This window comes from Pavona decussata, unplaced genomic scaffold (genome assembly GCF_977016875.1).
Source record: "Pavona decussata unplaced genomic scaffold, jaPavDecu1.1 SCAFFOLD_4, whole genome shotgun sequence".
Classification (NCBI taxonomy): Eukaryota; Metazoa; Cnidaria; class Anthozoa; order Scleractinia; family Agariciidae; genus Pavona; species Pavona decussata.
Window position 1 is genome coordinate 889,106 of NW_028145428.1, and position 72,089 is coordinate 961,194.

The 72,089-nt window shown below is 38.5% G+C and overlaps 1 protein-coding gene, 1 long non-coding RNA gene and 3 pseudogenes across 2 annotated transcripts; 1 reads left to right on the forward strand and 4 right to left on the reverse strand.

The window, feature by feature from the left end:
- Positions 1–5,259: 5,259 nt before the first annotated feature.
- On the reverse strand, positions 5,260–10,021 carry LOC146489653 (uncharacterized; annotated as a pseudogene).
- Positions 10,022–16,931: 6,910 nt separating this feature from the next.
- On the forward strand, positions 16,932–17,561 carry LOC146489654 (uncharacterized). Its single transcript, XM_085104741.1, has one exon. The coding sequence runs from the start codon at positions 16,932–16,934 to the stop codon at positions 17,559–17,561; it is 630 nt and encodes a 209-aa protein (XP_084960867.1).
- An 11,850-nt stretch (positions 17,562–29,411) lies between these two features.
- LOC146489655 (uncharacterized) lies at positions 29,412–58,346 on the reverse strand (annotated as a pseudogene).
- On the reverse strand, positions 40,524–43,638 carry LOC146489656 (TNF receptor-associated factor 6-like; annotated as a pseudogene).
- A 6,211-nt stretch (positions 58,347–64,557) lies between the features above and the next one.
- On the reverse strand, positions 64,558–65,775 carry LOC146489657 (uncharacterized). The gene is made up of 3 exons (XR_014863541.1): positions 65,575–65,775; positions 65,032–65,249; positions 64,558–64,582 (listed from the first exon to the last, which is right to left on the reverse strand). It is a non-coding gene; the product is annotated as an uncharacterized LOC146489657 (long non-coding RNA).
- Positions 65,776–72,089: the final 6,314 nt, after the last annotated feature.

The following is a 72,089-nucleotide window of genomic DNA, read 5'->3' on the forward strand; positions in this document are numbered from 1 at the left end:
TCAATGCTGAATAAAAAATAGCACTTTCCCACTAGTATGTCTGATCAAGAAGTTACCTTAGGAATAATGACGTTGTGGAATTTAGATGTTCACAACCTACAAAATCTGATTTGAATCAATTTGACTGTCCACTGCTTTCCTTCAGTTTTGATTTTGGTGATTTTTCCCTCTTCTCTGTCCTTTTTTCGGATCTTTTATGTGATGCAACACTTACCACTGATTTGAAACAATTTTACTGTCCATGGCTTTTCTTCAGTTTTGATTTTGGTGATTTTCCCCTCTTCTCTGTCCTCTTTTCGGATCTTTGATATGATGTAAAACTTACCACTGATTTGAAACAATCTGACCCTCCACTGCTTTTTTTCAGTTTCGATTTTGGTGATTTTTCCCCCTTCTCTTTCCTCTTTTCGGATCTTCCATAAGGGCATTACATTAAACTGTTTCGTCTCTGCCCAGAACATGATGAGGAATTTCAGCTTTGACTTCGCCTTTAGTGTTTTGGGATCTCCACAATTGTCATTGATCAATTGTCATTGATCTGATTCTCGTGAAGCTTATTCAAATCTTTAGCAATTGTTCTAAGGCCATCCATAGTTGTGAAAGTACCTTCCATGCTACAGAAAAGAGCAATGGTTAGGCAGGATTTCAATTTGACCACCAGCAATGCGCATGTCCCCAACCTGTAATGAAAGTGTTTAGGAAAAATATATTACGATTTACATGACGAAAGTAGCAGGAGCTACAAAAATAGCAAGCAACAAAATTGTACCTTCTAAATCGTTCCAAAAAGTGAGATAAACACCAACACATTTTCCGCTTAAAACCCTTTATTTAAAATCAGTTTCATGGTGTTTAAAGTCAAGAATGATATTTTACAGTTTACAGAAAGACTGTCTTTGTCTGTTCTTGGAGTTTCCAGTGTCATAAAGGAGGTTGGGTGTACTGGTCGAAAGCCTGGGATTATGTACAATCTTTACTTTCTTCCATGGATGTCGTTAGAAAAACCATGACATGGTCAGACTTCTTTCTGCCAGTGTGTGGGTCGCTGTCTTCACCCCAGCCAAAGTTGAGCCAATGTATGTCTCGCAGCATCACACGATTGCCATCTGTGTCTTGAGATGGGTCGATACTGGCCACTGATGTAGGACTTCCAATCCTTAAAATGTTCATGTTCCAACCCAAATTTCTATGACTGTAGAAAGGACGACACCCACCACATAGCAAAAGAGCGTGAATGAACATAAATAGCTTCCTACGAAGCCCAACCTTATTTGTTCCTTCTTCGCAAACAGGTTTAAAAAAACGAAATATTGAAACTGGCTTTCACCTTTCACACCTTTCACATGACGGCGGTTTCCCAAAACAATTTTTGGGCAGGCTCAAACATTCAGAATCAGTTTGGTTTCTGAATTATTTTGTACCATTTAATATCATCACTAAAATATTATTATGTGCTTGACAACATAGGTGGTCAACACGTAAGCAATATGTGAAATTGTTTCCACAGAACAAGCTAACCTTTCAGTTTCCAGGTGTCCTGAATCCTTCCACTTGTCAAACTCTTGAACTCCATTTTTAAGTAGTTTGGACTAAATCGTGTTTGTAATACAAGGTGAAACTTGTGGCGCCACAACGGTTACACTGTTAGTTGCCAAGAGATTACTACCGCCTGGGGCGAACACCCTCTCCCCTTTCAGCAAAAGTAGAAATAAACTCAAGGCTTTTGCACTTCTCTATGACTGTTGTAGTTCCAGGTATTGTGGACTTATCGTTGCATTACAATTTCGTAGTATAAAACCTATAACAGTTTTTTATCATCAGTTTTTTTTATGAAAAAAACATTCATCTTTGGTATAAATGCTCTTTGGTCTCCAAGCCAGACCAAGATAAAGACCAGATAAATCATAGCGGCTCCTGTTATCAAAAGGAAACCTTTAACCACAAGAGAGTGTTAATTCTCTAGAAAATCACAATCTTGTTTATCAAGAATCCAATTTGCCGTTGGTATCTAGACAATCAAATTGGCCCAGTAGTCGTGACCAGCAAATTATGCGAATGGCCTCCAAGAACACCTCTACAAGCCCAACACATTTACCGAGGTAAACGTTTACTAACTAAACCTTGTTACATTTATACTGGCTGAAATAACCTGTAATCAACCATGATCGTGATCAAATCTAATTGGCGACAAATTCTAAAATCCATGCATAAAATGCCCTTGTTTATAAGAGAAGCTGTGGCCCCTGCTGTCCTTGCAGTTTTTTCTTGTTCTTGAGCTGCAAACTCGGGTCTCAAGATTTCAGCGGCTCTTACTTTTTGCGGCATCTCAAGTAGTTAAGGCGAAAGCGATTGATTTTGCCTCAAATTGCTCTTGGAAAAACAAGGCGAGCTAGATGTGCATGGTCATGGTGGAGAAAGTTTTTTTGATTTGAAACTCTTTAACACAGAAATTTTCGGGAATTTTTTTTTTTTGCCATGACTGGTAGGTAGATTAAAAACGTGAAAACGAAGTTGTGAAAACGTGATTGAATGAGACTGATGCAAGCTGGACGCCACAGGATGTGAAATACTATGCGACTACAAGGGAATGTATCTGTTATCTCAACCTTGGTTACCGACCTAAACCATGCCTGATCACAGGGTTTATTGAACTTTTACATTACATGACTGGTAGGTAGATTAAAAACGTGAAAACGAAGTTGTGAAAACGTGATTGAATGAGATTGATGCAAGCTGGACGCCACAGGATGTGAAATACTATGCGACTACAAGGGAATGTATCTGTTATCTCAACCTTGGTTACCGACCTAAACCATGCCTGATCACAGGGTTTATTGAACTTTTACATTAGTTAATTTTCTATTGTCTTGGGTGGAGTTTACCCTAGTATCACTTGCCGTTTACACACGCAAAATATTTAACTTGGTAAGTAAACTCCAATACCCTGGTAAAACGCTCAAGGCCATTTAACTGAGAGCCATAACTTTTCTTATTATAATCTATTATATTCTAATTATATCAGTTTTGAAATACACTCATGAGTACCCTTAAAATGGCATATCTTACATGGACATTGAGTTTTTATTCTTGGATCTGGAGAAAATGTTGTTTTGCCTCAGGGGTTAAAGGGTCAGGCTGGCTTATTTGATGCTCAAACTTATCTTGTTCATCTACAACTAGTAATAATCAGCGATAAGCGAGATGCGTTCAACCATTTGGGAAAAGGAAATAACATTAACTGCCCGATATTTTTCACTTGTTTATTAAATCGCAACGGGGGTTTCAAGAAGTTTTTGCACAAGTGGGTACTTAAGGCTAACAGGCGGGTATATTTGCCGGAAGGGCCTTCGACCCTAGGGGGTCCGGTGGTATGCGCCCCTGGAAAATTTTGAAGTTGACTCTAGCAGATGCATTTTCATGCATTTTCGGGTCTTTTTTTTCCTTTGTTGTTTCATTTTTGTGCTCCTAAGTCAACTAATTTAGACAAATTTGAAGAGAATTATGTTACAATGAAGTAGTCGCAGTCAGCTATTTCTATTAAGGTGATACTTTTTAACACTTTCACAATTGGTTTCTTTAAAATGGTCGAAGTTTAATGTAGTTTTAGCTCAGGGTTAATCCTTTAATCCAAAACCAAATTTAACCCGTAACGCACCGTGCCGGGCAAAACCGGCCGTAATTTCGGGCACGATCGCACTCGCTTCGGGTTTGGGTCCTACCCCTCCCTAGAAAAGATTTTTTTGTCTCGTATTGTTCTCATTGCCTTCAGAAAGGACTGACCAATCAGAATCCACTTACTGCGCATATATTTTTAGGTCCTTGGGGGACCTAGGTAAAGTAGCTTTCTGTCTATAGCAAGCCAAGTCAAATTTCAATTTTTGTCCCCTCATGGGCCACCTGACTAAATTTTTAGTCACCGATTTTTGCATTTTCCAAAGGAAAACACACCTTTTCGGAATGGTAATACAAAAGAAGAACTACTAAGAAATACTTAACAGTTTTGACGGGAAATCCGAGAAATAACCGCGAAGAAATTGCGCTTCGAGTAGGAATAGTTATTTTATCAAGGCAACGATCAAGCGGACAGCTCAAATCATTGTTCAGGCCAAGTACTTCTGGGAATTGAACAGCGAAAAAATTACAGGTTTGATTGTGAATTTGTACTGAAATACTGTTCTAATTGACCGATTCTTTGTACTCTGAACAGTTTTTCCAAAATATTTGAAAAACGTGCCCCGCACAGGTCAATAAATTTGCTTTGAAATGGACTTGTAGTTCCTTCAAATTGCTTGCACATCTCTTGTCTCGCCTTTATAATTATACGCATTTCTTTCTAAGGCATAAACAAAGACTTTTCTGAATAAATTTTTCATTTAGGAAAGCTTTCTGTGTGTTTTTCTTTCTAGTTTCATTGACGAAATGTGACAACTGTACCCTTGCGTAAACAAACACATGCTCTCGAGACGGATCAAATTTCGTCCATGTGGCACGTGGATCAAATTTTACGAAATTTCGGAAATTTTTATCCTCAAGCTTGGAAAATTTGTCATTGGGAACTAGTGTATTTTATTCCACTATCTTAGACCAAAGGGGTTTTTTTTTTTTGCCCTGTAAGTTGTGTATTTTTACTGCACGTGGGGTAGGAAATAACCACTTTGCCAATTTTGCTGAATTTTGGAAAACCTCTGGAATGGTTGGTGCGTAATGGGTTAATCCTATAGAGAAACATGGTTATATTTTAGTCGCATATATCATTACACAAAAACACAGAAGGAACTTAAGCAGTGTATGTAACTGAGTGTCTTAAATCACTTAAAGCAGTCTGAAGACACTTAATTTACAACTTGATTTTCAAGACTTTCAAGAGCCAAGCCTTTTACTGCTTGAACACTTTCTACCAGATTTTAACCATAACAAACTTTCTTGATTATACCTATGGGAGCATAATTTTACAAATTACTTAAGCTGTCGTTGAAACTTTTGGCTAAAACTTGTGTGCAATGGCGCTGCGAAACAAGTTTCACGAAGTGGTGTTACACGGTGAAACTCTTGTTTTTTCACCACTACGACAGTTGCGAGCCATTGCAGAAGTAGGAAGCGGTTACACTTTTCGTGAAACTTGTCTTGCAACGGAAGTTAAAAAAAGTTTCACGAAACCAACCACGTTACACTGTGCAACGCCTGCTGAAACTTGTTTCGCAGCACCATTGCACACAAGTTTCAGCTAAAAGTTTTAACGTGTAACGGCGGCTTTACTTGCAAAACAAGTCTTACCTAAAAGTCATGTCCCAGGCCTAAATACAAGGTGGAATGTGGAAAATCTCTTCCTCTGTTTATTGTAATTTCAAAATATACTGTTACAAAAGAAAGTGTGACTCCCTAGAATAGCGATCAAGTGCTTAGTATTCATCTTCACTTTCGAAAGCAGAATCATCCAAATCATAACTTGCTTGGTGGTCTGCAAGTTTAAAAGCTTCAACAGAAGCTTCCACCTCTGCTTGCACACTTGCTTCTTCAACGTTTTCATCTTCCTGGACCTGGATATCGGTTTGGACAGCAGAATCCGCAAGAATGGCTTGAACTTGACTCTGCGAGTTTCCAGAAGAAGTGCCACCTGGATTTGCAGATGGCGGGAGTTTCCTTTTATTCTTTGCATTGCTCCAGGTCTCAACAGCTTCTTTAAGAAGTTCCTGTTCTTCACCGACAGGTGGTTTGTTGATGGGAATATGCAGCAGCACCTCCAACATCTGATTAGTCATTTTGCTAGGGAGTCGACTCTTTACCCTCTTAACAGCACTAGCTCCTCTCTCGGGCCATGCATTTGACATAAGAAGAGAAAGAATGATTTCTGCAATCCACACAAGCTTAGTGTAGAAGTGGCCATATTCTGAGATGCGATGCCAGTGGTCTGTGCATTTGCCATCTTTAATGCAAATGCCATTCCAACACGCTAGGCAAATGGGGAGCAAAATGTGGCCTTGAGATATGCTACTATGGCCAGTGGTGTTACGCACAAAAGCAGTTTGCAATTTCAAGATGAAGGAAAAAATCTACAATAATGTGTTCGAAATTATCGAAGAATGAAAGAAATTATCGAAGAATTATCATGAGAATGACGAAGCTGAATACAATGATGTCCAGTCGGAGAAAGATGTGCTTGAAGACATAGTCCAGTGTAAAATGACTGAACTTTCGGATGCTGCTGTGGAATTGGAAGCTGGTTTGCAGCCTAATTTAGAAGTGTTCAAGGAACATTTGTTTCGCCTCGTTTTGCCATGTCTGCAATTGTGCGCTTACCCTGGAATAAGAAGCGTGGGTGTCATACTTAGAAGTACCATCAGCTGTGGATCTATTCCGCAAAGTGAAAGCATGCTATGGCCCAAGTTAATAAACAGAAGAATCGGTGGCCGTTTAAGGATCAGAAACCCATACTTGGCAGAGAAGAAGCGGGACCTTCCTTATGATGCCTTTAGAACAATGGAGTTAGCTATCAAACAGTGGCTTTGAGAATTTCAGAGAACCTCACTGTGATATTGCTGGTAACAGGAAAGGGACTGTCATCGCTTTTGCTTCAGAAAAAGGTGTAATACAACTTTTTGCCATGCTTAGTGGGAAAAAGGAAGAAGATGTAAAGAAATATTTTCGGCGATCATTGAAAAGGAAGGGTAGAGGTAAATTAATTGTTAACTACAAAAAGGATTTTGCGCTCATTTATAAGCTAAAAAAGGGACCGTTTGTTGTAGGCTTTCATTTTGGGATGTGGAACATTCATGGCTTTCCTCAGCACACATAAACAGCATTGTGAATAGTTCCTTCAGTTGATGGCTTATTATATTGTCAGTACAGTATTAACTTGTGTGAATATTAATTAATTTTATTATATAAACACCAATGAAATACCAGGTGGACTTTCGCGTGAAAATAACATGTTATCTTCACACGTGAAAAGATCACCGTTGCTATGGTTATATAATAAATCGCGCCTTTTGCAATGATTTGGTATTAGTATTACATTGGTGTTTATATAATAAACAGAACATTACATGACTGCTTGGAGATACGAAGTTTCTCTTCTTGACTCGTGAAATATTTTTTAACACTCAAAGAGAAATTTCGTATCTCTGCGTGATCATGTGTTCCTCCCTTCTGAAGAAAACATGCGCAGCAGGTTTAATTGCCACATAGTAGGTGAAGTGGAAACTTGTGGGCCAAATCCTCTGAAATCTTATCACCATAGATTTAGGGACTGGTCATAGTTATTTATTGTTGCAATGTAATTTTCCTGCCTCCCTTTCTGTAAATAGTGAGCAGTCCTTTATGGGCTTTTCGTATTTTAGTGAATGCAATGTTGTGTGAATTCCATGAAAAGGAGAGGTAATTTCTCACTTGATATGTTCTTAAATGTCCAACAAAATTCACATATTTCAACTTGCAAAAACAGCCCCTTGGTGTGATAAATTTATGACCATTAAAAAGATACTGTCAACTACTTCATAAATATTCCTTTTTCTGAACAGTTTATTGACATATTCAACTTGTTACATAGTTGCTAAACTGGCCCAGCTATCTGTAGTAGATCTTTTTCTAAGCTTTAAAAAATTGCATGTAAAGGATATGTTTCTTCAAAGTTCTTTAAATAAATAAATATTACATAAAGAAATTAGTTAATGCCTGTTGACAATTTTCACAGAGCAGGGTTTTGAATAAGTGCCTACAATGTTAAAAATATCTGCATGAATTTTATCAGTCTAACATATTAACTTTGACTGTACAATATTTAATGTTAAAAATTGTTCAAACTGTATTAAACACTTTCACTGGTGGGTTGCTGCTTGTTGTTATCTGACGGCCTTCTTCTCCTTCATAAACTTGCCAACATTAAATTGAGCGAACGTTTTGAGAGGTAGCAAAGGCATCCTTACTACCTTTGTCAGTCTAAAAATAGAGTGAACACAGCTGGAATAGATGAATGGTGACCATTCCAAAAAGCGAAAGCGTGCAAAATTTTTACTTTTGTTGACAAAAATAAAAACATAGGATTCTTACCTGACAACCAGACACTAAATTGTTCTGGATAAAAGCACCTCATCTTGCAACACGGCAAAGCGTTTTGTGAGAGAAAGTAACCGATTTTCACTTGCAGAGACAGCTTTAGAGTTATTCCTTTCACGAAAGCGTCTAAAACAACCTAAACCTGATTTGTATTCATTGACATTTGTCGGCCATGTTTGGTATCAAATAATAGCTTGATCCACGAAAAATGTCCACATGGCCCTTTTTAAGCTCCAACTGCATCATGGGAGAGGAAAATGCTGACAAAGGGGGGTCCGATGAGTAATGCTGTGCGTTTTTTTTTGTCCTCCCCATTCTCCCAAGCCAAAAGACCCCGCGCGTTCGATATAATGCATACAATTCGGAGGCCACATTTCACTCCCGTTTGCCCAGCGTGAAACTGTGGAAACAGCAGAGTTTAAAAACTCAGCTTAAAAACTCAGCTGTTCCACGGTTTGGAATGGCATTGCATTAAACATTGCAAATGCACAAACCACTGGCATCGCATCCTTGAAAAAAGAATTAATGTTCTCCTTGAGGGCTTGTGTGTACTTCTTTAAAAGGTTGCAAAGTACTTGTATTTCGTGGTCATTGCTTTTAAACTCACAGGTGCCGAGCCGCCCATTCTCCTGAATATCAACCTGAAGTTGGGTGATGGGGGTTTTGTCTTGTGCTATCTTTGTTAGCTTGTCAGTAGTGTAGGTGATAGCTGGTAGGATATGGCGAAAGTTGAAGGTACCTCGCTGGAATACTCTGGCTGAATGGAGCAAGCTCTGGAAGGACAGCCTTCAAAATGTATATCGTACAAATAAACTTAAAAGCTCTTCATTTCTGACAGCAGATACATCGCCAAGCCATCTTTTTCATCTTCGAGATTGATAGCTTGTATGGTAGGAACAAAGTCTTCATACACTCCATCTACAGCATTGCTTGTTGACAGCCAACGTGTTCTGAAAGCTTTTCGCACCTTTTACTCAACAACATATCTTGCTTTTTCCGATAGCTTCATCTTGCGCTACGACTCTTGTGCTTTCACCAAAAGAGCAGTCCGCTTAGGCGATTTAGCAAAAACCTTGCAGAGTTGCAAAAGGACTCCTTCGACTTGTGTGATGTATTTTGTCTCATCACTTGCACCAGCACAAGCAAGGGCCAGTCTGTGACAGGCACAGTGCACATTAATTAGCTTGCTGTTGATTTGCTTCAGTCGGGCAGCCACACCTGTTCTTTGGCCAGTCATTACTTTGGCGCCATCACTTACTAGGCTCATCATCTTCTGAACGTCAAGTTCACATTTGTCCAGATTGTTAGAATTGCACTTAGTGATTGTCTCAGCATTGGCGGAAGAGGACTCCTCCAAAACATTGTTGACGAAAAGGAATTTCGCCATAGCCTGTCCATCATCAGAGACATACTGAGCGAAACCTATCAACTGTTCCATGACCGAAATGACCGTTATCTCATCAACTAATAGACCAAATGCTTTTGATTTCCTTAGTTCCTGAACCACTCTCTTGTTCAGTACTCTGCCTAGAGTCAAGAAGATCACGATAGTTGACCCAGCAGAGCGATGACGGAAATGCTTTATGTTTTCAAGCCCAAGCATTTGAAGAAGTGTGAGAAGTGATAGGAACTTCTTGTTGGCCATCTCTTCTTTAGCCAACCAGTATACCGACATAAATGCATTCTGTAGGACTTCATCTTTGCTCTTGACTTGTTCCTCGACTTCTTTGTGAAAAATTGACACTCGGCTGAGCATCTCTGCCTGAACAGCTGCTGCATTCTGAGCACGTTTTGAATGATCTTTTAGAGCATCTGTTTTCAGGCGCTGTGCACGTATGAGGTTATATACTTTGCTGTTGTTTTTCAGGTTTGCAGTATTGTGCTTCTTACACAACGAACAAAACATCCCACCTTTTCCATCATCTGATTCCTCCTTGTAAGTCACCCATCACATGCTAGTACATGAATCAAATGCCAAGTTATCATCTCTTATCCACTAGTGCTTGAAACGGTCTTAGGGCAGAATTTTTTTTCTGCTTCCTCTCAGTTAGGCTGAAGCAATTATTTTTATTACAAGTGTAATGACTGTGGACGATTTCCAAAGGCCCACACAGCTTCAACACAGAATCATGATCACAGAAATCGATGCTTATCTCGCTTCTTGCGTAGGATGTAGCGGGTTTTACAACATTTGCTACACTCTCACCAGATTTTGAAGATGGAAGGGGCTTGAGAGGAATCAGTCTCGTTTGACCTCTTTTGTTTTGACACTGGCGTGAAATATGCAAACAACGATTGCCTTTTGGCCGCCATTAGTATCAACACTCTGTCCCAGTTCCCCTCGATTTCAGCTGAGATGCCTTGCACATTTTTTTTTTGACGTAGCTTCAGAAGTGATGTTTATTACATGTTTTGCAGACTTTGCTTCAACTTTCATGGGCCAGAAGGCTTGGAAGATGCCAGAATGTCTTTTCTTTTTCATTGGCTTTTGTTTTTCTATAACATAAAACCTATTTTGCCAATTTTTTTTGGCAAATTTCGAATCTGAGATGAAATTATCTGGTCTTACTTGATGTAATATATCAAACACGAGGAAGAGTGTTTCATCAGATATCCAAACACTGAGAAGTAGGTTGAAAAAACGAGGCGCAGCCGAGTTTTTTTAAACGACTTCGAAGTGTTTGGATATCTGATGAAACACACTTTCGAGTGTTTGATATGGCTTCTCAAATGATCAGTAATTCTTGGAGAAATTCAAGACTTAAGTTGGCAAAATTTTATGGTAATTAGGATCACATATCCAAACCACGGTCACGGTAGTGATTTTCTTTGTTCTCTCTTGATGAATTATTAATGAGTTTGAGAAGTTCATGTGAAGGCTCCAAGTGGGTAATCGATCCTTTGGAAGCGGGTAGTTCTACCCTCTACTCTGCTACTATTGAAACCCCTGCGCAAGAACATGTTATCCATGTATAACCCAATTTTGATGTTCAAGTGTTTATTTATTTATTTTTGTTTTTTAATAACCGTTTATTCACAAATCCAAGTGAAAAGTGATAAATGAAGTTTTCCCTTTCTAGTTTATCTCCTGATAAGAAAATAAATTAAAACATTAATTATTTACAACTGTTTAAAATACTTAACATAAAATATATAGCACATGACACAATAGAAGAACGTAGTGTTCACTAGAAAAATTTGCAAGATGACATCTCAGGCGATCTTGCGGCCATTCATCTTCGGGGAAACACAAAAAAGACGAACCATTCCACCGTGTAGAGTTGGTTCCTATCTCGTGGGCGGTCAATCCATGTGAGGGTAGATCAGTGGGATTAAGGATTCCAGTGATCTTTGTCTGTTAGCTGTCGTATTTTGTCTTCTCGGTGACGCACATATTGTTTTCACTGCCTTTTGTTTCTGATCCCACAAAGAACAGTTCTCGAATCAACCTAGTACACAATGCGATTTATGTGCTGCAGTAAAGAGGAAGTGGACATGAGTCAAGCTAGAATTGTAGGTCTGAGCATCTCCAGGTGAGGAATAGATTGCTTCTTGATTAGTGCAACTCTTGTTTTGCTTGTGATCAATCTTGTTTGAACTTGACCATCGGTATATGGCGTTTGCATATACAGTATGGCAGCATAAGCCTTTTCCAAGGAATCACTAAATGTGTGAAGTTGAACATCAGTTATTGAAAAACTTTGAGAGAAATAGTATCTCGGAATTGCCATTCCCTCTAACAATTTGAGCTCTTCGAGTATGGAATGCTATGTTTTAAGCTTCTCTCCATGTGGCGGTGCATCCCAATTTCGCAGATCGAATCCTCTCATTACCATGGTTGGTTTGCCTTCTGATAGATAGTAAAAGTCTTGTTTAAACTGACATATTATGTTTGATTGTAGCTCCCAAAATGAACGGGGAAGGACATAATCCAAAGACGAGGGGGTTGAATCTTAACTTAAAGCACTTCAAGTTATCAGCAGAGGGATCATTGAAGCATGTTTCGGTGTTCTTCTTTAATTCCCACATTTAGAAAGGCCTTTTAGAGTTCCATCGAAATTTTGTCAACATGTCAGAGATACGAGGAATAAAGTTGGAGCCAATTTCTAAACAGTCATTCAATGAATACTGTTCCTCTGATGCCTTTGCTGATCAGTCAGAAGGACACCTGTTCAGCCGCTTTCAATTTGACGATGCAGATGTTGTGGGCATAGCAACTCCTATCTTGAAGTTCTACAACAAAGCTGTCAAATAGTAAAGATCAGCTTAGTCATACCTCAAGTTCTATTGCGTAGTGAACTTTCTAGCTTACTGCTCATATTAGAACAGACGATCCCAATGTGATCACCTTCTATTTCCTTTGTTATAATAACCATTTTACTTCCATTTATTGCTTCAGAAAGTAATTTTTTTTAAGAATGAAATATACTGTATGTTAACATTTTACTGCATGATAGCACTTGTCGAGAGCATGCATTTGCATATGACAACCGTTTTACAGTGTGTTACAACCTTGCTATCACTGGCATTTTACCCTGTAACCTGTATTGTACAGTTCTAGAACCGTCAAAATCGTATTTACCCCATGGAAGGTCATCAAAACTGAATGCAAGGCTGGCACTACGGTAAAGGGCAGCTTTATTAGTGGCCAATATTTCGACTAATAGAATTAGTCTTCTTCAGGGCCAGAGCTTTACTGAAGGAAAATACAGTAACAGCTCCTTAAATTAAAGTTTGAAAAAATACATGGAAAAAAATGATTGGCTAATACATGACATGAAGACAGCGTACTTGTAAATATGAGATAACAAAAATATTAAAGTGTATAATCAAAGGGTCAGCATTCGTTTATCCTGTTAATGCCTTCTGGAGATAACGTTTTCCCTTTATAAATTACAAAAACCTCCCGTTCCTTATGACGGGAGGCATTGAAGGTGGGTTGCAGCTCGAGAGGGATGAGTCGAATGTCCGCAGAAGAGTGGTCTGGTAAGTTGAAGTGTGTAGGGTCTGCTGTTGTAGAGTTGGTGTGATGTGGGTTGTTTGTCGCTTGTCTGTGTTCTGTGAACCTTTCACGAATCGTGCGTTTGGTTTCCCCTATAGACTGCTTTTACAATTTTTACATTTGATCACATGTTAGGTTAGAATTACTAATTACTAATTAGAATTACAGGTTATATGTTTTTTTATTGGTCTTGTTTCACCGGTGTTGCTAAAAGTGTACGAAGTTCTTGCATTGTCAATGTAAGGGCAGGTGAAACATCCGTCAGTGGAGTTGCAGCGGAAAGTGCCACAGGTGAGCTTTGGTGTTGTGTTAGTGTTCTTTAGTTTTGCTTGAACCAAAAGGTCGCAAAGGTTTGGTGAATGACAGTAAGCGATGAATGGTTTATCTTTGAATATTTTTTGAAGTTGATCTGTGGAGTTGTGAATAGGTTGTTTCTTGTGAAGTATTTCTTGAATATTAGGTAATGCTGGGTTATAAGTGATCATGAAGGGGATTGGGGTGTTGGATTTATCTTTATCATGATTATGTTCCTGTAATGTCTCACTTCTGGGTATCTGTTTGGCTCCTAAGATTTGCTCTTTCACAAAATGGGCTTTATTGCCTCGTTTTGTTAAATATGAGAGCAATTCTGCTGATCGATGTTCGAAGAATTCATCTTTGGAGCAAATCCGGCGTAAACGGAGAGCTAGGCTGTAAGGGATGGCTTTTTTTTGTATGACAAGGATGATTTGAGGAGTGGAGTAAATACTGGTGTTTGTCTGTAGGCTTGCAATAGAGATTGGTTTCGATTTTTCCATTTTTGAGTTGAATGTTAATGTCCAGGAAAGGAATAGAAGTTGTAGATCGTTCACTAGTGAACTTAATAGTAGGGTGGATGTTATTGAGGTATGTGAAGAAGTTGTCTAGCTTTTCTTCTCCGTGTGTCCAGACCATCAGAATGTCATCTATGTACCGGAGCCAGAGAAACGGTTGATGAGCGTAATCCTTTAGTGCTTTTCTCTCAAATCCCCCCATAAACAAGTTTGCGTAAGCAGGTGCCATTCTGGTCTCCATGGCCATACCATGTTGTTGTATAAAATGTTTGTTGTTGAAGACAAAGTTGTTTATAGTCAGATTCATTAGAAGGTCGGAGATAGATTCCATGGGGACGGATTTATCAGTTCGTTGGCCGAGAGCTATACTACATGCATTGATTCCTTCGTCAGTAGGGATGTTCGTGTATAGAGATGCCACATCAAGGGTAACTAGTATGGCATTGCTAGGGAGAAAGTTGATATCTTTAAGTTTGTTTAACAGGTAGGTGGTGTTCTTTACATAAGATGGGAGTGACTGCACCAAAGGATAAAGATGGAAACTAACGAATTCCGATATTTTTTCAGTAGGATGCCCAGGAGAAGTGTCGCTCCATATACAAGTTCAACTGTATTTGATAGCAAAACTTACCACTTCATTCACTTCCCAGATAATGTTCGTCTTTTGCCCATGGAGAAGTTGGTAGTGGCGCTCTTGGTCTGTGGCTACATGTGCCCTCACATCCCCACTTCACAGTCTGGCACCACACCCCTTATTGGGACATTGTTGGATGACTGCCTTGCACTGGAGTGTGTGCGAAGGAAGTAGATATCTGAAAGGAAATGGTTAAATGTGTCACTGACAAGCTTCCCAGAACACAAGATTGTATCACCAAGTGCCTCAATCTGGTGTGGAAAGTTGTTTAACACTCCACTTCTTTCTTATCAGTTCAAGGGCAATCGACTCTTGCAACTTCAGCCCCACTGCCCCCCTCTCCCCCCCCAAAAAAGGAATATACTTATCGCTCTGTTCATGCATACCATCTTAGGAGTAGTTAATGATACACTCAATACAAAGCTAGCCTGTATAAATGGAGAAAGATTGAATTAATGGTATCACTATGAACTATGAATTATGCTTGATAAAATTTATTGATTTTTAGCATCAAGGGACTGTGCAATAATTACCTTGAATGGGGGGGGAGGGGCGGGGGTGGTTGCAAAATGGGTAATATAGGCCACTAAGATAGCCTTGTTACGTCAGTGAGGTTCATGTTGACTCTGATCAGACTACTGTTGGCCTACACAAGGAAAAAGGAACATTACTAACTTGTACTAACAAATAACTAGATCAACCACTCCCATATAGATCTCCCACTCGTGTAAAGGACACGACACAAACGTTTGCAAACCTTCTAGTTCTCTTGCGGGCTCCGGAATCTTCTTCAGGTAGGCTATAAACATCTCCTTCTGATGAGCTCTGTGAATGAAAAATACCATTTTTTATACAAACGGTTTTCAATGTCAAAATTTATCAAACTTGAGCGAGGATGTGTGTGGATTACAGTTATTATTAAAAAACAATCTTGCTTACACTTACCATGGAAATCCTCCATGTTGCTCATGAGTTCAAGACCCCCTGCATAGTCAAAAACGAAACCGCTGTCCTAGTCACCTTGCTGGAGCACTTATACTTTATGTGCCGTTTCCCACTCTCTCTTTCCTTCTTTGGCACTTTCAAAGGACCTCTTAAGGACAGAATTTTCTTGTTGACCACCGTGGCGGGAACCTCCATTTGTAGCACTCCATAGCTCTTGCAAATCAATTCGAAACTTGAGTGTCACCAGAGCTACAAGGCCAATGGGATCCCACATTAGAGCTAGTAGAGCTAGGCAGGTACTCTTTCTGAAATCGTTAGTTAGCCTTACACCTGATCTCTCTTGAAGGTGACTGTGTCCTCATGTTGCCCCCCCCCCCCCCCCCCCCCCCCCCCCCGTGTCCAAGGAGATCTGTGAAGAATGCAGCACTGGTTTGATCGATTTCCCAACAGTTCAATTTCATTCCTTAATCTGAAACTGACCCATTCAAAGTACTTTGTCAATCGTATTTGTGATATGTTTTACCTCGCAGGAGTTGATCTGGATCCCCCAATGTCGTCAACATATGTACGCTTCTGCAGTTCCTCTGCTGCTTTAGGGAATTCGTCTTGGGAAACCTTAGCCAAATTGTTATGGTATTTGTAACAATGTCAGGAGCCGGCTTGTCACCTAAGTTAAGTCGAAACCACTGGTACATTGTAGGAGGTTCATTGTTATTCTTCCTCCACAGGAGCCTATGGTAGATTTGATCATCTGGGTGTACTATCACCTGAATAAACATCTTACGTAAATCTCCAGCATATGCAACATATGCAACTGCGTCCCAGCGCCATGGATTGGCCAGATTGTTGATGTAGTTTGGTCCTTTCTTAGATAGTCATTTAAGGATAGCCCATCAGGTCCTTTGGAGGACAAGTCAAGCACAAGTCTGACTTTAGTACTCTTGTCTTGTCTAAAGACTGCTTGAAGTGGTATGTACCATTCTGGCTGACTATGATCCACTAGTTTCTGAACTTCCTCGTCCACAATCTTAAGACACCCTCTTTCGGAACGTCTTCTCGGCAGCATAAATTGTCCTTAAGGCAAGCTCATAGTTAGTTTGTTTCGGAGGTCCAATATCCTCCCATGGCATTTTAACTTGTACTCTTCCATTGACAAAACTTTGTAGAAGCTGACAAGGCCTTCACAAATTTGTTCTCATGTAGAACATTCTCTCTGCAGGTGCAAACTATTGTAGGTCTAACATCTAGGAAGTCTTGCTGGACGAGTGTCTTAAGGTCATCCACAACACTGAATGTGTGACTTGACTTCGGTATCTAAACTTACTTGACCCAGGATATACCAGCCAAATTAATTTATTTTCGCAAGCGGCTCTCCGGCATCATCACTGTAGGCATGGATGTCAACAAAGGTGTCAACAAAGTCAGTAGCAATAAGAAGGTCTACAGCACCATCGGAGAGGTGTAACTTATATGTTATTGACTTAAGATGAGGATAGCTTTCAAGAGATTTTCGCGACATGGTCTCAGCATTACTACAGGACTTCCGGACTGTATGTACTTGGAGGTTCTTTCCAATCGCATCATCCACTTCAGCACAAACTTGCTGTCATATGGACGTTATTGGAAAGAAGCGACACGCATTGTCACGGAGGTAGAAGACCGTAAACAAGAGAAGGAACAAATAAGAACAGCCATCCATACATGTGGTTACCCTGATTGGGCGATAAAGAAGGTCAAAGAGCAAATGAACAGAAAGAAAGCTATTAGAAAAGATAAAGCCAAGAAAGATAACGCACAAGAAAAATCAAGAGGAGTGGTGACTGTCCCATATGTCCATTCATTCACGGAGAAAATACAATGCATATTCATCAAACACAGGGTAGCCACAGTGATTAAACCTCAAACCACCCTCAGACAGGTTTTAGTTCACCCAAATGACAAAGTTGAGAAGCACAAAAAGGCTGGAGCCGTGTACAAAATTCCATGCAGCCAATGCGAAAAGGTATGTATCAGTGAAACAGGGAGACAGCCGGGAACCAGGATCACAGAACAGACAAAGGAAGCACAAAAGATCTCTGACAAATTTCACAAGAACCACCCGCAGCGCTTCTACTAATGAACACCATAAATCAGCCGTAACAGACCACGTCTGTCAGAACAATCATATTATGAATTGGGAAGGAAGTGAAATAGTTGAGCAGGAAAGCAACAAGTTTAAGTGATGGATTAAGGAAAGCATATGTATTAGATCGAACACTCCTACTATGAACAGGGACGAGGGAGCCTATCAGCTTTCTCCCATACGGACACAAGTGATCGCCACCCCCAAACCAGGGGGGAGGGGGGTCTACAGAGTGACTTTGCGCATTTATCGCAATAATTAACACCTTTAGAAGCCTATTTAAGGCTTCTGACACTTTTCATGTTTTTTTTCAGTCATTGAAACTGTCAGCATCAATAAGACGTTAAGACTGGCTATGATTTAAGAACATTGAAATAAACTGAAATATTATTACAGTACATAATTTAATGTTTATCATCTCATGGCAATCTCACTTCAACTGAACGAACAAATAAACCAAAAGAAAGCCTTCGGTTTTTTCTAATGTATAACCTTATTCAGTTAAAAGCTGGCCTTCTAGGTAAAGTAGATCAGGCTTACTTTGACTGAGAATGCTGTTTTACCTGCTTCTTTGGCCGCTTTTAATTTTGGTAATTGCCTCTTTCTGGATTCCTGAATGGATTTTGGGTAATCTGGATAAATGCATACAGTGCTGTCTCTTAAACTTGTTGCACATCGTGTAATCATTTGTCTGTCACTGTAGCTCAAACAGTGGGCAATGATAACTGTTGGATTCTTGGTTCTTTTACTGCCTACGTAGTGAACACGTTGGAACTCTATTGCATCAGAATCTTCAACTTTCAAGGTGGAGCTTATGAAGGAGTGCAAGATGGACTCTGTGTCTTCATGGTCTGCTTCACTTTCAGTTGCTAAGGTTCCAGGAATACCCTCCAAAAGTAAATTCTCTCGTCTTAAATAGGCTTTCATATATGTAAGCTGCCTATTAAGCCGAATTATTTCTTTAGTGGAGTCTTCTCTATCTGAAGCTTGAGTTGACACTAAAGTGTCATAAGACTTCAAAGTGAAATTGACGCTTGCCTTTAGTTCGCCGATAGTTTCATCGACGGCTTTACTTTTACATTCTACAGACTCCACTCTACTCATAAGACGGTTTGCTTGTATCTCAACTGTCTCCAGTTTTTTTAGTCTTATTAATTAAGGCTTCCAAACTGTTCAACTTCTGTAGTTTAGTAAGAATTTGCTGAATGTTCGCACCTATATCTTCCGCCATATTCGAAGCTTCGAAAACCTCGTCGCCTTCTGAAGAATTGTCTTATATCTCGGACACTTTTCAGCTGGCGTGGTGCTTTGGTTTTCGTTTTCACTTGAAGGTCTTTGTTTTCTTTTTGCTTTTTCCATCAAATTCATCAAATGAAAGAACTTAATACCTAAATTGTGTTCAGTAGCGCAGAGCTCAGGGCATGTCCTACTCCTTATACATCGTGCCCAGTCTGTCAGAGGTATCAAATGATGCTGTGACAGATGATTCTGTGGCATATACAGATGATACTGTGGCCATATCCTTCAGCATGTCAGCTTGTTGACCAGAGACCGCATTGTCAAGATCATCAGCGAAGTCATCTTCCATAATAAGGAGAGAATCGATGTACTCCATACTCCCCACCCCTCTCCGCAATGCTCAAATGGTCAATTTCCGTACCATGCCCTTGCTGAGTGTGGCAATAAACTCCTGAAGACATCATGAAAGACAACGTCATTGATATGAATATGCATACTGGTCCCAACATTATAATTTTTCCATAAAAAGTACTGCTGTTTCTTGAAGTGGTAATGTCCAGGGTTTGAAAACTAAAGCAGTCTTTCAATTGTTGTAGTAGTTTGTTGAGGCAAGTCAAGATAACATAAATCAAACATATAACTGCAGTGCAAAATATGCGTTTTCTCCAGCAGCGCACGTGGGACAGTTTTGTAATCATATGTGTGAATGAAACTGAAAAGACGAGTTTATAAGTTTCATGGTTTGACAAAGTAAAAGTGTGACACTTGAAAACCGGTAATAGTACCTTCACATCATTATGTTCCTTGGCTTTCTGCTGCTCTTCCCTCTGAGAGGTCTCGGTACTCGAGAGCTGAAAACCTTTGTTTCGCGGCCTCCGTTGCATTGCCGTCCGTGGATGAGTATTTATGTTTTGTAAATTCTGGAAACCGTGAAGTATCATGAGCAAACACAGATTCATTGTGACTTAGTCAACCACAAAAGAAGAAATGCCATTATTCACAGCCAACGTACCTTATTTTTGCACGGTTTTTCAGTGGTTCCACACTGGCGTTGATCGGTGCGTGGGATATTGCTTCCTTTGCAAGGACATCCACAATTACCGTCAGGTTTTCTCTTGGTGCTACAAGAACTTTTGCACTTGCAAAAGGCTGGTGAGGGTTCCTTAACATTGCAAAAATAATAATTCCTGGTTTAGCTGTTTACATATGATCAGTAGCAAAATACATGCAAATATTTCAACTCACCGTCGAATTCATTATGGCCGCCAACTGTTTTCACAAGAATTCAGCTCTGAGACCAAAAAAAAGTCAAATAATAACAATAGTCATTTTTGTTAATCTAAAGGAATGACCTTTAAGATAAACCACAAATGTTTGGTATATTGATCTAAAAAAGCTTCTTACGGCCCTCAAACAGTAAGGCAATTCGTAAATTCAAATTCTATAAATCATTTCAAAAATTAATCAACTGAGGATTTAACAGCAAGTTAATATTTTTTACCAGACTGATCCAAACAACCTTTCTGGGCATAACTGCCTTCCCCAAGCTTTTTCAAATATCTGGTTAATGATTAACCAATCAAAAGAAACAGTCATGTCCATAATCCCACGAATTATGGGTTCATACATTTGTAGAATAAACAATCCGAAAATTTAATTTTTTGAACAAGAAAACACCAAATAATATCTCTTATAAGCATGGAGTTGGCCATACCAGTGCTACAAGTCAGTATGCTATTGGCAATGGTGTGTCACAACTACAGCAATAAGTGAACAGTTTTTGACAACCAATGGTCAATGAGGTGAAGTAATTATCCAGAAATATATTATATCCTAGTCTATGAAATAGTTCCACAAGTTTCAAAACAATCTTTAGAATCTTGTCCACATCCCTTGCCTGTATAAACATTTATGTCTAACACATAGCCATTTTCAGAGTCAGCCAAAGTAAATTCCTTGAGGCCAAATCTTGCTGGTTTGTCCCTCACATACTGCCTCCATGAAAGGCGTCCTTTAAACTTCACAAGGGTTTCATCCACTGACAGGTTCCTGCTTGGAACTGGTTTGTAATTAGTTCTAAGAAGGGCCTATTTTTTTCCAGGTTGTCATATCCATCTTGACCTCTAAGAATTAATTGTGTATTGTTCACAAAATGTAGATACCTCAAAATTTGTGTAAACCGATGCCTTGACATGCTATTTTTGAAGAATGGTGTTTGAAGTATCTCATCAGTGGACTAGTAACTATGTATGGTAGGCTTGTTTACCAGCCCCATGGCTAAGATCAAGGCAATAAATGTTTTTATTTCATCTTTGTCTACTGCGTGCCAAGGCAAACAGTGTTTATCCGGGTTTTTGGCTCTCTCTTGGACAGCATACAAATTTGTTTGTCCCACAACTAGATCAAGCACGTCACCAGTAAAAAACAGACAAAAATAGCTCACTGGGTCTTTTTGATTCACTCCCATTCGAACTTTAGGGCCTTTGGGTTGGGTGAAAGGTAGGTCTGAATGCATCCTGATGTCTTCTACCCAAACAGCAGGGGCACCCAACAGATCTTTTCGGTAAATTATCTGTTCGGAAGGTGCTTAATCCCCTACAATTTTCTAAAAATAATTTTTGCCTGGAACTTTCGTGATATGGGAAATTTAAGGCCTGGTGTTTTCGGATTGATAAAAATGTCGTTTCGGGTACCGAGAAAAGGTCAGCTAAGATTTTCGGAAAGGAAATAAGACCTAAGTTTTTTAGGAAATGGACAAAAATGCCCAAGTGATTTCGAAAAGACTCAAGTTCCCCTAGAATGACCGAACAGATAAGAATTGAAGATTGAAGTATGATGCTGTTTTCCATAATTTAGGCAAGTTGTGATGCTTTTACACTCTGAATATTTCTGAGGACCAGTGCGATTAAAACAAAGCTAAAAGCTTTGTAGCTAAAACTTCCTTGCATGTGGAGGCTGAAGTGAACAAGGTACGCTCAGAAGGCTTGTGATCCTGCCTCTGAGAATAAATGCACTTGCGTGGCTGTTCTCTTCTCTGTTGTATCTGGAACACGTGGTTTGGTTTGTCTCGTTTCTTGAATGTTTTTGCTTTAAAGTTATCCACTGGGTTTTGGCAATTCCAGAGTCCAAGTGATTGGGAGAATTTCGCGAATTCCAGGTCTCCTACTCAGGGTCATTTCTTACAAGGCCTCCTGATTGCCGGTAATTTGTTAAGTGTCATTGAAGCTATCCTGTTGAGGACGTGGGGCTGTTTGAGTGTTTCCACACATTGAATGCTGTAAGATAGTTTCTCGTAGAATTCATGGATCCTTTTAAGGGTTTGCTGTGGGCGTGTATGGCAGATCAAGAATTTCTTTCATAATGCTTTCACTATTTCATTCTCCTTTCTGTACCTGTCTTTGAGAATCGCCACAGCTCAGTTGTATCCTTTGGCAGAATGCAGCAATGGTTCAATTGTTTTCCTCTTTCACTTTTGTGAAAATTTCTATAAATGCATTCATGCCTTTTGGCTGTTTTTCCAGCCCAGGGTAAAGAAGATTTTAACAGATCTCTTTCTTCTTCATCCTGCTCTTCAGCTGTGGACCTTTTTCTTTTCCTTTTTCTCTCTGTTCTAGCCTCTGGGCTCAATTCTTGACTCTGTTTCACCAGCACCAGTCGGGGCAGCAGCAGAACTTGAAGCACTTGATCCTGCTTCTGTTACATTATGTAGCATTACCACATCCCTGCAGCCAAGGACTGTATTTTTTTCTTCAAAGAAATCAGGGTGCCATCCGTGTCCTCCCGTTTTCTTACAGTTCCAGTCCTTAACACTCTTCTTTTTCTCTATCAGGTACTTTATTTTGTTATGACACTAATTGGCAGTGTGCTTGGTGGAATTTGCGATTTATCTCTTGGGGAATCTCATCCCACACCTTGCATACATCTTTACTTTCGAGCCATTCATGTCATTTATCCCACAAGCTGACCAGCGTTTTCTGTCGTTCTTTCAACAAGTGTTGTATTGTTTCTTCTGAACAGTGCCAAGGGCAGCGCTTTCGTAGATTGCGTCATCCACTTCAAGTGAGTTTGGACTGCCTGAGCTGTCGCTTGCTATATCTGGGCTGTTGGGCAGGCACTGTTTACCAGCTAAAACCCCACTCGGTCCTGGCAAAGGCTGTTGATAATACTGCACATGCTGTAGACTCATGGGGAAAGCACCAGGGAAATAATAGAAGGGGAACCGTCCATCCATGTTGGAATAACGTGAAGTTTACAAAATGCCCGTCAATTCCAGAGTTCACAAACAGGTCAAAACGATTAGTGTGGACATCTCCAGAAGCGGCTTCTTTTGTCTTCTCCAATGTTTTTAAAATCTGCCTGCCTCACCCGAAAACCACAGTGTCTGAAGTTTTGACCAGTTGTCCAAACTTTTTATTATTTGTGAAATGCCGGTCGCATTAGGAATGGTGATGTGATGACAGATTTGTATGATTAAGTAAACTAAAATGTGATCAAAATTTCCCTACTGCAACCTGGGCCCAGCTTTTGTAATCGAATGCTCAAACAGGTAAACCGAGGACTTACAGATTTACATGTATTTACATGTTTGTAAAATGTAATTATTATTGTACGTTTTCTGGCTTGACTAGCTCTGCTATATGCAGACTGCGTATTTCTCTAATTAATATAAAGATATATTAAATAAAGTTGTTGTTGTTGTTGTTGTACTTAGGTCCTCCCGTCATGGTTGCCACGTTTCCTGGAGGAAGAGTGTTTGTTGGGTGTGCCAAACCAGAAAACAGTTGCTTTTACTGTTCAGGCACAGATGTACATCACATGTCTCACATCTGATTATTGATCTGGCTGGCCTTGGTCTCTTCTCATTTCTGTATTAATGAGACAAACGAGCAGAACAAACAGTACCAACCCGTGAAGGGCCAATAACTAGAATGTGAAGGCCAATATTTTGCAATCTTGGTTCCAGAGTTGCATTTACTCTTCTCCTCCTTAGAGGGATGTTGTCCTTGGCGACATACCCGGACATCAGGTGTGTTGCCAATGTCATTGCAAGTTCCTTGGATGTGAGCCCCTTATCAACTTGTGTAGCCTTAAAGATTAGAAATGCATTGTTTATCGAAGTTTCCAATTGGTGAAACACCACTTTGGGTGGCCAACGCTTGCAGTTCCACCCAACACTGTAGTAGCAGTTATCCTGGTCCGCGTGGTCAATCCCACACATATACTTGTTATAATCATGCAGTAATGGTGGACATGGCACAGTAGCTCCACCCTCTTACTTCTCCGTCTAACCTCCCTTTGTTCTTGTGGGGTATCTCTTGAATGTTCTGGACTGTGTACAGTACTTAGGAAGTAGAAAGGCTTCTCATGCCATGATACCGCCAGTATTTTTGGGCACCTTCTCCAGGAGCGTGTTCCTCGAGCTGGTTTTGGTTTCTGTGGAAAGATGAGGTCCTTTGGAAAATGTTTGTTATTAGCTCTCACAGTACCGAGGCAATCTATACCTCTGGCTAATAGCTATTGAGCCAAAATGGGGCTTGTGTAGAAATGTGCATTTCATGTAAGGTAAAAATTAGGGCGATATTTTAGTTAATCGCAATTTTGAGTGTAATTTTTTCCACGGTGTTATTTCCGAATTTGCACATTTTTGCGCGAGCTCATTCTCCTTTTTTTTTCTATTCAACGTGAAACAAGAGTTTGGTGAGATTTGCGTGTTGGTTGTAGGTTGATGCACATAAAATTGTGTTTGACGTTTTTCTCAGCAGGCCTCGAATTTTTCCACTATACCCCGCTGGAAAACTAGTTTGGGCAAACTGACCACCTTCCTTCCTGGAAAATCAAATCCCTTGCGTGGGAGGGGGGAGGGGGTATGGATATTTTTTGGAACTACACATTTTGTTCACGGTAATCCAGCCCTTAAAAATAATCCAGAATTAAATTTGTTTACCTTTATATCTGGTCATATAGGGCAAAGAAATCATTCCATTAGTATTAAAAGTCTTTTATTAGGTGAGGGACTGGGAACATCCACCCCAAGGAAAAATAGGAAGATAGGAGGCAGCCACAAACAGCTGCATAACATTTGAATCCTCAAAAACAAAAACAAAAAACAAAAAATGATGACGCCTCCCTCAAGGACATACCCAAAATTTGCCTTCCTTGTTTGATTCCTCCTTTATCCAAATACCTCAAATCTTTGTGAGGCTAACTCAAGTCTAAGTGGAAATCTGCTGCCCAGGCTGTCAAACCCTGACCCTGTTTACCTTGTTTATGACATGACTTAATTTTTCGAAAAAGAAAAAAATATAAATTTATTACTTGCTAATCCGTTTTAACAATTAGTAGGTAGTCAGAGAAAAACAGACGCATTCCTTCCCCCACCCACCCTCAATCGGGGAGAAACGCGTGAAGAGCCTAAGAGTCACTGTCTGTATTACAATTCAAACACCATTCTAAACTATTATAAATTGAAGCCACCTTTTGATCAAACCAATGGCATTAATAGCCACCTCCATCGCCATATCCACAAGTTAACGATAGTGTCACTTTGATTTTTAGGAAATGTACTCATTAGATTTTTTCCATTTTTTGTATCCAGAAAAACTCCCAAAACACTGACACAGTTGCACTATTTTCATGTAATTTTAACAGAGAGATCTCCTTTAAATATTGATTTTGCATTTTAATGTTTTGTGAAGGTACCCTCTGTTAGATTTAGGTTTCTCTTTGTAGGCAAGTTACACTTTTAGGGAATTATTTTCATGCTAAATGGCACGAAATTCTAATGAGCGGTTCCTTAGAAAACAGTTCATTTCCACGAAAACAACCAGTCGCAATTTTTTGGACAAATGCGCATGCGTGGCTTTAATTGGGTTTCATGGCAAAGATGAAAAGCACTCAAAAGGTCTTGGTGAATGACTTTTTTGCTTGGAAAGAAAAGAAAAAGAGTCCAGAAACGAGAAACGTAGTTATTTAGGATCAAAACTTAACTTTATTATCCATTTCATGTGAAATTGAGGGATCACTTTATCGACCGCCGTATTTGCATACCGCAACCCTAGCGCGTGCTTATAGCATTACTAACAGAATCTGTAAAGTGTGCGCAAACTGTGTTCGGCCACCTTAACCTTTTCTACCAACTGTTCTGCGAAAATGTTGCGGCAAGAACCAATTCTTCTTTGGCGGCACTTGTGCCATTTGTCGTTTTGTCAGGGATTCTCAACAGTGACTACCAATTGATTGGCCACATGGATTTATAGTTTGTTGATTTGCCATTGGATACGTGCTGCAACAAACACAAGAAAATACTCTCAATTGATCTTTGAATTGAAAAGCAAACTTAGGTTTCCTTGACTTACCAAACCTCGCAAGTAAAACTCTGTTGGAGTATCGCTTAAATCCACGCTGTCAAAAACGTTTAAACTTAAAATAATCAGAAAAATAATTTTATGGGGAATGCTGCTTATCTGATTTCTTTTTAAACTGTTGAAACATTAAAACGTGAATTGAAGTCCCTCTGTTATTTTTGTTTTCTTTTTTAGGAAGCTTAGTGAATTAGAACCGTTATTCGCAGTTCATGTCATCTTATACCGGATCATTTTATTGGCTTCTCAATATCAAAAATCCCGAAATATAAGATCAACGAATAGCTTAACTGCAGCAACATGTTATGGCTCAAACAATTCTTGCTGTGTGATTTCAATACCAGTTATCTTATAATTTCGTGTAATGTCAGTCTCAAGGTTCTAGGAAAAGACATTTCCGGTTGAAGTGCGAGAAAAAACTTCCATGGAACTGACTAAGTGCTGAAGTTGCATTTTAGTTGTCTAGGTCTAGCACATATCGTTACAAACAACTATCTTAATTTCTAGATTGTCAAGGCTAACTGCTATTATCTGTGCGTCTAGTAGACTGGATTATAATTGGACAGAATTAAAATAAAATTGTTGAAGACGTTATCTTGACCTCTCCAGTCTCTTCACCTTTGTTCGTCCAGAAAACCTTGAATAACCCCTCGTCTAACCCCTTTCTCCCTTTTAATGTAGTATTTGAGTCTTGCCCATGTAGGCTGTTTCTTGGCGACGGTCCACTGGGCCTAAATTCATCCTGCTAGTCAAAAGTTAAACGGAAACAAACGTGTAGCTCATAAGCAGTCTTTTAAACTTGAAAAAGTGACACCCTCAAAGTTGACAGTCCTAACTAGAATGCTAGCCTATAAGTCAAATTTTTTTTGAGTGGATCTACGCAAAAGTGGCTGACTGTCGGACTGAGAGGCACGAGTTTGATCCTCTGGAACAGGAACAGGATTGCTTGAACACGACAGATCAGCTTGGTCCAAGAGTTTCGGTAGAGCCGGATGAGGAGCGTGCACACTTGGAGCTGTAGCTGGAAGCTCTTGTGAGCACTCTTTGTTAGCTAGAGAGCTGAAACCACTGTTTCGAGACTCATCACTGTCATGGGTGATAACTGGTCGCCTCAGACTCTTGAAGAATGATGCATTTCTTGTAACTGTGCGGTTTTTTTATTTTTTGCCGTGATCATACTGCCCTTCTTATCCACAGCTGTCAGAGGAGTGGGGTCATAAACAGTTCCTCCTTTTCATACAGAAATTGGCCTCTTGACCAACACAGTTTCAGCGGGGGATATAGTGCAGGGTTTCACGTAGGTCTTGTTGTCAGCATGAAGCTTGATCTTGGACTTCTGAGAGGAATCATGTTCGCGGATGATCTCAGACACAGGATCTATATGGTTGGCTTGTGGAAGTTTGTTGCAAACAGGGCGTTGTAACAACAACACAGCAGAAGCAACACTGGTGGTTGAATGTGGCGTGGTGCGCTAATTACGCAAAATAGCTTGCAGCACCTTTCTCCAATTTCTCCCATCTGTTTTAGCAGCCTTAATGCATTTCTTTAGCGTTTTTACAAATCTCTGCAAATCTCCATTGGCCCTTGGCCAGAGCGGAGTGACTTTGTGATGTTTTAAACCAAGCACATGAGCAAACTTAGCAATTTCTTCTCCATTGAATGGTGGATCATTATATGACTTGATGACACGCGGAGTTCCAAATGTAGCAAACAGCTGGTCTAGCTTGGGTATGACAGCACTGGTAGACGTAGATGACACCGGTTCCACAACTGGATATCTTGAGTAATCATCAACCACTAGAAGCAGGGTCATGCCGTCCACATGTGCAAAGTCAATGCTCAGTTCAAATGGGTTGTCTGGTAGTACAGACATTTCAAGTGGTTCTCTAGTGTAGATTGGGGTAATAACTTGACATGGTGAGCAGGTCTTAATCTTCATTTCCACCATCTTGTCCATGCATGGAAACCACACCTCCCACAGGAGAGCTTTTGTCTTTACTATGCCCAGATGGCTTTCGTAAAAAATATCAACCATTCGCTCTTGCAATACAGCCAGTACCACAAGACGATCTGATTTCAGCAGGACAGTGTCTGTACAAGTTAGTTGATCTTTTACATGTGCATAGCGTGACAGCTCAGATAGTGACACGTCAGGCGGGGCTTTATGCCAACAGTTAGACTTGACCGCAGACATAACAGCTTGGAGTATAGGATCCTTTGTAGTTGCAGTTTCTATCTCTGACAATGTGATGGCTTCTGGTACTGCATTCCTTGCGATGAAAGAAATGTGTCCCTCAGATTCTACCTCATAGTTGTGGAATTCTGGATCTCCAACAGGGTGTCTCGAAGCATAGTCAGCTGGATTTGAGGCACCTGGGCGATACTCTACAGTGGTACTCTACATATTGCTGCAGCTCCATGAGCCAGCATTCAATCCTGGTAGAGGGCTTGTTGAATAGGGCGAGACGGGGTTTGTGGTCGGTGATAACCTTGAACTCCTTGCCATAAACAAACAGGTGAAAGCGTTTGATTGCCCAGTAAATTGACAAAGCTTCACAATCAATTTTGAGGGTATCTTGCTTGTGTGGGAGTAAGCGGACATCTGGCATAATGCAGCGGTGTCACTTCTTTATTCGATTCATTTTCTTGGGTCAGGACAGCACCTAAGCCAACAGGGCTACCATCAACAAAGATGGAAGTAGGTTTCTTGGGGTTGAAGTACCCAAGAGTCATCTTGACTGATAATGCTTTTTTTAGGCATTCAAATGATGACTGCTTTCTTCTGTCCATTGCTAACTCAATCCATCACAGGTCAGCTGCCGAATAGGTCTAGTAATAATTGCAAAGTCCTTGATGAACCTTGAGCAGAATGCAGCAGAGCTAAGGAGGCTTCGTACTTCTGATACGGTGGTTGATGGGGCAATGCTTTGAAGAGCTTCAACTTTACTTGGATCAGGTGACATGCCCTTTTCAGAGAACACATGGTCAAAGAAAAGCATGGTGGGAACTCGAAGCTGACACTTAGGTAAGTTGATCGTCAGATGATCCTTAGATGTTGGTCATGGGTGTCACTGTCTATGCCACCGACATAGATATCCTCACGGATGTTCTCAACACAAGGAATACCACAATCAAGTCACTCACTTTCCTCTCGAAGACTTCTGCAGCGCAATATGGACCAAAGTTAAGAGGCTTGTAACGGAACAACCCAACATGGGTGGAGAATGTTGTCAGAGGTCTTGAGTCAGAGTAGAGCGGAAACACTTTGAAGCCATTTACGTTTGGGCACGACATCATCAGTGATGAAAACAATATGCCGTTCTCTGATGATAGCTTTGTGTAGGAACCGCATGTCAACACAGATTCTGATTTCATTCGTCTTCTGGGGTTTGGGTACAACGACAATTGGCGAAACCCACGGGGTTAGGCCCTCAGCATGTTTAATGATGCCCTCATTCTCAAGCTGCCTCAGTTTCTCTTCTACTTGTTTTTGGATATGAAACGGGATGCGACAGTGAGGCTGTGCGACTGGCTTGATAGATTCGTCAACATGTATGCGTACAGGTTTACCTTTGTACTCACCCATTCCACTAGTTAGACTAGGAAAATCCTTGAGGAAATCTGGGGCACCAGGTGGCAAATTTACAGGAGGTTGTTCAACCATGCTGACAGCTTTGATGAGATTCAATTTCTGTGATGTTGTCCAGCTAAGTATAGAACCTGATGAACCCTCTGCAACATAGAATGTTTCTTCCGATGAGCAATGATCGGTAGCAATGTTGGCGCGGAGTTTGCCACACAGATTGAGCAGTGGTGTTGCTGCGGCAGCCAAATTTTTCGTACTGATGTTCTTCACTGCTTTTTCAGTACACACATGTTCGATGACCTCTCCCAATTTTGGATCTCCAATAAAGATCTATGAAAAAGGGAAAATTCGACCTTTTAGTAAAAGTTACAAGCTGAAATTATATCCGAACAGTAGTTTTCCAAGCTTACCTTCACAACTGATTTCTCTTGTTCTTGAGGTAAGTACATACGTTCTTGAATTTTCTCCTCCATGGTAAAGGGAATACCCTTTCTTCGATTTCCTGCTCTTTTTTTTTTCTTCTTAATGGGTGAAGCTGAGGGATCTCCGTGAAGATTTGCCTGTCTCGTTTTTTGAGCGTATCGCGTCTTGGTCTTCTTTGTTTCGCTTCGCTGATGGCGTAACACCAGTCAGTGATCTTATCGCTGTGGATCTGTGATCCAGGAGAATGCTCCAATGGGTCAATAGATTATAAGCGCTGAATACGAGTGCACGAAGCGCACAACTTGTTGTGCACAAGGAAGGCAAGACGGTTTTGAAAAATTATTTCCCTTGTTCAATGAGTGGCCCAGTCTTGAAATTTTGTTCGCTAAAACAACACTGTTGCCCAAGAGTAATTAATAATTCCTTAAGCGTCCTCACTCATCCCTAGCTGTACTTTAGCATCCTTACTGATCCCTAGCCAAACTCAAGCGTCCTAACATGTGTAGCCTACCTAAAATCTAACTTCGTTACAAGATATTATTTTGACCATAAAAGGAACTCCGGAAATTATAGCTATATCTAAACCAAAATTGCAAGAAAAAAAACATTTATAGTATAAGCATACCGGGTTATGTTTTTTTGTAAATACTAATTCACCAACAAGTGCAGGAGGCGTCGGCCTTTATATGGTCTTTTGGCTGTATTTCCAGCCCAGGGTAAAGAAGATTTTAACAGATCTCTTTCTTCTTCATCCTGCTCTTCTGCTCTGGACCTTTTTCTTTTTTTCTCTCTCTCTGTTCTAGCCTCCGAAAAAATAGTTTGCATGGGAAGAAGCCCTAAGTTGTCTTTTTGTTTGTTCCCATGTGAATTACAATGTAAGACTAGGAAACCTCAACTTCAGTCATTTCACCTGCCAACCAGCAAAGAACATAACAGGCAATATTTCTACAATTAGTCCTAACAAATCAGGTCTAACAGAAACCAGATCATAAACTAATTCTCCTCTGGATTTTCACCCTAGGCATATTCTTGCTGCCATACACTTTAATTAAAACCTGGTGAGAGAAACAAAAACAAAGGCTGATGGATCTAGTCAGGTGAAGATGATGTATCCAAAATTCAAGAATGGAGAAGCTACTGTGCGGGATATCAGGATATCGCCCAAATGTGGTGACTAAATTGTCTCCTCACTTTACTGTTAAGACTGGTTTGGATTATGTTATGCACTAGAATGCAAAGTACCATGCGAGAAAAGGTCTCAAGCCTTCACCTTTTTACTATAATGATCAAGGCAATTGTGCTTCAGGGTAAAGAAATGTAACAAACCTTACCCCTCTCCCACCCCACCCTCAAAGAAAGAAAAAAGGTCATTTTACTTTATACCTTCATTTAGAGTATGTTGAGGAAATATACTAGACCTTCGTGGAATCTGTCAAGACTGGTACTTCGCTAAGTGATGCTGCTAGAGATTTGAGAGAGATAACCCCCTTTCCTATGAACTCAATGCTAGAAAAGGAAACTCCTGAAAGTGCATTGGATAAGAGAAAAAAAAGGAAAGAGATGGTTGTAAAAAACGTTCCTACAACAACACCATGTGAGTAAGGCTATATTTAGAATAATCCAATTTATTCATCTGCATGTATTTTTACCCAGAAGGTTTCAACAAAAGCTGAAATTTCCAACCGCCCCAACGGTGATTTTCATCTGAAAAAGCTGAAAAAGGGGATCGAGCAAACCACGATCAGGCAACAATTATGCTTCAAATACTTACTCCCCTTCTGTGCCTGTCTGCTGGTACCTTCTTCCATCTTGTGTCTTATATTTGGCTGCTGCAGATTGCAAGGACCACCGGTTTCAACACAATGGCGCGAAGCCAGGGTGTAGCGTAACACAGCCAGGAGGTGAGTCCAATTCTCATAGAACTAAGTCGCTGCTAAGCGACTACACGCAACCTTCAATTTCGTGGCAACACTGCTAGGATTACATACCTTGTAATCCCCTCCGAAATGAAAATGTAGGTTTACTCTTCTACCATCAATGAGCATGTAGCCATCATCTATGAGGGTGTTTACAGCATCAATTACATTCTTGAGACCATCTGATAGTGTGCAATAGTCTTCAGGTCCCTTGACTACAGCAATGGTGTGGTTCCCTCTATTAAAAGAACAAAAATGAGGATGGCATCTCAAAGAATCATAAGTGATACTGATTTGGTGAGTAAAAATAAATATTTTAGGCAGTATTTTACGAAGTGAAAGGTGCTTAAAAAATAATTTTATTGTTTGATATTTATTGTAACACTGACAATGGATCATTAATGCTCATCCGAAACATGTTTGAAGTAATCTAAATTATGTCTTTCAAAAGCATCATGTTGTATTTGAGAACCATTTTCTTTTACAAAGTCACCAAATGTCAAAACTCCATAGAGCACACATCATTAAATCTATAACATTATTATTATTTGTTCAGAATACCTGAATTGGACAGCATATGCTGGCCTTCCTCAAGCAGTGAAAATGAACAAACAAACAGCGAACTGAGTGTGACATTCTGGCCCCATCCCCTGATATCTTGACCTTTACAGTTGTTTCTTCATCATGTGTGTTAGATAGCTGTAATTATGAGACAAAAAAAAAAAAAAAATCAGGGATTATTCAAAACTAAAGTTAAAAGTGCTAGCTAATAGTGTGTTTAAGATAATGTATACCTAGGAAATTGTCCTTTGTACTTACACATTTGCTTAATTCCTTTTCCAATAGAACCTTGAATGGGTTTATTTCTTACGAAAAAAGAATAATACAGTGTAAGCATTTAGATATTAAAAAAGTCCCTTGAAGCACTGCATTTACGTGTCATAAGCTGATTGGCGAGGTCAATGTAGACTAGGCCCCAATGGTTCACCATGAAGCCTGGTACCAGTATTTGTTTCAGGTTTTCAAAACTTTGCTAATTGAGAAGCTTTAGCTGCCAACTGTCTAACTTTGAACGCCTTGTCACCAGTTTCCATCCACTGAAAAAATTCATTTGGCATGTACAACGTCTTGTCCTTTCCTTTAGTGTCAGCCTCCTTAATGTACTTGCCAATGCATGTGTCAATAACAAAGCTGTCAATGTAACTTGCTTTACAAAGATCGCTGAAGGAAATTACATCAATGGCTTTTTTTCAGAGCGCAGAACTGGTTTAGATTTTGGCCTCTTGCATAGGACGTCTTGAAGAACTGCTAGTTCTCCTGGTGTGGATGTTACTTGTGGAAGCCATCGCGCTTCTGAGGTTACTTTATGTCTTGTCTCGGACATAAAAACAAAACTTGTTCAGAACTGACAAACCCTGTCCAGAGAAGTGGCCTATGCCTCTAATAGTAACACTCATTGGATTACGCCCTTTTTTTTCTCTTATCCTTGAAGAGCTTTTCTGCTTGTTTAACAGTGGTTTCACATGGACGCTGGACAAGACAGCATGGATCAGAGTAGACCATACAATTCCATGTGACTTCTGCATGTGAGGAAAGAACAGAACTAGTGATAGATGACTCCACTTGGGGTAGTAAAGTGGCCAGTGCAGCTAGTTCAGCTCTGGTTTCAGCAGTTGACATGGCAGACAACAGCTGTGAACCCTGGTGCAAGTTGTCATCACTTTGACTGCTTGTTTGCATTTGGTCTCCTTCACATTCTTCAATTTCAATAACCTCTGCAGAAGGTTCAGAGGTAGGGGACACAACACTACTGGTAGGCATACATGTACTTGGGGTGATTTTGGGTGCACTGATTGCAGATTTGGTATCATGGAAGGCAAGCTTTTTCGCAGCATGATGTTGTACAGGTATACACATTGCTGCTGTGTCCCTTTGTTGCTGGAGAACAAGCTCTTCCTCCACATATCCTGATAATTCCTCTCCCACTCTTCATGATTATACTCCAGAAGTTTTCAGACGTTCTTTTCATGGACAGCTTTACCTTTATCTGTATCACACGAGTATGATAAAAAGTCATTTCCAAATAAGTCACAGTAATTGGTCAATGGTCAAAATCCAATCTTGTTTCTACTTTGACCAGGCACTGGTATTAACTGGTTTACAGCCACACCCACGAAAAGTAAAATGTTTCTTTCCTGTGACGTAATAAGATGCAAACCACGCAGTTACATAATGAAGAAGTTTCTGATGTTCCTTTAACGGTACAAAGTAATAAAGCATTTGTATAGATTTTCATATACACTGTACAGTATGTGATTAATAGACCTGGGCACCAGGGGACAGAAGGAGGTTCACCCAAAGGAAACTATTATGGAGATGCACACTGGAGAGGGAACAGCAGTGGATGGTTTAAGATCTTGGGCAGAGGCCATCACTACTGCACAGGACAGAGATTTTTTAGAAGCTAATTCCATGCCCTAATCCAAAAGTAGGAAAAATGAACTGATGACGACAATGCAAAAATTACAGAGATTTAACGCGCGACGTTTCGGAGTCATCTTGACTCCATTATCAAGAGAAAAAATCAGTTTGTGAACGCGGATTTTTAAATAGGCCAGAGCTGAAAATTAACATATTAATATGTTAACACATATGTTCTGGTTTCAGTTTGCATATGAATAGCATCTCATGAATGAGACAATCAAATTTGCTGGTGCATTTCGCAAGTATGTGAAACCGTTCTATAAAACGCTAGTAGACTTAATACATTTCTTTTTGTTGCTTCCAACCCCTTAGCCTTGTTGGCTATATGCTGAAAGTTGAAATGAAGGGTATCGTTTTCACAATCCCGAGCTAGACCCAACACCTTCTCTCCCTTCGTTCCACCCTGGGGTTCTAGTTTCGACTTGGCATAAGTCTCTTCGTCCTCGAGTCTACCCACTTCCCGGGTTGTTTTGTTTCTCTCGCATGTGCTGATCATTTCCCTTAGTCCCAGGTCATTGGTCTTCCACTTTCTCAGGGTAAATCCCCCCTTGGCCATTCGCTCCCTTGCGTTCTTGTAAAGGGTAAAGGTTTTATCAACTGTTCGTTCCCCAGTCACTAAATCATTTACATAGAATCCCTCCATCATTCTTTTCACAAATTCAGGGTCTACTTCTGCATAGGTAGCCAGATGGTGTCTTATCGTCCCATTCAACAAAAAGGGTGAGGCATTTAACCCAAAAAGGACGCGATAAAACCTGTACACTGCAACACTCAAATTACTGTCACGCATGTCTTCAACCCACAAAAACCTCAAACTATCGCGATCTTCTGGTTCCACAGCTACATTCAAAAATGCCTTTTCAATGTCCCCCAGTAGTGCAATTTTGTTCTCCCTAAACCTTACAAGAATATCGAATAAGAAGGGATTCAGTGATGGCCCCGTATGTAAACAGTCATTTAGGGAGGTCCCATTCTTGGTTTGTTTCGACGAAGCGTTGTAGACAATCCTTAGCTTCGTGGTCTCTGCATCCCTATGAATAACTGCATAGTGGGGTAAATAATGGACGTTCCCACCCGGCTTTTCCAATTCGGACACTTTTTTCGATCACCCCTGCGCTTAGCTGTTCCTTTATGATCGAATCGTATTCGTTCGAAACTTCTGGTTCTCTCTTTAGTCTCTTCAGCTGACCTTTCATGCGCGACACGCTGTTTGCAAAATTACTCGGAAGGGGGTCATGCCCTAGTTTCCACAGTAGCTTGACCGAGTACCTCCCCTCTAAAAATTCTATTTCGTTCTCGAACGATTCATGCACTTCGTTGCTACTTTTTATGCCTAAACTTTCTAGATCCCACAATCTGCTAACTTCACGGTCTAAACTAGCTTTGTCTAGACCTGCACTGTCTTGCGATATAAGTTTACTGACACTTCCTGAACACTCGCTTCGCTAAATTCATATCGCCTTTTTAGGGGACCCGATAACACCCATCCCAGTTCAGTTTCTATAGTGACGGGCTCCTCCTACTCCCCCCGTACCGTTCGACCACTTTGAAATTCCCACAAGTAGTCCGCACCTTTTAGCAGGCCAATTTCGAGCTCTTCTTTAGATTGACAGACGTCAGAAAACCAAAGGTCACGCAAGTGCGGGAAGTCGTTTTTGACAACCTCAACATGCTCGTTGCTTATGTGTGAGGTTTCTGGCACAACATAAGTTTCGAGCGCCTGCACACGACTGCCACGAAGAGGCTTTATGTCAAAACGTACAACATCTCGCAGCCCTGATTCTTTGCCTTTCTGGCCAAAAGTACTAATCGTGATCCATTCCTTTCTTTCTACGGGTAACTCGTATTTGAGAGCCGCTTTAGCAGTCACAAAAGATCGATGACTTCCAGAGTCAAACAAAACTCTAACCCTCCCTTGCGAACCCCCCTTAAGGAATGTTTGGGCTGTCTGGAGGGCTATTCTACATTCAGTACCCACAAGTTGAGCGCTGATGTTATTCCCGGGCCGATCGCCATTACCTCCCGTTAGTCTATCTTGATTCCCCCCCCCTCCCCCCAAGGCCTGTGGTTTGGCCATGCACCAACAAGAATTATGTTGTCCCTTACATAATTTACATTCTATTGTTACTTTTAGGACTGTGTGCCGCTTAACAAGTTCAACTTTCTTCTCAGCTTCATAGCTGTTTAGGCACTCGTCAACATCAGGAAGGACTCCCGTTAGAAATCCTCGATGGCCTGCTCTAACTTTCCTCTTGGACATTCTTTAATCCGGCTATCGATGGACCAGATTTGCAGAATTCTTTTAACCCCGCTCCGCTGGTTCAAAGAAATCAAGAGGACTGTATCTTTCGTTGTAACAACATGATCTAATCCAATCCGACAATCTACTGCTATGTACAATTCTCACATATTCAACGTTCGTAACTCAACGATCAACTAAAACATTCTAAGTATACAGTGGTTCTTCTACTAGCCTTGCGCAAGGCAGTATTTTTACATTAATCACATGTACAGTAAAAGTTCCCATCGTAATGTATCTAAATTAAGTGTCTATTACAAACTCGCACGTTCTTTCACCTTATTTAGCCTACGAAAATGCATGCAGTTACATCATTTTATATCGTAAATATACTCTGACTTTGTCTACATTGTGAAATCTAATGTCACGAAATCTAACTTCTTTGCACTACAAATGTCAATTTCTAATTAATATTTAAGCACAGAATAATCAAGTTAAGCATCACCTATTTCTTTCCCAACAACATTTAGCTATCATGAATAGTGGTCAACATAGTGCTTACCAAAGACAATGCAGTCCCTAGCTTGACGAAAGGGATGTCTCAAGAATAGTAGCATTGTTGCGAACCAGTGTGTAAGAATTTGATCCACTTGAATTGTTGCAAATAAACAAAATTAATATATATGCAAGTATTTTCTAATGCAGTCGATAAAAATGAAGGGATGCCTGTAATAAGACTACTGGTCCATTAGGCTGCACTTATGGCGTTCATTACTGCTCAAAACACTTTGAGCACATTTTGGACGTGCAAACACGTCCAGGAGGTCATATTACTGTCACAAATATTACGCCGTAAAATTTACGACGTAATCATTGCGCATCATGTCAACGTCTTGTGAATGTCATATACACGTGTCAACAAAACACGCTGTTAATTTTATTTCATCATTTTACGACGTAAAATTCAAAGCGCATATTATTCACGTTGCGATCGCACGACGTAAACTTATCATCGCGTAAAATTACATCGTAAAATCTCGACGTAATATTACGGAGTTCATTCACTGAATCTGAAGGTAAAATTACAATGTTTGTTGTATTAAGAGTACGACGTAAAAGTATCACGCTCAATTTAGTGAGTAATTTCACGTCGTAATTATTACGTCGTAAACTTCATAAGTTAAAATCAGTGTCATTCTGAATGTTTAATAAGTTAACATTCTCAATGTCTAATAAGTTAACATTCTGAATATTTAATAAGTTAACATTCTCAATGTCTAATAAGTTGACATTCTGAATGTTTAATAAGTTAACATTCTCAATGTCTAATAAGTTAACATTTGGAATGTTTAATAAGTTATCATTCTCAATGTCTAATAAGTTAACATTTGGAATGTTTGATAAGTTAACATTCTCAATGTTTAATAAGTTAACAGTTTGAGTGAATCATTTTCAGTTCGCCGCATTTCAAATCAAGGCTACAAAACGCGCAACGGACCTTCATAGAACAAACGATATGTACATCTATTATAATGATAGACATCGAAACATCAACAATGCTACTGAGTACAAGATCATAATTGACATGAAATGGCGCCTAATTGATTATTATTTACAGGGGAATAGAAGGCTGCAAAGCGCACAACGGACCTTAGCTTCATAGAAGAAATTAAATGTGTAAGCGATATTCAACTATAAGGAGAAGAGTGTTTTATTGGAAAAACTTCCTTTTTTGGAAAAACTTCCTTTTTGGAACCAGATCAAAACACAAGAAACTTCATAACTGAAACGAAATGGCGCCTTATTGGTATTTACATGGAAATAAAAATTAAATGTTATTTATTTTACAATTATAATTGCGAAAAATCAAACTATTTTTAGAGCATGTATCTAAAGTTACTATAAACAATTATGTACAAAAAGAACGAAATTTCTAAGTTGCAGGACAATCTTTTGTTGTCCGAAATGAACACCTGGTTTTCACTAGATACGCCGTAGTTCTTATCTTATTATACTAAATTTCAGTTAAAGCCGGCCAAGCGTTCCCGTCGTTAATGGATAATTTTTTCCAATAATTGTATCAGTTGGTGTACAGAAATAAAGGCTAAGTGAACATCACAGATTTATTGGGCGCTCGGTCTAGTCTTACACGTTTTGAGAGCGAGGGCAGCCCCGGGAGCCATGCCACAGCCAGGCGACTCTCACTCCTGAAAGTGTTTGCAAAGGATGAATGGGAAAGAAGGAACAAAGCCTCCCAAAAGGAGAAGGACGGATTCCAGAGACGAGGGGGCTCCGAGAGCACGGGCCACAGCCAAGCCCCCACCCCCCCCCCCCCCCCCCCCCCCCCGCTTCCTCTCCTCCCTCCTTCTCCAGGAAAACCCAGACGAGAACTACAATAATCTCGTGGTATCCAATCGATGGAATCGATAATTCATGACAATCGATATCAATCGATACCCAATCGATAGATTAATTGGTTTCGATTGGTTGCAGATTGACGGCACCGGAATCGACGCATAAAAAACTAGGTATCAATTTCGGGCAACAAAGAATCGTCCTGCAAAAAAGAAATTTTGTCCTTATTGTACATAATTATTTTATTTACATGGAAATAAAAATTAGATGTTATTTATTTTGCACTTCTAATTGCGAAAAATGTCAAACTATTTCTTAAAAATGTATCTAAAGATTGTGTACAATAAAAACAAATTGCTATGTTGCAGGACAATCCTTTGTTGTCTGAAATTAACTCCTGGTTTTCAACAAATCGACGGCAGATTTCTATCGTCTATACTCTTTTATAAAAACTGAATCATTGTATAATGTAATTCGAGGGATTTGATTGGCTTAGCGGTCATGGTATATGAGCCATTATACCATGACCGAGAAATGGCGACCATTTCTTGCCTTCTGGTTGTTCTTGCACAGTGAAATCAGTAAGATGTAGCAATATTTGTTGATTGTTTTTAATAAAACAATTATTCCACTCGTGCTTGTTGGATATGATATGATTATAGCCAACTCGGCGCTATGCGCTCGTGGAATAATTGTTAAATAGACCATACTATGACGTCATAAAATGTTCAAAACTCAAGTGGAGCCGCAGGCGAGTGGTTTCACTGCCAAGTTGTGGACATTTTATGGCGTCCTTTTATGGTTTTATAAGACTGTAGACCATAGAAAACTGCCATCGATTTGTTTTTTTACACTAACATGGAAAAAGTACGGGCGGAATTGGCTTTTTTTTTTCGTTGAGAAAGTGCGCGCGTTACATCTGACGTCAATTTGGATAGTTATAGTAAAAAAATCTTTTGAGCAAATATGGCCGACTATTTATGGCCTCCTGAAATAACACTCATTGTGACAACGTAACAATCTACGTTCATCCTCCAGGATACAATACAAATAACACATTGAAAGGTGGTGACTGCATTAGGTCAGTTCAGAATATAAGCAACCCTTACTTTTTCCAGTAAACAACTAGAAGACTCTTGCTTTAGTTTTCGTAAGATATTAAAATTGAAGTTTGAAACGAGGTAGGGGAATAAAACAACATATTTTTATATTTCTCTTTACATGTGCCTTCGAGATGAGTGATAATTGTTTTGTTTTACTCCCCTAAGCCTTGTTTACAAGCTAGAATTTTAACATATCGAGATTGGTCTATCAAAAAGAAAAAAAAAAACAAAAAACGAGGGAGGAACCTCTCTACTGAAGCAGCTGGATGGTCACTTGGATGTTGAGCGCTCCATCTCCGTCCACATAGCGCGCCTTCACCTCGTCCAACGGTAGAAATTCCTCCCATCCCAAAGGATCCTCCTGCTGAAGCCACTGTTTTTGTGGTGTTCGTTTCACAAGCACCTCCCTGCCATTCCGCAGTGCAACACTGTCATATGTAAAATATACCCAGAATATTGGCTTTTATAACAATGTATTTCAACGGTGACTATGTTGTTGATGGTTATTATTATTATTATTATTACTATTTTTATTTTTATTATTATTATTATTGTTGTTTTTATTATTATTATTATTATTATAATTATCATTATTATTATTATTATTATTATTTGCATGGATAAATTACTTTTCGGGAATTGTTTACTCAAAAAATGGAAAAGGGTTTAGTTACACAGGTCCTAGCATTAAAAGAAGCATACTTTAGATTGAGGCAAAGAGGAGTTGTCCCTTGACTGGAAACGAACACCCCCATGCCCCCGGCGGCAGACATCTTTGGCACCAAAATTGCTCTCAAAGATGAGAATAATGGACTTTTGATGCCCACCGCCGGGTGCATGTTATCGGCCAAATTTCTAAAATTAGGAACTTTCTAAGTAAAGGTCATCGCTTGGGATGGTTTTAGTGTTGGTGGCACCTGAAATTACAACGTAATCGCCATTATTATTCAGTTTGACAATATAACACTCAATGTAACTTTTTCACCAAAATAATATAGATACTTTACTGCATTTTGTAACTTACATTATTGAAAATGGTCGACATTCTGTTGACCATCAGCAAGTCCACGTGGGCTGTTGCCTCCCTTGTCAAATGACCCGCTAGTTTCTCCCGTCTAACTTTCTCTTTGCAAGTTGACACTGTACAGTCCACAAAGGCCCGCTGACAGGCTAAAGCAATGTGCCCATTCAATTGCACCCTGTGAAAATGATTGATACCTATGTTACCACACAGAGCCACTATTGCACGAGATGTTCTTCGTGTTGTACTGTTTAGATGTTCAAAATAGGGTTAACCAGGCTGGAGATCTATAACTTTAACAAATACAATGAATTAAAACAGTTCACTGTAGTCGTGTGATGAGGCCCCCTATAACATCTATGAATGTCGGAAAGTAACTACTGTTTTCAATTCCAAAATGACCATTCAAAGTTTAATTTCTAAGTTTCAATATTAAAGAAACAACACAAAAGAAAATAAATTGGCAAAAAATTGATGTTGTCTTCTCTCCAGATGCTGTATAAGTGTTTGTTTTTTTGTTTTGTTTTGTTTTATTTATTTTATTTTATTTTTTTTTGGCAAAAATGTATGGTCTACCTTGACAAAATTACCGTGCAAACGGTCTACAATATAGAGATTTAGAATTACTTTCACGGCAAATGGCAAATGACAATGGATATGTTTATCTGTGTTTGCCGCTCATTGTTTACATTTCATAGGCGAACCTAGAAAAAAAATTTGTGTAAGTGTTAAAGGTCAGAATTATTTCCATTATCCTCATCTACGAACTAGGTTTTTTTTTGGTTAATTTTTTTATTTGCTTTTTGTTTTTAACATGAACGCAAATCTATTCAACGTTTGCTGTTTGCCGTAAATTCGATTCTCAATCTCTACTAATAATTGATACACACCGAGGTATTGCACCATGGTTGCAATTGAAGGGGCACATTACCGGTGCCCATCGACATCCGTAATTCTGGCGGGCATCTTGTTGACTTATGGGAAGCTGAATACCACAATGTGGGCAGTTTTCTGGCCTCATATTACATGTGGCCAGATGTGGATTCAGCTCCCCACGAACTACCACCACGCCACAGCCAGGGTGTGTACACTGCAAGGGCTCCTTTAGACACTCCCGTCTGTGGATGTTTATCCTGTCCAGGGCACCAGTCCACAAACAACCCGAATCTTTTCGGGGGCAGAAAACCTGCATAGACTCAACCACCCTGTCGAAAGCAATTATGTTCCTCAAGTCTGAGGCTTGTAGGGATTGTGTTCCGACAGGGCAGCTGCCGTTGTTATGGGTATTAACCCAACGGTCTATGCAAGTTTTACAGAAAAGATGACCCTCTTTACAGGCCACAGCCTCCTTGATGACGTAGCAGCTTTAAAAGAGAAAGAGAGAATTTTTTTATTCCTTTGTGTTAAAACACACTTGAAGGTAAATTACATTAACCGACATTAAAAACGTATTTAAAAACCCACCCACACCAGTTTTAGCCGTATTACAAATATTGGTTTGTTAGAACGTATTTTTTTTTCCTCAGACTGAGGCTGAACTTTCTTAAAAATTTTTAAGGTGTCCCTGTCTCCCTTGAGTTTTTTTAATAGCTCCCAAGCGCACTGATGATGCGAGCTCTAGTAATGTGGATCCCTCAAACTCATAAGACGGCAGTTGATTTTTAGCTCGAACACAATTGACTTCCTGTCAACAAAAAGTACGTTGCCGCCCATGTGCTGATAGAAGCACGGGTAGAATACGACACTGACTTCGCCATATGGCTTTAATGCACTCCTATACGGATCTACTCATTCCCCAGTCAATATCCCTGGATCGCTATGCCTCAACCTAGCAATCGCAAGAAAATAGCCGTAATTGGCCGGAAAAAAGTATTGGTGTCAAAATGCACAGACACGCTGCACGTGGTGTATTCAAATGTTTTACGTACATAAAATTAAGGAAAGCACTCTTCTATATTCCAGTTGTTTTGCATCAAAGAAAGAACACGTCCTGATAGATATATAGTTTATCTGTGTATTCTTTGTTTTTTTGTTTTTTTTAAATAAATGTTATTACATAAAAGCCACAGAATGTGGGGTGGAGTTTTCCTCACATAATTGCAAAGCATCAGATTGCAAAGGATTTTACCTTTACATTTCGCAGGAAAGAAGAGACTAAAATCTTAGTAAAGATTTATCTAAATGTCGGTCTGTTGTCTAAGATATCTCAATTTCCCTTTCAATGTCCTTAATATCTCAGTTCAATACGTATAGCAATGTAGAAATTCACTCACCAAATCGGGCAAAGGAGTGACTGGTCTGGAGCGACAGTAAAAGTGTCCGGGTTATATCCAGGCTCGACCATCGTAGAAACAAAGGATAACGCTAGATAAAAGATTATCTACTAATAACTCTGATAACTAAAACAGTAGACAAGCTTTAGAGCCGCGAGAGCAATCTGGTTCAACAAAACCGGCTTTGAACACACGAGGTCCTCTTTCTGTAAGTTGATATACCTCGACGAAGATTATTGGCAAGCAGTTATAAATTAAAAGTTATGACTGATAAATTATTGCTACCTACAGTCGACGCCCGAAACCTTATTACTGGAAATCAATGCTCGACTTAAACTTACGCTAACTGCGGAAAAACATACTGCACAATAACGGGAATTAACGCAAAAGATGTGCAAAAACTTCAAAATGCGGGCAGTTACGTTAATGCAATTTACACACAAGGAAACAGAATTTTTTAGACAACAGGAACAAATTTATTTTAACACTTCGTGTAAAATTCTGAAATGCAAAAAATGTTCATGGAATTGTCCCTAAGCGTAGAGTTAAGCAAAAGCCTTCGCTCCAATAATAAATGGTCCTCAATGACAATCTTGAAACCTATCGAATAATCTACCGGTTGATATAAGAACTGAGGTTTGCTTAAGTTTTTTTAAACCAAAGTCAAGACCCTTTTTTTTTGTCGTTGCTTTTAAATGTTCCTTACTTTGCATATAATAATACTATTATTATTATTATTATTATTATTATTATTATTGTTGTTGTTGTTATTATTATTATTATTATTAAGCAAAATAATCTGGCCACTTTGATTGCTCTTCACAGTGCCATTCGGTGGATCTCCACCCTGACAAAACAATGTTTTTTAACTTTCTAGCGGTGTATCGAGAATCGGGGCGGAAATCATGAGAATTAAGGTCGCCGAAATACATGGACCGCGGAGCCGGGGGAAAATTATTTCAATTAAAATATAACTGTTTTACTGCTTTCATAGATATGTGATAATTAATGAAGACTTTCGCCAGTGAGCGTTGTGGTACGCGGTAAATTGATTTCTTCATTTAGGACATGCAATATGGCGGCCCTTCCGTTAAAAATGATGTATGAATCAGTTAGGATCGACAGGACAACAATTTGAAGAAAACATCACTTCATTCAAACAGAGATTACGCTGCAGAGGTAACCTCGATAACCTTATAGATAAAACTCTTTCAGAGTTCAATTTCAGCAAAAGAATGTCGGTATTACAAACCAACCAAAAAAAGCGTAAAAACATTGTGCCGTTTGTACGGAATATCGCCCTTCTGTGCCTAACCTAAAACCATTCAGATGACTGAATTGCATTTGATAGGAAATCAACCTCTGCTAAGAGAAATGTACAAAGACCATTCCCTGTTTTCGTACAAAAAGGGGGATCTTTAAAGATGTACTCGTAAGAGCTAATTAGCTTTTGAAGGTCATCCTATCTTGACCAATAGGAGCCGTGTTTGGCCTGTCTTCATTTTTTTTTTTTTTTTTTTTTTTTTTTACCAAACAAGCTCTTCCATGTCCGAATTCATATTTCCCGACATTTTAAATTTCGTTGAGTAAAACCAAAAGCCGCTGACCACGAAAATCTATTTTCTCAATTTAGCCTTAAGTTCGACTTCAGTCAAGTTCGACGTCTGAATCAACTGCTGAACATAATTATGTGGGTCGACTTTAATAGGTTTTCGGTTAGGCTCATGCAACGTTCGACGTATGAACCTGGCCTCAGTTTAGGAAATATCACAGCCACTGTAACTCATCCGCTTAGTCATATGAGGCCGTTCTTTTTGTGATAGGCTTCTGGTAGGTTAGCAGGTGTTCCTTAATATTTGAAGTCGTACCTCCTTCACGAGAGTACGGCACTCAACTCCGACGTAGTTAATACATAGACACAACCACGTCATGCATAACCTTCATCTACGAAAGCCCTACACGTAAACTTCGGTGTCGTTTCACAAAACATGTTTAAGTTTTCATCAGCCACCTCAATTTTCAAAGAATCGGCTTGGTTTATATACATGTATATGTATTATACAGTATTGAGTACTTTTTTTTGTTGTGAATGTTGGGCTCATTTTGTTATAGCAAAACAATGCGACAGATCTCTTGCGCTGTGCATTTTATTTCCAGAAGAGCAATTCATAGATATAAGCATAATACTATCAGTCAAAATAAAGATTAACTTGGTCACGAACTGCTTCGTATCCAGTTTCCCAAAAGTTCAGAGATCATTCGGGACATAACCTATCTTAGTTAGGCGATGCTTCTTAAAAGTAATGTCGTTTAATATTTTGAATTGAAAGCTTCTAATAATATGACTTATATTAAGAAACACTTTCGCAGCACTTAATCATCAAGGCCAAAATTTTCTTTCAATTGTTATAAAGCCTCTGGAAGGTTTTGCTTTTCGGACACTAACAAGTGATAAAACTGTTTACTTTGACTAGATAATGGGTTAAATATTTTTTCTCCACAACAACCCCAATTCCTTTTCCTTTTCGCTAATATTTTTTCTCCACAACAACCCCAATTCCTTTTCCTTTTCCTAATTCCTTTTCCTTTCCGCTAAGTCTTCGGGTGGATAGGAATCGCACTTCTTACCCGGCTGTCCACTTTAAAAAATTTATATTTCTCAAGCCAGGACCTATTGCATTGTTACGTTTCCCTTTTTTTATCACTATCTGCTACTTCTGATATAACATTGAAGCCCATTTCTTCCAGCCATATGCAATGTCCACCACAAATCGACCCCCACCCCCCTCCACATCAACTTGTGACAAAAAAAAAAAAGAATAGCCATAGTTCTCCAAGAGCGTGTGGAATGCATAAAACCAAATGCAGGGCTGATTGGACAGCTAAAAAGGGTAATTTCATTGCCCAATATTTCGGTTACACGATATTTACCCTATTCATGGGCTACAAAAGCTACATAAATGTTGGAAATAAATGGTTTACAGCATTTAAAATGATACTAATGAAAAGCTGAGATTGTTTTATTTATTTTAGTTTTTATTATTATTATTGTTTGCTACACAAATATTACAAAAAGATACATTAAAACTAACTACACGAAAAATGCAGATATGAGATATGACTTGTTGAAAACAAAGAAAGCAGAAACGTGTACAGAAGCCATTATAAAAATCAGTAGAGATTAATAAATAGACCGTAGATTCAGTTTCATCACGTCTGTTCATCACAAGACTCTTTCCGTTGGAAATTATAAACGCCTCTCTAGCTTTCCTTATGCCGTCTCTTCCAAAAACTCGAAATTTTACAGAGAATGCATGGCTGATTAACTTTTTTGCCACCCAGCAATTTCACAGTTTTTCATGGCTGATATTTCCTTCGATATCGCTTGCAAAGAGTTGAAAATTGCACAAAAAGCTCAACTTAATCACCTCTTTCAACTTTTGCATTTAGTTCATATACAGCTATTTCAATTAACATTGTCGGATCAAAATAAAGCTAAAAGACAAGACCGCAATGTTTTGTGGGATTATTTTTTATGAATAATTTCATCAAAATCATCCCTGCACGTGCAGGTCATTGTACTGCTAATTACAACCTATTGTTTTCTCCACGCATGACTGATTTTGCTGAATTTAATCAAAATCCCACGTAAACTTTCGGTCTTGTCTTTTAGCTTCATGCTTTGAACCGACAACGTTAGTTGAAATGACTGTATACGGCCACGGCTCTGATAAAAGTCGTATGCTAATGGGGAAAAATGTAAACAATGGCGTCAATCAGTGAGAGTCGACTATAAGTTCTATGTTGTTTACTGAATGGCCAGGAAGAGTGAAATGAGTGAGTGGGTGGTTCTTGCATTATTCAAGAGTGACCCTTATCAGGAGCCCATTATTAGGATGCATCGCCATCTAACTTCTGTTCCTGCAGTTTCATCTCACTGACATTTACAACTTTTGCGAGATAAGTCTAATTAGATGGAGTACATAGGTATTATGTAGTTGCAATTAAATTATTTCAGCATTTTAGTCAAGTCCTTCCTCACCTACCACGTGATGTCAGGCAAAAGATCCCGACATCCTACCTGTTCATTTTCTCTATGATGAATCTGTTTCCTGTTTAATGTATGATATCCAAAACAAACTAGCACCTGTTCATGTTCAAAATTTATTTAAACATGTCTCAGATATACATTCCTACAACACCAGGTCAGCAACCGCCGACAAATTTTATATCAATAATCATGTCTTCACGTCTTGATCAACTAAAGAATTCATTTTCTCGATTTGGCGCACGGCTATGAAATTCTTTACCGGATAATATTAGAAAGTCTGACAACAGAAAACTATTCAAAAGACAAATACATGAAATACTTATCAACATTTTAAAAAAAGAAAATGATATGCTTACCTTACACCTTCTTCAATTCTTGAAATAATGAAAAGCTTGCGAATATGTGAACAATCCTATAATTTCTATCAGCCAGCGAATCCCTTTTTTTGCGTCACTTGTTTGTTTACTACTTATTTAACTTTTATTTTAGTCAATTCAGTTGTTAACACCAAATGTATTTGCATTTAGTTAAGTATAAACATACCTACCCGCCTCGACTAGCTTCAGCTATTTGCGGGTAGGGATATAAACACCTTGTAAGTAACTGTTTTTTTTTAAATTAACTGTAAAGTGCACACTACACCACCTAAGAGACGGCTCCAACAAATACAGTATGCGCTCCAAAACAAGATGACTGTGTTGTTTCCTAGTCTCTTGTTGTACTAACTAATGCATTAGACGTATTTTCATCTTCAGTAATCGACGCCCGGTACTGATAGGATTCTTTCTAAACGTCTCTTCTCAATTTCAAGAACACTAAAAAGTATAATTTACTCGGCACTGGCTATGGTGAACGTGCCACTATCGAATGTGAATATCCGCGCCTGCTATTTTCCCGCTTTTTTTTATATTTGTTTACGCCAACAGTGAACATTGTTCCTTGAAAAGGTAGTGGACAGAAATGAGCGGGATTTGCGGGGGAGGGGGGGTGGGGGGGTTAGCATAGTCCAAGGACTGCAAGATATTGTGTTATTTGACTACTGTATAGTTCACTTTTCTTAAACGTAAAAAAAAAATAATAATAATAAAAATAATAAATAATTAAATAGTTCGAGATATTGCAGTTGACGTCACATTTCACACAACTGCTATAATGAATTTGCACCTGAGCCAAAAAATTGTGAAATTTATCTAGTTCTAACAAATCAACACTTGCGCCAGATGAACAATTAAATAGAATTAAAGGAATACCCTCGCAATTATTTATGCAGTTTCGGCAGTTGCGAAAAGAAAGCGTGAAATAACAAAAACAAAAACAAACCAAAAAAAAAAAAGAAACAGAAAAGGAGAAAACAGAAAAAAAGAACAACAACAAAAAACAGATTCGAACCCATGACCCCTGAAATACTTGAGCTATCAAGCCAACTGGGAGTTGGTCATATTGTGAGTTGGTAAAAAGATACCCTGGTGAGGGTGAATTAATTTCCACTTATAAATACATGAAACACGTATTTTGAACTTCGGATGAAAGATCAAAAAGAAGAAAGATCCCTGAGTTACTACGCAACTTAAGGACAGTGCCTACTATTGTTAAAGCGAAAATGTTTTGCGCATCACGAGATACTAGGCTATGGGTAGTTCCTATTAATACAGGAATATTTTTTCGCGGTTGAAAACTATACAGAGAAAGCAGGACTTACCAAATGCAGTTGGTATCTCAAAAGAAAACTGGGGAAACCTTGCATTTTTTAGAGAAAATTAAACTTCAATTTAGGAAAAAAATCCCATATAGTTCTTTATCTTTTGATGCTTTTTGGAGATGAAGAATCGTGTTTACGGCTAACTGCAAACGTTAATTCGCGTTTATGTTTTCTTGAGAAAAAGCGAACAAATATGAGATAGTGAAAACTAATTCTGGCCTTTGATGCTAGCGCAAAAGTACTCGATTTGACAGAGAAACTGAAAACAGCAAGCGGCAAATATAGGATAAACATGGTCACGCGGTCATATCCCACGTTTGCCGTAAACGTCATTCTTTAATAACTTCTCTATTTGTTGATTAATTGTCTTTCGCTTTGCTAAGATCTGCTTTTCTCGCATAGTCCTAAACTGCACAAAAAATACTACGGTATTAATAAACGAACCATACACTGATAAACTGGCATGGGATTATTTGTGCCCCGGAAATCTGACTTGACTTGGCTTTGTACAGCAGGCATCGATCCTTTGTAAATTTTAAGCGAGGGATCATGACAGAGGAATTAGCACATAATTTAATTTCTTAGATATCTTTTGCAACGGGATGGTGGTACATCGATTACTAGTATGATGTTCATTAACTTCTGGCAACACCAAAAAACCTCTCTGAAGATACAGTCAAACCTGTATTAAGCATTCCAAATGTTAACTTATTAGACATTGAGAATGTTAACTTATTAAACATTCAGAATGTTAACTTATTAGACATTGAGAATGTTAACTTATTAAACATTCAGAATGTTAACTCATTAAACATTCAGAATGACACTTTAATAATTATGACTTGAAATTACTCACTAAATTGAACGTGGTACCTTTACGTCGTACTCTTAATACAACAAACATTGTAATTTTACCTTCAGATTCAGTGAATGAACTCCGTAATATTATGTCGAGATTTTGCGACGATGATAAGTTGACGTCGTGTGTATGGCGTTCATCGTGTGATCACAACGTGAATAATATGCGCTTTGAATTTTACGTCGTAATTTGACGAAATAAAATTAACAGCGTGTTTTGTTGACACGTGTATATGACATTCAGAAGACGTTGACATGGTGCGTAAGGATTACGTTGTAAATTTTACGGCGTAATATTCGTGACAGTAATATGACCTCCTCGACGTTCAGGAGGTGTTTGCACGTCTAAAATGTGCTCAAAGTGTTTTGAGCAGTAATGAACGCCATATGCACTTCCAGTAAATCTGATATCGGTAGCATTTAGTAACCAGTTTCTATCACATTTATGGTTCGCCTAATAACTAACTACTTTCCCGTACAAAACTTTGCCTCATAGAGTTAATGTTAACTACACTTTAATTAGGTGGAGAGGCATGACCTGGTTACGAGTAAATCTCAAGACTATAACTGATGTTACAGTGTTATTGTTAAGTTAGTTTGTGTCCTAATTGTATGAACTTACATGACTGCCCTGGTCCAGAAGAATCGTGGTTGGTTGCTTTGGAGTACAGTTGACGATGCAATTTGTGTGATGCCTCAAAGCCTTGCCCTGAGTACTTGTACAGCGAACAAAACTGACGAAGCAGCATGGCTCTGTGGTCAATCACAAGATGACTATAATCGCCTGTACCGAGGTGTATGCCAAATAACTTTTTCAGTAGGAATTCCCACTCTTTGCACTAAAATTGCAATAAAATAAACTTTGATTTAAAATTTGTACATGAAAAGCAAGAAAATGCTCCATTGCCATCTTTCCAGTTGGCCAACATGGACAAATTTCATTATTTTATATTTAATTTTAAAAGGGTTCTTGTACATTGTCGAATTCCATCCCTAAACACTCTGTCACGTAGGGTCAATGTCTCTCCAGCCACTGCAAACCTTAGCAGGAATGAAAAAAAAATGGACTATAATAAATATTATTAATCATTATTGGAGACACCAGCTAAATTAACTCTCTTGAGAAGAATAAACGTTATTAAAATGAACATGTACAGGTATGTACATGTACATTTCATCAAAAGTGAAGACCATAGTTAAATCATTAACACGTTACACTATCAATGTTAATTACAGTAAACTTTGTGACTATTTTGGTTCTAAAGTAAATAAAATCTAAGCTATTCAAGTTCTTGGATCAAAATGCGCCAAGCCAATAATATCATCATAACATAAATTTTTTTACCTTTTTGAAAAACTCGATTTGAAGTTCAGTTGCACAGCTTGCAAAGGGGTCTTGTTGTTGCGGATGTTGGTAAACTGATCTTGAGTTTCTCTTTCTTTTCTTTTGTTTGGGCTGCTCAATTATCGTTGTCAGGTGATCTGACATACCACTCAATTCCAGAAATTTTGACTCAAGCTTTTGTTGCTTAGCTTCCCATTCTTTTTTGATATCGGAAAGAAAATTTTTGAAATCTGAAAAGTTAAATGTAGATGTATAACTGTTTATTAATAACAACTATCCAGAATCTTGACCATCTTGGGAGTGTTTATTGGTAAGTAATAATGTAACACACACAGGTCACAAAAGCAACAGAAACAATTAATAATGCTTGACCACTGTGCCTTTGTCACATTTCGTTGTCCAGATTTTAACAGCATTTAACATGGAGTATCCACATAGAACTCCAATACTAATCCTGGAACAAAAGGGTAGCTTGAAATTAAGTCTATTCTGATCATATTCAAAATCAGGCCACTCTAGGGAAAACGTGTCTCCATGTATTGTAAAAGAAATGGCCATATTAGGTTACGTTAATTTTAGAGAAATTGTTTGAGTTTGTTTGAACCAAAACCTGACTTTCCCTAATAAAACATAGTGTCCATATAAGTGGGTGACAGCAAGGCTGTGTACAATAATTATTATATTCGAAATTCTTTGTTAATTTTAAATTTGCCTCTTCCCACCATTTTCTTCAATCTTGGCAGTTTCTTGTGGAATTCCATAATCCCTTTTATTCCCCCACACTCCCAGCATGTCAGAAATTTACTTAAAAGAAAACATCAGAGACAGTCTTGTTTAAGATCTGTATGTATACATGTATGTTTACTCACAACTGAATTTAACAATAAAATAATTATTAAAACGAGCTTTCAAACAAAAAAAAAACAACAAGGAATAAACAATGGTTAAACATAAATTATTTCATGTTTACAGATGACGCTAACATAAACAAAGTCACACTTTTTAAAGTGCTACTATGACGAAATTCGGGTCTTTCTAATCTGAGCCGTTTTAAAACATAATCAAGTAGTTTGTACGTGAAAAAGAATGCTGTTTACTATTTTCAAATATCTATTTTTGTTCCGGAGATATTCAAGTTGTTAAAATATGCAAATTAGCCAAGTGATGACGTCATAAACTCAACCGAATTTTGATCAAATATTATGTAAAAAGATATCTCAGCTAATTTGTATCAGAAATGCTTGATTCTATGCAGTTATATTGTTCCAGGTATGCTTCATAATATAAGCTTGTCATTTTTGTTACCATGGCAACATACTGGGTTCCAGTCTTCCCTGATACTTAAGGCTTTGCTGGCCACCTTTGGCGTTCTATTTTGATATTTGCCAATGGTGCATCATCTGCATGATCCAGCAAGCGTATTAATATGTTAAGTCGAGTTCGTGGCCTTGTCAAATATTTTTCAAGCTGAAAGTCACTAAAATATTGAAATCAGGTGGGAGGGGACTGGAACAGAGTGAGTTGCCATGGGAACGGAATTTTTTATAGCCGTAGGTGTATTGCCTTTAGAGCTATTAGCCTGTTAGGTTTCAATGGTCTCTGCTGTAAATTGACCGAGATAGCTCTATTTATATACTTGATGTTATATTGAGTTGAGAATATGACGTCATCAGTCATCTCATTTACATATTTTACACATTTTTCAAACTTAAATATCTCCGGAACCAATGCAGATATTGAGAAACGGTAAACGACGTTTTTAATCTTTCCTAGAATTCTATGTGATAAACCTTAAAATTCAAGAGGTAAAAATTTGATCATAGTAGCACTTTAAAGAACATTTTGATGATTATAGCCATGTAGAAGTTCCTAAATTAGGAACAGGACAAGCAATATAAATAGGACACTTTTATTGTTATATTGAACCAGGTATTACATTCTTGGCTATAAACATCTTTAGTCAGCCCCCCCCCCCCCCTCAAAAAAAAAAAAAAAAAAAAAGTTTTGATACACACATGCAGAGATTGAAATGTGATGGTACGTGTATTAGATGAAATAAAAGACCTACAATGCTAGCTAGAGAGATAGCAGAACTATTAAATGTATGTAGACTAACCATTTTTCTCTCTTCAAAAAATGTTACATAGTCCAAGATCACTTGTGCTGCTCCAGGGCACTGCTTATAGTAATTTGTGACTTTTTCTAGTGGCAGGGATCTCTCAACAATGCTGTCAAAATGTCTTCCTTCTTAAATGATCCTGCAGTGTAACACAATATGCTTTTCAGATGAACAATTACACTAATTTTAATTACCTAATATAAACACCTCAATGATTTGCAAGAATAGCTATGGAACACACTTAACTACAAATCAAGTACATCATTAGTAATGGTTCCTACTAAATTTTAACTCTGTGCAACTAAGGCATGTAAGAGATAGGTACAGGTATCACTATTCACTATACAAGCAAACAAACAATCAGACCAAAAATTATCAAACCAGAAAAAGATGCCACTTTTATGTTGTTCCTCTCTATTGCTGTCTTCTGTCCAGGTCTCTCTTTCACAGTAACACGCGAAAGCGTTTGCAACTTTCAGGCCCATGGTCAGACAATGCTTGATTCAGCTCCTCAAGAGACCCAACACGGTGAGCAAATATTCCCCAAGAGCCTAACAGCTGCTCACAGTTCCGCATCTTGCAGTGTAGAGAACACAGGTTCATATGGCTGAGGTCCTCTTCAAGCAAAAACAGAAGGTCATCGCGAAGACCTGTAGATCTTTAATGCATGAAAAGTTTTATCAATAACCTATCAGGATAGTATGAAGTACAATGATTATTCAGTATTGAATTTATTTGTTTTAGTCAGCAGATACCCTGCCTCTAAAGTTAAGTCACTCAATATATAAGATGACATTAAATCTGTCACTTTACATTGCTCTTGATGATAAATTATAGTATTAAATCTCTAATTTAGTCCAAATTTCCTACCCTAACAAAAAAAGTTTTCCCCCAGGCTCACTTCAGTATGACAATTCTCTAGTTAAGTACATTGTCAGATATGGCTTAAACTACATTTGACAGGCCTCATGCATACATGTCTTCAAAGCTGTCTCCTGTGGATTATAAAAAAGTGCACTTTTGTCAATTCGTACCTGCCAATATTAGCCTTGGATCTTAAGCAGTCCACACAAGTTTCACCTGGATCAACACCATGACACGTACAACCCTGGGAAATCAGCAAATTAGACTGTTACCAGAGGGGAAAAAATGGGCCATATTCACCTTCACTACTTTTTGGTCAAATACATGTACTCAAGGCAGACCAAAAAGATTTAAGAGAGACATACTCAGGCAAACAGCCCGCAATTACTAACTTTATCCTTATCCTAAGGAACCACACGACACTTTTTAAATTTAAAAACATGTTTCGACAGAAACTTCTGTCATCTTCAGTTTAAATTACAAAGCACAGAGTTGAATATATAGTGCAAACCAAAATGCTAATTAACTATAAACACAAAGGAAAAATGACAATGTACTGAATACTACAGAGAAAGTTTTAAATTAACATGATAAAGTAGATGATTGAGTGTAGGTTTTTCCCATTGAATGTGAATGGCTTCTTTTACCTTAAGTTGAAAGGTGGTAGGAGCTTGATCTAGGATGCTGAAACAGTCAGTAGAGCACGAAGTGCAGCAATGCTCAGAATTTTGTAAATGTTTAAAAATGTGAGAGGTCCTGTCACTGAAAATGTGCTGACGTACGCACATGGAAAAATGCCGGGTGATTTCACCGACATAGCAGGCATTACAGCCCACACACAAAAACTTATAAACCACACCCCCCACGGAGCCCACGAGGGACAGGATCCTTCACATTGAACAGGTTACTGATTTTAAAGGATGAGAAAACTAACTTAATGTCAATGTTGTTACAATAACGTTTGACAAAATGGGGAACCTTTTTCTGCGTGATAATAGAAAAAGGACCAATGTAAGGTAACGTAAAGTAAAGGGTAGGTGCAGTGTCAGAGACAGAAACCAGTGGATTACCGCCATGACGAGTAAATGCGAGGTAACGATTAATAGTGTTTTGGACTAGATGGACTGGAAGTTTCGTAATGTCCTCATGAAAGCCCGACCAGGTGTTGTTGATCTTATAGGCCCTGTCCATTAGCGTGCGAATGAGACCCAGTTTGTAGAAATGCGATGTAAAACTCAAGTAATTGGTGAAAAGGCCCGTGAAGGTTTTCTTATGGTAAAAACTAGTGACAGGAGAGTGAGTGTCAATGTTGATCAAGACATCTAAGAAAGGTATCCTATGTAAATGCAAGTCTTGAAAACTTGGTGAAATAATAATTTACTTACCCTTATGGCATCACAAACCGCGCAGAATTAGCATCATACCCCTTGCCACCAAGAACAAAGTCTTCATCATCTCCTTTTTGTAGGAAAAGCAACAGTGCCTTATAATCAAGAGTAACTGCAAAACAAGCAATGGAAACAGAACTTGTTAAGACACTTGCTGAAGTAGCTTGGCACTATAATAATTTTTATTAGTGCCACATTACTTCAGCTTTTGCAGGTTTTATTATTAGTCCTGAAAGTAATTGCATCTTTTAGTAACTTTCTTTCATTTTCCTTTACTGAGTAATTATTATACATGTACAATGTAACTTAAAAAAAAAACTAAATTTGTACCACTTTTTCGATCAATTAGAAGCAAATTAACAAAGCCAGTCACATCATGATTTGGCCGTGCGTGCTCTTAATGCTTAATGCCATTTACTTGCAACTGCTTCAATTTACTTCTTAACATGCTAACTGTCAGATCACTCCATTAATTAATGGCCTGTTTTTGTGGACCACTGGTGGCTGGATATAGATAGTGGTCCACGGTATTATTTTACTGAATACCTGCAAATTTGATCTGGTACTTTTTGCCATCTACAATGATACCGTTTTTCTTTATTTTTCATTTCTGTTCATTCAAATTTGAGATCAGCTTGGTAAGTTGTTGTCTAAAAAGAAATAAAAGCTAAATTAATACTGCAGAACAAAAGAACAAAATACACTGAGATATTTTCAATTACAGATTATAACTAAAAGAAAACTGTCTAATAATATTTTATTACATTTTAACAGTAATAGCTCATAATAATACTTTTCCCTATGGCATTTGTTTTGTATACCCATCCCAGACCTTGTTTATAGACTTGGATCAGGGACACTTGGAAAATTATCATTGCATGGTAATTTGAGTACTTAGAATATTCAGATGACTTTAAATCACAGCAAATTTCAGTGCTCTGTAGAGGCTAATGTGATGTGCCTGTCATGAATCATTTGCTCATGATCTGGTGAAGGAAATTCCACCATAAAGAGAGGCACAGCATTAAAAACATAATAATAATAAAATAACTTCTTCAAATTATAAAAATCCATACTGGAAAAGGATCATGAAATTACTCTCATCATTTTCTGACCATAGGCAAATCATTACTGGCAAATCATGGGTGGCAAATATTGTTTAAAGATCTTTGGATGTCAATTATACAGCATTTCACAAATAAGTGTTTACTCTATGGGCTCATTTTATGGGTAAATTTCCTTCACCATTGTTGGATCTTGGTCAAATCATGACAGGCTAATCAACCGGTGAGTCATTGTTTGAATCAGGTGGATTGCGGTAATGAAGAGAAATCTTGCATATATAATGATGCACAATGGAAATAATCGTATTGTCGATTCAATTACAATACTCTTGTCTTGTGTACATTTTTGCAACTGGAGATTTTTCTCCTGTTTTATTGGTATAAAAGAAGGAGGTCATTTGTCAAATAACATACAGTGTTCTTGTGGAGTCCAGAGGTAGAGAGAATATCAACTCCTTGTTTTCTGTCTACGCCAGCCTTGTCTACAGCTTTAGGTTTTAGAAAGTCTGGTAAATTTCGTGTGGCATCAGTTGACTCTTGATGCTCCTTCTCGTTGCGTAGTGTCGAATCTTTATCAGAATGCTGCATAGTTTGGAATGTAGCTTTGGGTGCTTTTGGTGTAAGACCAGTAGAGGAAGAGCTCGCCGACTGAAACCGGCAAGCCAGGGGAATCTTGATAGGTAACTTTGCTAAATGGTCCGGTCAGATTTTCTTGCTTGTCTGTGCTACCAGCACACACACTGAAGGCGATACCATCGGACCTGATGAGCTTTTTTCAAGCTTCTTCTCCCTCTTTATGCGTGTATTCATTGATTCTGAATGGTAGATTCTCTGTTTACCATCGGACCTTCTGCAGAGAGATCTGAATTCTTTAAATGTCTCAATTTTCCGAGCACAATTCCGGCATACAAACTGTGACAATCCGTCATTTTCATTCTCTTCAAGACCAGTAATTTTTACTGTAATAATCCTTCCATGATCGCTTCTCCCTGGGACTTTTGGCCGAAAAGTGAAATGGGCCAATCATAAGAACTCAAGGGATTACAACAGCAGCAACAAATCTTCGTGTTCACAAGTTTAGTTGGAGTTTTTTTGTGCCATATTTGTAAATTCCGCGCTCAGCTATTCTGATTTTGTTTACAAACAATTTTTTTTTCTGGTAGCTGATGCATGAGTAGTTTGATAAATCGAGTAGCCAATCAAAATCGCTCCAGAAAGTGATTATTCCAGAGCTCCGTGTCTTGGCGCTGACCAAAAGACATGTGGGCTCTGGGAACGAGATTGACAATAGGCCTGAAAACGAAGTTTTACACAGCTTGTATGGTCTTCACATTTCCCCTTTCTTTTCCTCCTAACTCTTGATACACATTTGTCGCCTTATAGCTAGGCATCATACATATACCTGCAGACTCAAAAACATGTTACCTGATTTGTAGGTACATAAACTATTAATTGGGAACTCAATGGAAATTGAAAGGCATATAACAGTCCACAACAATGCCTCAAACTCCTACATTTACTAACAGAAATGGTTTCCTTTTTAAAACAAACTCTCTCGAAATTACCAAGAGGTTTATTGGATTATGTGAGCAAAGCATTGTCAAATGTAAAATACAGAACAACCCAACTTGTATGCGTCTTTTTTTGGTCATAAATTGATTTAATTGTATACGATTGTATGTGTATGTATAGGTGTAGCAGTGGTAAATAAAGATATTAAGAGCCGCCCTCTATAAATATCGACTATCGTCGTTTGAACGAGAAAAAATGAAATCCGTCAAACTTTGTCAGAAGAATAGTCTATATAAATGATTCACATAAATATAACTTTCAGCTCAGTTCGATTCGTATTTTAGCTGTAGTACGACCATCTTGGTTTTGCCGCTCTGAGAGGGCTTTAAGCAGCCATTTTAGGGCACACTTTTAACAATTTGCCTTACAAAGAAAACGTTACAAATCCGAACAAAACTCATTATTAGAGACAAGCAAATGTTTTTTGTTAGGTTGAGAAGCTTTCTTGGGAATTTGATCGAAATCTGACTTTTTTACAAAATTTTTTATTTCTTCCCTTTTTCACTACTCTTTAAATGCCAAAAAATGGCTGAGTGTAAAGAAATCAAAATTAAATTTCTTACCTAGAACGCATACGTTGTTCAAATTTATGGCCAACATGGGTGATAATGATGGGCGGAGTAACATAAATAACCTGGAGAAGGGTGGGAGGGATGGGGGAGGGAAGGCAGTTGCTGTCTTGCAGTGTATAACTGGCTTGTATGACCTATAATGGTAAGTAAGGCGCCAAAGGGTATTTGTTTTTGCCCTCTTTGGCCTCAAATGGGGTTGTGAACACTCTGCTCTGGAATTGGATATGGTTTTTAGTAGAGGCTTCCTTCTTATTCTCTTCATTTCTTGAAAAGTTAAGTTTTATTAACATCGGGAATTTGTACCCCTTCAATTTAAGGGTCTGGTCTGAAATTGGGTAGAGAAAACGCAAAATACGGTTTAAAATAGGGTAAGGGTTTCAATAAGCGTGCCCCAAAAATCAAGAGTCAGAAAAAAAGTCACAAAAAACCAAAAGTCAGAAGATACCTCCAGACACACCCACTGAAAATGCTTATTTATATACTTACAATAAAAACCAAACTCAAACATGGCTCAATATTGATTTCTAGATAGAATTCTACATCTGGTCTTGTTTTTTCACAAGTCTGCTCAAAATCCGGTCCTCTTAGAATATTGATATAATTATTGAACTTGAGCTACTGAGAACAAAGCCAAGTTCATTGCATGACAAAACGGAAGTTCCTTTTATTAAATTACTGAATTACTGACCATAAAACCATTTGATTGGAGTTGTAGGACCACATCTGATCAACAACAAACTAATCTGGGTTTGCTTGTTTTCCGTGCCTTGAAATTAGGCTTTGATACCAGCTAAATAGAAATTCAAATTCCACTTTTGAGGTAACTCAGATGAGTTTTAATGGTATGTGTCTAAGTAAATAGCTTTGTTAGCCTTGGACTCGCATAAGAAAATTTTGCTACACAGAATGTCACCTATTGGTACGTTTTCTCCTTTAGCCACAAGCAGTCTGGATGCAAATTTGTATTTATATTTCTGAACTTATGTATAGGCAAAACTGAAACATGATTTACTTGAAAAAGTCAGTTGTCAACTTGTCAAAGGGATTCAATAATATACACTGTAGACTGTACACATAATTTTCACTCTTAAACTTACACATCATGTTAGTGGTCTGCTCTGTCTGGTTTTGAATCGGCTGTCTCAGCTATCCAAAGTAGGAGCAGTCCAAGAAACGTTTTCATAAGCGTTTGAGTGATGATGAGGATAGAGAAGCCAGTGGTGAGAGGTACGTTCTGACAAAGTAAGCCAGCCACTGGCTTCTAGTGAAACCCCTAGAAAAATAATCGGGCGCAAGATTCACAAAACTATCCTAAGTGAAGACTACTCCTAAGCATTTTCTGTTAATAATGGGCTGTTGTATTCAACCAAAACATAGGACAAATCTAAACCTAGGATGGCTTTGTGAATCTGACCCCTGGGATAAACGTGTTTTAACTTGTAGCTATATATAACCTCATTTACTGATCCTAAAGTAAGAGCACAGCACAAATGAAAATCCATCATTTTACAAACGCAGTCAGCAAATTCTACACCATTACCAGGTGGTGCTCCATTGTCTGTATGGGAATGGGAATCTACAAAATAGAGAGCCCCAGAACTGTCAGCCATCAAAAATATTGTTCTACCAGAAGAGAAAAATAAATGACAACTTCTTTGTTTTCTAATGGATAGGTCATCGAGCAAATCCTCCACTGTTTTGCAGATCTGCCAGACAGATCCTTTTGTTGTCCACGGCAAAGGACACCACAGTCCTTTCCTGCCATTTCGACTGCATCATAGACATTCACATTGACACCATCATGGTCAAACATATCATCATGCAGATCATTTCCACGAATTATTGCATCGTTGCAACAGGTGTTCAATTTAAGTCCTACTCTTGGGGATAGAAGACCTCCAGAAGCCACTTGTCAAAGGAACAAAGAAATGAAAGCACAAGCATTGCTTCCATTTCTACCATTTATGGTGGACTGACTAAAATCCTCTGGAAAGAACCACTCAATTACCGGAATCGAGAATGGTGAAGGATAACCGGACACGAAGGCTCGTGAAATGTTAGAACTGGATGACACAGAGGCAGGTGATGCACTGAAAAGCACAGAGGTGAAACATTGGATGATACAGCAACTGGAAGTGCAGATGATGGCACAAAGGTGGGCAATGCACTGGTTGTTACAGCTGGACAACCCACCAGAGGGCACAGAGGTAGGTGCAGCACTGGATGACACAGCAACAGGCAGTGAGTGGGAAGGCACAAAGGCACGTGAAATGGTAGAACTGGACAACACAGAGGCAGGTGATGCACCGGTTGGCACAGCAGTTGGTGGTGCACTGAAAGGCACAGAGCTAGGTGCAACATTGAATGACACAGCAACAGGAAGTGCAGATGTTGGCACATGGGTGGGCAATGCACTGATTGGTACAGCAGCAGAAGGTGCACTGGATGACCCAGTGGTGGAAGATGACACTGAGGCAGGCGGTACACTGGATGGCATAGAGTTACTTGTGAGAAGCACACTGGATGTAGTGGTAAGAGATGGTGCATTGGCCAATAAATGTCTATTATTGCGGTGGTATGTGCTCCACCAAGATGTTATCTGGGTGGCTGAGAGGACTTCTAAACCTGCTTCTTTCATTGCCTTCATAACATGTTTTGGTTTTGCTCTGATCCAATTAACCGCCTGCCTATTGTAAAATTCAGTCATTATGTCTTTTTGGGCTTGACTGAACAGTGTTTTTCCTGAGCCATGTTTCATGGCATATCCACATTCTGGCCTCTGCTAAATACTGGTCAACCTCCATACAATACAGAGATGAAATGGCTTCCTGTTCTGGTGCATGCTGAATAAATCTGACAGCATATCCCTCTGCACTCCTTTGGCCTGAAAAAGCTGCAAGGCACTGATCTGATTCTGGTGCAGGCTGCTCCTTTAAAGTCGTGGCACCAGCTGCACCAGCAATTGGAATTTTTCGCCCAGAAAGTTGAGATTTGTGCTTTAGTCTTCTTTATTATACACCACTTGCAAATTCACCTTCAATTGGAAACGAGAAGTTCCCAAATAAGGAGATGTATTTTAGAGTCCCCACTTTTTCACTTTTTTATGTGGACTGGCCAATCAGCAGTTTTTTTTTTTAATTTTTATTAGCCTAAGACACACAATATTTGCAGTACTACGCACTACTTATGGTACTTACAAAGTTACAATTCTTACAGTTTTTGCAATACTTACAATATCCGGTTTACAATATCACGCTATACTAATAATATTTACAGTGCTTACAACATTACACATACATTTAATAGGGGAAAAGAAGCCAAAAGATAGATAATTCCTCGCGAAGCGAGGTTAATAAATTTGTCGGGGCCGAGCCGGCCCGAGCGGAGCTAAGCTAAGGAGCTGCGCGAATTCGAGCGAAAAATATATTTATATGTTTATATCTTTGAAGGTGTCCGCACAATGACGTCAGACTGTCTGGCGTTGTCTGGAGCAAAATTTGCATACACCGAAAAACATATGCGTGCATGATCAAATTTCAACTGCAATGTTCATCAATATTCACTGGATACAGAACTATCTCTCCAGAATCTTTTCCCTTTCTTTTAGAAATCTTTTTTTGTGAAATAGTGCATTAAAGAAATTACACGCTTTGTGGCCGCGGTAAATAATTTTCCGTGGGAAATAAATTCATCGAACACGACAGCGCTGCACGCCCGTTGTACATTACGTCGCGACAGAAATAGATTTTCAACCGCAAACTAGCCCGTGGAACTACGAAAACACTATGCTCATAAAAAAAATTCTTATGCGCCTTTTAATCTCCTCGTTTGATGCTACAATACGTGTAAAGAGGGCTTTCCACCCAGCCCCAGCTTCGCGAGGTTTTGCGAGTCACGTATTTCTAGTTATATAAGACATAAATAAATAAACAAATAAATAAATAAATAAATATACTAAACAACTAAAAATGAGGTCTTTGTAGCAAATATATATATATATATATAGCGAGAGAGAGAGAGAGAGAGAGAGAGAGAGAGAGAGAGAGAGAGAGAGAGAGAGAGAGAGAGAGAGAGAGAGAGAGAGAGAGAGAGAGAGAGAGAGAGAGAGAGAGAGAGAGAGAAGTAATTTTAGGTTTGTTAAAAACAACAAAAAGCTAGGGTGTGACTCAGTCATTTTGCATGCATATAAATATTTCTTTGTGAAAAGAAGCAACAAATCTAGTTGATGGCGCAGGTTTCGGTGCACAGCGGGAGAGATTGTGAAGTTTTGAAATAGAAATTGTTCATTCGACAAATTTATTTGTGTATTTTGTGATACATTGAACCAGGATAATACTTCTTGATAGAACTTAATACTTACAGGGCATTCTAAAAAAGTGTGTTCCAATGAATCAGCATTTTGACACTGAAAGCAGGCATCGTCATTCCTAATTTTAAATCTCTTAAGTTCTTTATTAGTTACTAAGATTCTATGGAATAATTTAAAGGCAAATTCTCTTAGTTTATTGTTAATGGATATTTTATAGATGTTTTTAAATAATTTAGTCCAATGGTGGGTTAGATCAAAACCCCGCTTAGACCAAGACTTCACAGCTGTAGGTTCTGTTGTAACCTTTTCCTGAAAAAACTTGTAGTAGTCTTTGCAACGCATTTTAGTCAGTAAGATTCTTTTATTATCAGAGAGATGAAATGTATCACGTTCCTCAAGAATGCTTCTGTCAGGCAGGGTTTTCATTTGAGGCCGAAGGCCGGACGTTTCGTCCGGTCGTTTGCTATTCCTTGTCCGGTACTTTAAGATCAATATTGGCGATTTTTTTACAACTGTATTATATATTTTTCTTACTAAGGCATCTCATGAACATACTGACTAGAGAATAACAGAATAATCAATTACATTCTTCAAAACGGCCACATAACTCTTTTTTCTTTGCTTCTTGAGCGCTGGGATATTTTATTGGTTTCCCCTCTTCATTTAAACGGAGTTGAAGTGACTATTTCGCTCTCATTCCTACACTCTTGATGAATGGACTACAACCCAAGTTACCAAACATTTTTGAAAATCAAATAAATTCGCAATGATAAGCCAATGAAAATTCTGTTGTTGCCATTCTCCCTCCCCCCCCCCCTACCAACTGACGATTTTCATTCAGTAATTTGCTTTTTAAAGAGAATTTTAGTGAGCGCCAGCATTGCCCAGGAAACTGTTTCCTTGGTTCCAGAAACGCTGGAAATGGCGTTTCTGAGTATTCTATTTTAATAATTCCTGGGGGACCATGCCCCCAGACCCCCCTAGGTGCTTGCGCCTTCGTCGCTCGCGAGGCGCCTTACGGTGCCAAGAAAATATTCACGTCCGTTGCTTTCAGAAGTATGTCCGCTACTTTACAAAACAGTTGAAAACCCTGGTCAGGTATAACATTCTCAATAGCACCTTTCTTTAAGTGGTTTGGGATGGCTGCAATCTTGCATGATGCATTCTTCATAGTCTGTAAGAGCAATATGTTTGAAAACAATGAACACAAACGTCAGGTAAGCATCTCTCTAACTACAAGAAAAACTGTGTTGATTTTTGAAATAGTAAATTACTGCTGTAGATAATAATTGAAGACTCTAGGGAGAGAAAAATTGTTTCATAACTGACAAATGTGGGAGTTTAGGACAGCTTGTGGTTAATGACAACAGTATCCATGGAACACAGATTTATGTTTGGGAGTCTATTTAGGAAGACTTAAGCATCGCAGCCGTCAGGAAAATATTTGGAGTAAGGCATTGAAATAAATAATACTTGCCAGGAGAAACAAGGAGGCGTTAATTTTAAGTTATGAACTATCATCAGTCATTGCCAATAGCAGGAGTTCCCAGCCTTTCATGGCTGATTGAAAATTGTATTTGCATGTAATTTAAAATTAATCAATGCAATGGTAGGTATGTGTACCTTGATTAAATCTGCAACTTGTTCTCTACTTTCCAGGTCATTACCCAAACGTACCCATTGCACAATCTTATGGCTGATGTGGGCGAAGTGTTAATCGAGCTGTGACTTGCCCTCACCAGCTTCAAAATTGTTGTACTCCTTTAGGGTGAAGTTGAAAATCCTGTTCACTTCAGTCAAGTAGAACAGAAACCCACTGTTATGGTAATGTGGTCCATTATCTAAAAGACCAAAAATAACAAAAAGATACAATTCAGACAGATTTGCTACAATAAGAGAAGGTGCTGCTTAAGTCTGCATAATGCCCGGGGTTGATTCACTCATAACTCATGTTTCATTGCTGCATGTAAGCTCCTACGAGGGAAAGAAAACACACAGTTTTTAACCTTGTTCTACAAGTTATGGTACATGTTTGTGTAAGACCTGTGAAAACACCAATCAAAGTGCCTCCACAGCTTTTATCATAGAAGTACACCAGATCCTTTGTTGTCCTTGGGGAATTATTATATACAGGATAACAAGTGGTATATTGTACAACAAGCATACCAGAGAACAAGTAGACTTGAAATCCTGGATAAACATATTCCAGCCAACGAAAACCAATGTCAAGGGCACTCTGTGTAAACCACGCATTTTGCTTGGTGTCTTCTGACTATAGGTCAATGACATCTGTCTTTCTCTGATCTTCTGCTGCCATCATTGTGTACAAAATAAAAAAAATTGTAAATAATTTTTATGTGAAATGGCACTTAAAGGTAACCTCTCTTAAATAGACACATGGAAACAAAGCAATCATAACATTCTTTCCTTTCCAGATCAGGAAAAAACATAAAATTAATCTACCGTAATAATAACTTGGTTCACGACTACTGATTTTCTCTTGCCATAGATTTAAATTTGGATATCTGGTTTTGTTTCAAAACTTGCCAAATTGTACTAAATATAAATATACATGTACTTGTACCTCAGAGGATTACCTGAACATGTCAGGCACTTAACTATAACTTTTGCTATGTTCTATTTCTACAGTGCTATTACTCATTTTGCAGGCAGACCTTTCTAAGTTCAATTATATCTGTAATAATTTTGGAAAATGGACTCAAAGTGTACTCAGTGCTTCCTGTTGATTCAGTGGAACGTTTGACAAATGAGAAGAACGCCGCTTACCTGAGCAATTACAAGAAAGCCATGAAGGGAAATTCCTCTTTTCCCGTACCACTCTCTTTGGTTTTCAAGAGTTCTGAGTCCCAGTTCAACTTTCATCTTTTAACAGGTACCGCCTTACTTCGTCACCTTTGACTTTTCTTTTGGTTTCCGCTTAACAATTCCTGCTTTGCCTGTTCTTTTTCGTGATCTAAGTCGTACACCAGACAAACAGTGTGAGTGATAACGAGTAAGGCTAAGACTGCGTTCACACTTGAGGGAAATAAGTTCAATTTGAACAGCTTTAGACCAAACAAGTTTCTCCCAAACATGTTCTCAAAAAAATTGTTCCCACCGGAAGTCTGGTCAATATTTGAGCCGGCAGTTCACTTCTGCTTGTTTAGACTTAACACAACAGAATAAAAGCTATTATTTTTGTTAACAAGTTAACTTCGGGCCAGCGCAAGTAGTTGTCTACTACTAAGAGCAGGTGGTTTCCGCCAGGAATTTCCAATAGGTCAACGGCTATGTCGCCCCATGGAACTTCACGTAGTGTTGTTGACCTGATAGGTTCGGTCTTCCATGTTGGACCACCATACCTTTTCTCTGAGGCGGGCCTTTGTGCGTGTCATACCTGTTGACCCTCATGTGCAAGTGCAATAGTATGCTTCCAGAGGCTTTCTGACATGAGAATACGGTTATCTCTGAGGACAAGCCTGCCAAGAACCCACAGTTCTTCTGACAAAGCCTTGTACATTGTACCCAACAAGCGACTCCAGTCTTCTGAGGTAACAGCCTGACGCACCAATTGTAAGGTGAGGTCTTTTGCAGATGCTTGCTTAACTTGTTAGGGTGTATTTGCTGCTGGTACGGCTTCACTAGCTACAGGGAGCCAGCTTTGAGCATCCGCAGAGTTCTCTTTTCCTGAAATGTGTGTTCACTACATAACAAAATTGCTGAAGGTATAACAACCATCTTTCTACGCGTGCTGATGGGGGTGTGTTCTTGACGCCCAGGACAGTTACTAACGGTTTGTGGTCTGTGCGGAGTTCGAACTCGATGGCACACAAGTAAGGATAGAATTTTTGACAGGCCCACCGGACAGCTAGTGCCTCCCTTTCAAATTGGGAGTATCTCTTCTCCACATTACTTTGCTTGCGGCTGGCATAGTACACTGGACTGTATGAGCCATCCTCTTGTTGTTGTTTTAGGACTGCTCCAAGGCCAACAGGTGATGCGTCTGTTACAAGACGGGTCTTTATGGCGTACGATCCCTGCCAAAATTCATGGTTTAAATTTTAGGTTCAGCATTTAAATTTTCAACCTCAACAATTGAATTTTACAGCTGAATTCAAAATTAACACTCTTCTTTTAGATTTTACATCATTGGAAAACGTTTTTACCCTCATCTTTTTGCTTTTTTGACTCAACTTTTGTATTTGACCTTGCTCGCTTTACATTTTCAACTCAACGCTATAAACTGAACTAAACACCGAACTAATTTTAATGCACTATACTTTTTTTAGTTTTGACGTGTAAACTAGTACTCTACATTTGACTGATATGCGAACTTTTCATTTGATACTCACTCCATGCATTTTGCCACTCTCCGCCTAATATTTCAAAATCGCCCTCGTGTATTTTCAACTTGACTTCTGAATTTTCGTTTACGCTTCAGTGATCATTGGTCGAGACAAAAATAAGCTTTTGTCGGGGTGGAAGATGGCGATCTATGGACCTCCTCCCCAGGCTCTTTCGGTTCTGTGTAAACATGGTGGCGCAGTTCGCACTTGCTATCGTTAATGAAACTTTGGAGAGTTTAGATTCCTGCCAGGACGATGACTATAGTAGGATTTTGCTTCGAATGGAGTATTTAAATTGTATTATTATAAATTGTGGGGAATTACCTGATTCCATTGTGGCTGGTATAGGATCCGCCATAGCATGTTTATCGAGCTCGCAGAAATCGAGTGTTGCTACATATAGGGCAGACTGTTTATTCACTGGCCGCAGAGGTTGCCCTCCTTTTAATATATCAGAGTATCAACTAGTCTTCCTCGTAGACAATGGGTTTATAGTACCAAAAATAAGTGAGCTATTGGGAATTACAAAAAGGACAGTGGAAAGAAGGATGTTTATTATTTAAATGTGTTTATTACTATAAGATTATACTCTAAAAGCTGTTATTACAGTTGAACAATGATTTCAAATTGAGGCTATTGGGCCAAGTAATACTAACCTCTTGGCCCCATAGCCTCAACTTGAATCCATTGTTTGAAGTCATTCGCATGTAACTGTAATAGCAGCTCTTCTTTGGTTTGAATCCGACTATTTCACTCAAGTAAATTCCTTTAAAGTTGGTGTAAAGGTTTGATAAAAACCACTGTAACTACTTACTATATTTTCATTTGATTAGTTTCTGTTTGGATAATGTAAAATTGGAGTTAATTTATGCAAGCATTTCAGTGGATTTTAGTGATTTTCTTTGTTTTTGTTGTTGGTTTTGTTTTTCTTTTTTTCAAATTCACTCAAAAATGGTAATATGGTAGAAAAAAACACTACCCCAAACCAGGATTTGAATGGCTGTTTCACAACTCTGGCTAGCGATTTCCATTCTCTACTTTCACAAAGCCAATAATGCGTCGTTTTGGGGGGTAGATATCATTTCAATCCAGCAAATTGCCATTCTGCAGCAAATCAATTGAATATGAATTACAGGTGTACAAAAGCAACCCCCAAGAAACAAAGTACATTAAAGGTGTGGGAAAGTAGAGAATTTATAGTAAAAATTTTCTTTGCAATAATTCTCATTTCTCTTTTGATCCATAAATACAAAAATACAGTTTTTGCTGGCACAATGCACATATAGCATTCCTTCATTGCAGACACTATCATGATGACTGCATTTAGACCAATGAGAGTGGAGGAAATTTTTTTTAGTTATATTATAAATAAAACTGATCACCATCAACTGGTACAAACTCTGAGGAAACAGTTAACGAGTCAGATAAAACGAGATAAATCTTTAATGAGAACATTATTTGTACAATGTTAAGAACTATTCCCTGAAAAGCTCATAATTCAGTATTAATAATACATGATCAACTTACTTTGTGTTTCATGACACTTTATACCACAAGAGGAAACTCATCGACTTGAAACATGACACTTTTGCTTCAGAATATTCAGTTATGTTGTATAACAAATATGAACTGTTTGACCATTTTTCAATTTAATGTGATTCAAGTTACTTTTTGTTTGTTTGCTCAATGCATGTTTGAATGCATAGTGGTTTTTCTCTAGTTTAATGATTTTGAAACACATTAAACCAGGAAAAATATTGTAGTAAACGATTCTAATATCGTAGTACATGAAACACAACAAATGACCAGCGCGTTTCTATCTATCAAAGGGTATTAATCATGTACTTACATGGGAAGTATTTTTTTTTAAGTGATTTGGATTGGTAACTTTGTGACTGGTCGAATGAGAACAAAAGGATTTATGCATGATAGGAGTAGAACACTTTTTTAAATTTCTGAATAAACAGAAAACAAAATAATAACGTATGATAATGGTGTGGGGAGACAGATGTTCTCTGGAATTACCTGATGTGGCAAAATTTAAATTATTTTAATTAAATTATAATATAAAAAATTCTCATAGAAATATTTCAAAATTCTATGTGTAGAATTACAACCGAAAATCTTATTATAGTAGTGTATTGGAATTCTCTGCAAGTGCTGGATCCTTGTGCACAACACTAACTGTAACTTACGTTAACTGTAACACTGAAACTCTCAACCTAAACTAGGACCTTAATCAGCAAGCAAGGTCAAATACAAAAGTTAAACACAATAATTACTGTTCGATTTCCAAGAATATCTCAAAGTTGAAAGATAATTAGGGGAAATTATTTTTAAAAAAATATAACTGCTAAAGAAATACAAAGGTTAAGATCTGGTATAAAATTGAGATACCTTTAGGTAAATTAAGAGTTTACAGTAGCAAACAGATTTTGAACATATGAATGAAGAACATGTATTTGGTAATTATTATTTGAAATCAAGAGAAAAATTCTCTCACACATATTTCCTTTCCAGTGGCTGCCCTAAATTGAAAGATATTGATACTGAAAGACCATTGAAAACCATTTAATATTTATGTGTATACCAATGTAGCATTAAATATGTTATAAATAATGCCAAATTAACAAGCATCTAAACCCAAAATGCATATGGTGCTAATATAATATGCACGGGTCAGCACCAATTGTAGCCGTATGGGAAAAATTCTTGCCATGTATCAATTTTATTAATTGTCAAGAAATGTGTAAAAATGGATTAGTTATATACTTAAGATAACTTCTACATTATTTCTGCGAAATTAAGAATATAACTAACATTTTTCCTCACAGCGAATTCCTATTATGTAATAATGAAGCAATAACTATTGAAAATAACATGTTATTTTGGAAATCTTCTTTAATCAAAAAGTCCTCTTTGTGCAAGATATCTTAAATACCAATGGAAGCTTTTTAACATTAGAGGAATTCCAAAGCAAATTTAAAATTAAAAAAAAACTTTCTTCAATATTTTCAATTGATGGCGGCAATTCCGTCGGATTTGAAAAAGAAAGCCCAGGTGACTGAAAAAACGGAGCTATCAAATACAACGATGGTGCCAGGTACCCTAATGGGATCTCGCTAGCATGCGCAGTAAGCATTACTACAAGATAATTAATGAAAGCAATATTATTGAACCATCTGGTATCAAAAAGTGGAAAACTATCTACCCTATCTATTTTGAAAAATGGAAAAAGAAATTTGCATTTATATATGAATCAACAAGAGATAATAAACTAAGACAGTTCTCTGTCAAGTTTTTACATAGGATAACAACACCCAAAAAAGAATTATTTCGATTTCGATTAATTGACGATGAAACATGTATTTTCTGCCTGAACTCGGATTCTATAGAACATACCTTTATAAACTGTGTCAATACAAGATTTTTCTACTCTAAGGCTCTTTCGTGGTTTAATCGACTGAACAATACTGATGTGAGCCTCTCTAATGACCTTATAGCTACCAACAAAATTCCACACCTTGAACAGTTAACCGACCTCCAAAAACGCAGACTACACTTATTTGTCATCTTATTAAAACAATATATTTATGCTTGCAGATGCTTTGAAAAAAAGCTGATTGAACAGGAATTCTAAACTAAAGTAACATTACTGTGGAAAGTAGAAAATGTGTTCTTTTCTGAGCCTCAGATTTTTTTGTAATAATATATTTAATATAAGTGTGTTAAAAGTAGTAGATTCAAGTAGTAGTAAACTGTATGGTATCTGTTAACAGTGTTGTAATCGAAAATAGCATGTTAAGTGCCTATATGTAAAAAAAAAAGAAATTATTAGTATTGTAGGTAAAATTGTTTTTCTCGTCCCCATTGTTTCTCTTTACCATTGTAAGTTATTTAGTGATTCTTTGTATTAAGCTTGATTTTGTATTATGTATTTATATTTATATTTTGTATTTGTATCTTGTAATATTTTATTATGGCTATGTTCAATAAAGTTATTGGTATCCTGAAAAAAAAAAAAACTTAAGATAACTCATGTTTTTTTTACCTTGATTTTCATATGGATCTGACTGAATTAGCTTTTTTTGTCAACAAAAGATGTTTCAGTTACAACAACTCCAAATGCCTAATGTCCAACATAGTCTACATTTGGAGAAAGACACCAGAGGGGGAAAAAAGTTTGATGGATCAGTAACCAACTCTCCGTTCCAATGTCGCTGTCACATTGACACGTATATCATTACAGGCTATCATCTGGGACTGAAAAATAAATTTGTTGCAAGCATATTGCACTTTACTACAACTGCCCCCAAACTGTTTGGTCTCTTGTTT

Bases quoted from the DNA above. Each gene is read 5' to 3' on its own strand.
- LOC146489654 (XM_085104741.1), top strand. From the start codon at position 16,932: ATGAGGATAGCTTTCAAGAGATTTTCGCGACATGGTCTCAGCATTACT.